At 43.4% G+C, this 71,564-nt stretch overlaps 3 protein-coding genes across 4 annotated transcripts in view; 2 read left to right on the top strand and 1 right to left on the bottom strand.

The window, feature by feature from the left end:
• The first annotated feature begins 1,384 nt into the window (after window positions 1-1,384).
• Window positions 1,385-21,556, top strand: ADHFE1 (alcohol dehydrogenase iron containing 1). Its single transcript, XM_061995530.1, has 14 exons — window positions 1,385-1,459; window positions 1,668-1,705; window positions 3,861-3,904; window positions 4,074-4,127; window positions 5,283-5,437; window positions 5,583-5,779; window positions 6,185-6,262; window positions 9,920-10,025; window positions 11,125-11,277; window positions 13,190-13,288; window positions 14,211-14,289; window positions 14,437-14,533; window positions 17,688-17,845; window positions 21,380-21,556. The coding sequence occupies exons 1-14, from the start codon at window positions 1,404-1,406 to the stop codon at window positions 21,461-21,463; spliced, it is 1,398 nt and encodes a 465-aa protein (XP_061851514.1). The 5' UTR covers window positions 1,385-1,403; the 3' UTR covers window positions 21,464-21,556.
• Window positions 21,557-37,344: 15,788 nt separating this feature from the next.
• VXN (vexin) lies at window positions 37,345-52,899 on the top strand. The gene is made up of 6 exons (XM_061996059.1): window positions 37,345-37,411; window positions 40,415-40,470; window positions 46,452-46,614; window positions 50,062-50,123; window positions 51,617-51,702; window positions 52,665-52,899. Exons 1-6 carry the CDS (start codon window positions 37,345-37,347, stop codon window positions 52,849-52,851), a joined length of 621 nt encoding a protein of 206 aa, XP_061852043.1. The 3' UTR covers window positions 52,852-52,899.
• A 16,682-nt stretch (window positions 52,900-69,581) lies between these two features.
• MYBL1 (MYB proto-oncogene like 1) overlaps window positions 69,582-71,564 on the bottom strand; it is a 21,768-nt gene continuing 19,785 nt past the window's right edge. For both annotated transcript variants that reach the window (XM_061995266.1, XM_061995265.1), the window contains 2 exons: window positions 71,354-71,533; window positions 69,582-69,981 (listed from right to left, as the gene is read on the bottom strand). In XM_061995266.1, the coding sequence (XP_061851250.1) occupies window positions 69,853-69,981; window positions 71,354-71,533 (309 nt within the window). In that variant the 3' untranslated portion in view covers window positions 69,582-69,852. The remainder of the gene's footprint in view (window positions 69,982-71,353; window positions 71,534-71,564) is intronic.

A 71,564-nucleotide genomic window follows, 5' to 3' on the forward strand; every position in this document is an offset into this window, starting at 1 on the left:
AAGTGGCCTGACGGTGGAGCTCTTGCTCTGTAAGTCAACTTCTGCTTAGCTCTGTGGGATTTAGGTTTGGTTACAAAAGGAACATGAAAGCTTACTGTAAAATTTATTGCAGAGCCCAAGAAATTTGAGAGATTTTCCTAGAGAGTTCTGTTGATTAAGAGAAGAAGTCAAAGCTAATTGCCAGCCGTTCAACAGAAAAATGTTTATATTGAGCAGCAAGTTAAAACCTACATGTCTCTGTATTAGCAGCCATCATTTCATAGAAATTGTGGTTTTCTTTCCTCAAAAGTTGGAGAGCAGAGATTGGAAATTGTTAGACCTCAGCTTATTATTCTTTTAAACTTTGCGGTGCCTCCTGTACACTTTAAACAAAAACACCACACATTTGCTGTCCCATTGTGTGGCTTAGCAGGAGGGATGCTGTTCTCTGCTGCCATTCTTGGTAAAAGGGATGATAAAGGAAGTTCCAGCAATCTCAAGTACATTAAGTTCTCAAACTTGCATGTAGTAAAGTTGTAAGTGGTTACCAATAACATTATTTCACTGCAGGTAAATTTTTGAAAACCTGAATGACTATAGCAGTTCTCTCATTCTGTAGCAGTTTAGTAGGATGACAGCTTCAAGTGTGATCGAAAAGCAAAACCTCTGTCTAAGGTGGCTGCAGAGGACAGATACGGTATGTATGTCTTGGAGCTGAATGGTTTTGGGTGGTCTAGGCCTCGATGGACTGACTACAGTGCTTGTATATGATGTGTTTTTTGCCTTTTCAATGTTTGTTGCCACCATGCTGAGCGGTCTGTACCACTGGGGGCTGTTTCCAGCTTGCTGGTGGCGGGAATGGTCTTGTGGGTGCAGCCCACTCCTACCAAGCCCTTGGTGCAAGTAGCCATGCAAAGTAGAGGCAAAAAGCACTCGGACAAGTGGGGAAATTTTAAGGTATGTTCTAGTCTTATGATCTTCTTGCTATTTCCATGGGGCATGCCTCGTACCTGCTCAACTAGAGAACACAGCTGTTCTTTTCAACAAGTACACAGGCACGTGTAATTATTTTATGCTGCTGATAACGTTATTGCTGAGCTTTCTGCACTGAAATCCTGGTCAAGTCTTGCCTTTCCAGCAGCTCTGAGGCGACCCGGGCAGAGGTGCCGGCGCTCCAGGGGTGCTATCGCTTTCTGGCGCTGCCAAGCAGCCGAAGGTTTCACGGCCTCGGGGTGGGGGGAGCCGGCCAGGCCTTCAAGACCAGGGGGAGGACAGGTCGGACTCCAACCCTGCCAAGTCCTTGGGCTTCGGCAGCTCTGGGACTGGAGCAAGTGGGAGCCGGCGCCTGCCCCAGGAGGAGGCGCTGTGGCTGGCTCGGCCCTCGGCTCGGCCCCCGGCCTGGCCGGTCCCGCGAAGCCACGGCGATGGCGGCCGGGCGGGAGCGGGTCGCCCGGCTCCTGCGGCAGCTGCAGCAGGCCGGGTGAGTGCGGGCCGGCAGAGGGATGGCGGCGGGGGCGAAGGCGGGTGGCCGCCGCTTTAGAAACATGAAAACCAGCGATTGCTCCCTCCCTGGGGTCTCCTTCTACCCCCTTCCGGGCGCTGACCCCCCGCTGCACACGGGCAGCCCGGGTCTCTGCTTTAGTTTTCCCTTTTAACCACGCCTCTTTATTTTTTAACCGTTTAACTAGATGTCGGTGCCCGAGCCATTGCCACACTTACTCCCAAGGTAAGACTTAATTTGTGCCTCCAAAATAACTCTGAAGGAGACCATGGCCCAGTAGAGCCGTATGTATTGGTGTAATCTGGGCAGAGAGTGTAGGTCACAGGTAGGAAAGAGAACCATCTGAAGGATAAAGTAAGCAGTCTGTTTTGCAACTCTATGATAGCAGTTGCTGGAGAAATTCACTGTTTCCACAAGCCACAAGTAACACATCCTCTCGCTCCTCCCTCTTGTCATGAGGCAAGTCCATCAGAAATTGGCTGTCTGCTACTACTGCTGTCATCACCTGAGCCATGTCCACTTTAGATCTGCTTTCGAGGGGGAACATATGCATCTGTTAAATTAGAAAAAAAGCAGGAAGCAATATGAATAGAAAGGAACTATTCACAAAAATCTGCTACGGCCTGGCAAATACTGTCGCTGCAGGCTTTTCATACATTCAGTCCTGAGAACGCAGCTCGCTTAGGCCAGGGTTGTGAAGGAAGAGCAGGTGAACTGCACCGAGTCACTCTGGGAGGAACTTCTGTTTGTGTTGACGGTATGCAGGCTATGGGAATAGCTATCAGTCTCCAGATGTTCTTAGTCATTTAATACATCCCACATGTTCCATGTTTAAAACTCTGAAGGTACCTAGTATGTATAATCTATGTATTTTCTATTAAACAAAATAGTCTTTTTGGCCATAATCTCAGCACCATGTAAGTCCAAGTGGCTTGTTTTCACTTGCTTCACTTAAAACACTTTTAAAGAATTGACATTACCATTTTACATGTGGAAAAGCTGATATTTGTTCAGATATTTGTTTAATCCAAGACAAACAAGACAGTAGCACAGTGGAGAAATGGAGTCTCATTCTTCTGCTTGTCTGCTTGATGACCTACTCAGTCATTTCAAACTAAGCACTTGTTAAATAGAAGTCTTAGTTAAGAACCCTCTCTGTAAGTTTTAGGCAGTAATTGAGTCTGTAATGTAGCAAGATGATATCAGTTCAGCACCTCTCCAAAGAGTAGGAATTGATTTAACAGTGACTGTAGCATAAAAAAAATGTTCACTGTTTCATCACAATGTTAAGAAATAGTTACATTTTTTAACTTACTTTTGAAGTAAAATTCTTCCTGAAATTTAAGTTTGGCTTAAGAATTAACAGCTGGGCACCCAATAATACTGTCAGAAAGCAAGAGAGTAAATGGCTTGGACATGTTTTTAAGCCTGTCAAGTTAATGACTGAGAATACAGCAGACTCAAACTCCAGGAGAGGTCAAATATGTACAGCCTGGCAAGAGATGGCAGTGAAAGAGCTGATAGCAGCTGGCCTGAGCCTGAATAGAAAGTGCATAAAGGATTTTAATACATCTCTCTGTTACTGTTGTGGGTCAGTGCTTCAGTGCACCCCAGAGTGTCTGTAAGACTCATTATCATGGCTCCACTCATTGAATCTGAATCCAAATTGCATATTTTCAATTAATATAGCAGACAGAAGGCATGACTTTGGCAGGAAAAGGAGAATGCCTCATCTGATCTTTTCTTGGAGAAGAATAGACTGTTTCAGTTGCTGCAGTTTTGTTTCATTTTGTGGCAAATCAGGATATGCAGGAAATGGGGAGTTTTGTGGAAATTCATGCAAGAATGAAATGGCACAGTACGAATGTGACTGAAATACTATCCTTGTCAATATCTTCTCTATTCTACTAAGTAAAATTGATAGTGACACACCAATCCTTATTAAAACTCTGTTTATTATTAGCAATGCATGCAATTTCTTATTTTTCAAGCAAGCAATTCAGTTTCACCTGCAAGTTTAGGACTAGGCAGAACTAAAAAAAGAAATATAAACACCTGTCAGTATTACTCTCATACGTACAAAAGATGTTCTCAATCCAGGTACATATGGAGGATGTCTCATGGATTTGTATTAAAATATGAATATATATGAATATATAATGAATATATGAATGTATAGTAATCAAATTAACAACTTGGATCATTTAATCTCACAAACAACAAGAGATTAAATGGGTAACTGTTACTCAGACAAGCCAAGATGATCTGAGCAAATATATTAGTGATTTTAAAAGCAAAGGAATCTGTCAACTTTAGTCTTGAGATACAGATTGAAGTAATTTTTTTGTTCCCTAATTTTACTGTTTCGTTTCTGTTTCAGTCACTGAACGACCTACGCTGGGAAATACAGACTATGCATTTGAGGTAGATTTACCAACAAAATGTATTTTATTTAAAAGTAGAATCTTTATACTTAAAAATATGAGGTTTAACAAATATTTACATGAGTATATATTTCTCTTTCATTTTGGATGTTTGGGACTAGATGCTATTTCTCCACTTTTTGCATTAAAAATATGGGGTTTTTTTGTAGATGGCCATTTCGAACATCCGATATGGAGAAGGAGTTACTAAAGAGATTGGCATGGTAAGCTCTCCTAAGCCCATCACTGATGAAAAGTTATTTTCTAAAGGGCTGCTGGTGATATCAATCCATTTGAAAAGGGAAAGCTTTGCAGCATGTGTAGTCATACATGCCATTGTAAAAAGGTTGAAACATCCTGCTGGTTAAAAACAGAAGTATGTTACATCGGTGTTGCTGTGGTATGAGTGGAGGTGTGAAGGGCAGCTTTGTAGATAATTAGATTGTTGATGATTTGCCAGAATTATGCAGCAATATTTTTCTGTGACAGGGAATTTAACTCAAAAAGTTTTGAATCCCAGTGACTCACGAGGATTTTCTCAAGATCAGTTTTGTCTCTTCCAGTGCTCATTAAAATGAATCAGAGAGTTTCCATTAAATTAAGTGGATATTTATTCAGCTCTGAGTTTGCACTGCACAAGTGCAGAACTTTTTGTTTCAGCAATGTGAGGTGATTCACCTGAGTACATTATTCCAGTTTGTATTTATTGTTGGGCTTTTTTAATTCATTACTTTTTTCCTCTCTCATTGGCATTTATGGCATTAACAGTTCTCTTTTTTATTTGCAAATCTGTATGGTGTATTAGCAGTCCATAAATGAAGTTAGACAGAACTTCTGTCTTTAAACAGCATTAGGATTATTTGGAATGCATGTATGGTATAGCTATTGTGACAATTAATTTAGCAAAGCTTAGGACGTAGTATTATTTTTCCTCTTTTTGCCACCTTATCTTGATTTTTCAACAATAAATTAATATTCAGTATTAAATTTTCAAGATTTTAATGCTGTGCTTGAGTAGGCACTTAGGGGAAACCTAACCTGTGCCTTTTTATGTCATAGGAGTTGTGTAGGAGAAAAATATTTTGAAAAAAAAAAATCACATTTTACTGTAGTCTTAATGTGGTTTTCAATTGTTCAGCACCTTTAGCGTTCATGTTCTTCTATCTTAAGACTCAAGTTTGGCAGCTTTATATTTTCTGCTGTTTTCTGGTGGTTAATCCTCTTTAGCTGATACTGTTTCAAAAAAATTACAGCAATCAACTATTTTTAGGTTATTTTTTAAATTATCATTAAATGGTTCCATGGATTTGGATCAATATTTAAATAGTCCAGTTGATTTTAAACCACTTGTTTGTTTTTCTGATTCATCATTGTTGTAGGACTTGCAGAATCTTGGTGCTAGAAGAGTTTGTTTGATGACAGATAAAAACCTCTCCCAACTCCCTCCTGTGAATGCTGTATTGAATTCCTTGGCAAAATATGGTATAAACTTTCAGATGTATGACAATGTCCGGGTGGAGCCAACAGACCAAAGGTACTACTTCTGACAGTACGTCCTGGGCTTTTACAGTACGTCCTGCAGCTGTTGTAACACCTCTTTGTGACCTCTACTCTGGTCTTAGTTTTTCTCTGTACTGCTTTTCTCACGACTAATTGGAAAGCTTTTCTTGTTTTCCAAGTTTCCTGGACGCCATTGAATTTGCTAAAAAGGGCGAGTTTGATGCCTATGTTGCTGTTGGAGGTGGGTCTGCAATAGACACCTGTAAAGCTGCCAACCTGTATGCATCCAGCCCTACGTCAGACTTCTTGGATTATGTCAATGCTCCTATTGGGAAAGGGAAGCCTGTCACTGTGCCCCTCAAGCCACTCATTGCAGGTAAAGCAGGAAGTGGAGGGGTGTGAAGAGGGAGAGCTAGGGGAAGGAGAGTTATTCTGCATTCCATACGATATTTCTACTGAAATCAGTTTACCATGATTGTTTCAATTTTGTTTGGGCTTACTTCTCCTCCCATTCAGCAGCAACTGTGCCATTTACTTCAGTGTAAGTAAACCCACAGTTTTTGTCACATTTGTCTTGTTTAGCTGAGTTTGACTCTTTTTACTGAGAAAAGAGATCTAAGTGGCTGTTTCTCTTTGGCCTGTTGGCTGTGGATCAGGGATACCTCAGAGATTTTCCTGGATCCTGTATTGTTGGTGACGTTAGTATTGTGGTTTTATGTATTTATTTTACAATATCATGTGTAACTTATAATTTGTTGTTATCCCCATTCTTCCTTTTAAGTTCCTACAACAGCTGGAACTGGAAGTGAAACCACTGGTGTTGCCATTTTTGACTTCAAAGAACTAAAAGTAAAAACTGGTGAGGTTTGGGTTGGGTATTTTTGGCTACAATTCAAGACAGTTGCTTTTCCAATGTCTTCATTATTTCCCTGCCTGGAAAAAAAGGGATACTGCATGGCATTTCAGGTGTCATTTTGTTTGATTCAACTGCCACAGGCAAATTTGAAGAGCTTAAATGTTTCCTCTTTGAATTAAATTTATAGCACATTAACATAATGAAATACCTATGTAATACAAGTGGATTATAGTTTGAAGGCAAAACAGGAAACTAAAATCCTCCAAGTCCTAAAATGCCAGAAAATGTTAATTGCAAAGGAAATTTCTACTTAGACTCAGGGTCAACCAACTGTTCCTTATTTCCTCTGTGTTTTTCTTTCTGCTTTTAAGACTTCTTTTTCTTTGTTGCGTAATTGCAACCAAATGTTTCTGTTTCTGACTTTTGAAACCTCAGGCCTGAGATGCTGTGCAAATGAGGGGCACTGTCTTCTTTTGGCTTTTTCATACCTGGCAAATAAAGAATAAGGCTAAAATGTCATCTTAATCTTCATAGCCATTTTGAGCTTTTACTTCTAAACATGTGGATTTTATATGCCACACAATCTACAATACTTGGGACCCAAATCGGTGTGCTAAGCAGTTCCGACCATAGCTCACAGTTTTCTAGTCGATACATAGTCCATCTGTCTGTATAGCTCTCAATGCTGCATCTGTGTCCCCTTAAAGAAAAAAATGAGGGCATGTTTATTACAGATGCTGAAGACAGCAATTAGCAATTGCAAGAGACTGTAGACACAAACCAGTCTTGCCCTCTGGTTGTTCACAGAAGATATAAATCCAAGAATGCTGTTGCAAATTACATTCAGCACAGTCACAGAATAAAAGAATGGCAGAGGTTGGAAAGGACCTCTAAAGATCTAGTCCAACCCCCCTGCCAAAGCACGTCCACCTAGATCAGGTCACACAGGAACGCGTCCAGATGGGTTTTGAAAACCTCCAGAGAAGGAGATTCCACAAGCTCCCTGGGCAGCCTGTGCCAGGGCTTCATCACCCTCACAGTAAAATAGCTTTTTCTTATGTTTACATGGAACTTTTTGTGCTTCGGCTTCATCCCATTATCCCTTGTTCTGTCATGGGACACTACAAAATGCTGCCCCGTCCTCTTCACATATGCTTTGTAAATACTTCTAAATATTAATGAGGTCCCCCCTCAGTCTCCTCCAAGCTGAACAGCCCCAGATCCCACAGCCTTTCCTCATAAAGAAGATGCTCCAGTCCCCTGATCATCTTGGCGGCCCTGCACTGGACTTTCTCCAGAAGTTCTCTGTCCCTCTTGAGCCGGGTAGCCCAGAACTGGACACAGGACTCCAGATGAGGCCTCACCAGGGCAGAGTAGAAGGGGAAGCAGAACCTCCCTTGACCTGCTGGCCACACTCTTCTTGTTGCATCCATGGATGCCATTGGCCTTCCTGGACATGAGGGCACATTGTTGGCTCATGGTTACTTTATTATCTATCAACCAGGACTCCCAGGTCTCTCTCTGCAGAGCTGCTCTCCAGCAGGTCAATCCCCAGCCTGTACTGGTGCGTGGGGTTGTTCCTTCCCAGATTCAAGCCGATCAAGATCCTGCTGAATGGATCCCCCAGCCTTCTGGGGAATCAGCCAGTCCTCCCAGTTTGGTGTCATCAGCCAACTTGCTGAGGGTACACTCTGTCCCCTCATTCAGGTCATTGATGAAGATGTTGAACAAGACTGGCCCCAGAACTGTGGAACTCCACTGGCCACAGGCCTTCAACTCAAGTCTGTGCCATTGATCACCACCCTCTTGGCTCTGTCATTCAGACAGTTCTTGGTCCATCTCACTGTCCCCTTATCCAACCCACTCTGCCTGAGCTTTCTGATGAGGATGTTATGGGAAGACAGTGTCAAAAGCCTTGCTGAAGTCATGGTAGATGACATCTGCTGCTCTCCCCTTGGTGAATCCATGTTGACTTGCCCTGATAACCATCTTTTCCTTCATGTGTTTAGAGATGGCATCCAGGATGAGCTGTTCTATCACCTTTCCAGGGATGGAGGTGAAGCTGATCCACCTGTAGTTTCCCAGGTCCTCCTCTTAACTTTTTTTGAAGACTGGAGTGAGATTGGCCTGCCTTCAGTTCTCAGGCACCTCACCTGTCCTCCACATTCTTTTGAAAATGATGAAGAGTGGCTTAGCAATAACATCAGCCAGCTCCCTCAGCACTCACAGATGCATCCTGTCAGGTCCCATAGATTTTTGAGTGTGCAGCTTGCCCATCAGGTCTCAAACCCCATCCTCATCCACCAAGGGAAAGTCTTCCATTCTCCAGACTATCCTACTATCCTCCAGGGACTGGGCTTCTCGAGGGCCGACCTTGGCAGTGAAGACTGAGGCAAAGAAGGCATTCAGTAGTTCTGCCTTCTCTGCATCCTCTGTCACCAAGGCACCTTCCTTGCTCATCAGCAGGTTCACGTTTTCCCTAATCTTTCTTTTGCTGCTGATATATTTGAAAAAGCCCACCTTGTTTTCCTTCTCTTGCCAGGTTTAATTTTCCAAAAGGGCTTTGTCCTTCTTGGTTTTGTCCCTGCATACACTGGCAATGTTCCTTTACTCTTTCCAAGCAACCAGGCTCTTTTTCCAACTTACAGAGATTTCTTTCTTCTCCTTGAGTAGTCCAGTAGTTCTTTTTTCATCCATGTAGGCCTCTTGCCTCCTTTTTCTGATTTTCAACTTGTGGGGACACACCAATCTTGGGCTTGGAGGAAGTGGTGCTTGAAGATCAACCAGCTTTCTTGGGCACTCCTACCATCTAGAATCCTGTCCCATGAGACTCTTCCAAGCAGGTCTTTGAAGAGGCCAAAGCCAGCTTACCTGAAGTCCAGGGTTGCAACCCAGCTTGGTGTCCTGCTTCTTCCACACAGGATCTGTCTCATGGTCACTGCAGCCAAGGTTGCCTCCAACCTCACATCCCCAGCCAGACATTTTTTGTTTGTTAGCACCAGGTCCAGCAGCACAGCTCTCCTTGTTGGCTCCTTGACCACTTGTGACATAAAGTTTTCATCAACATTCTGTAGGAACCTCCTGGACAATGCGTGCCTGGCTGAGGAGATATAGATATATGTATATAGCAAATATATAGGGTGATTAAAGTCCCCCATGTGGACCAGGGATTGAGATGGTGAGGCAGCTCTCAGCTGTTTGTAGAAGGCCTCATGCACATCCTCTTCCTGATCAGGTGGTTTATAGTGAACTACCACAATTGTATCACCCATATTACTCTGCTCCTTAATTCTCACCCTTAAGCACTCAACTTGCCCCAACTTGTCTAGGCAGAGCTCAATGCACTCTAGTTGCTCACTTATATAGACAGCAACTCTACTACCTCCCCACCAGTCATTTTGGATGTATCGGCTACTCAGGGAGGATTACAGAGAGAGAACACTGTCTGGAATAATTTACTTCAGGTGACAGACTCAAATCATGTAACTCTCTAACAGAGACCATCATAGTAAGACTTAGACCCTTCCTTCTTGTTCTTTGTTTTTATCTTCATAGTATCAAATAATTTCCCCTCATTATTGTTGTGTTTTGAATCTTAGGCTTGTCTTGTCCTATTTTGTTGCAAAAAAATCTTTAACTCATTCTCCTCACATATTGCAGGTATTGCTTCAAGAGCCATTAAGCCAACATTAGGCATTGTTGATCCTTTGCATACCCTGTCTATGCCTGAGCGAATAGTGGCCAACAGTGGCTTTGATGTGCTTTGGTGAGTTTTCTATGTGGGCTGCTACTTGAATTTATTACAATTTTGTATTTTTACTCTGATGATTGTAGAGAAGTAATACCTTTTAGGAGCAGAAAAGGATAATCTTTTTTCTCCGTTTCCAGTTCATGTTAAGGTGCTCTCTGTTGTACCTTCCTCTTTACTTAATTTCACTACCTTCCTCAGAATGCGCGGAAACAAATCACTCATTTGCAGAAACTGTAGTGGTTTTGCAGCACATGGGAGAAACCATTTTTTTTCCAGGATGGCTGTTGTCAGGGAAGAGAGTCCAGGTGGCCCTTTTTAAGAGATCAAGAAGACAGTTAATCACAATTGTGACAGTGTTTAGCATGTCTCTCAGATATGGCAGGGAATGGAGAGTAAGGATTTGCCACATGTCAACAAAAATTTGTGAGGGCTTGTGGGTTGCTGAAAGGTCTTAGTCCAGTTATGACCATCTTCAGAGTCTCTCTCATAATATGCTTTTCACTTGGCATAATTTTTTTTTTTCATCTTAAACCTACAGATTTTAACTGCCCAAAATGCATGGAAGTTTCTATTCAGAGGGTCAGAGCTTGCTTTGCGTCTGGGTGCTGTGTGTATTAAAGCAATAGATGTGTTACGAAGCTGTGTGATCTCTCAGGCTTGGTGAAGTATCCTGAACTACAGCGTCTGTAATGGCATTGATGCATTTGTTCATAGGTGCAGATGGTTTGCCTGTAGCTTTGTACATCTAAATGTGACAGTTTAGGCAGTGCCCTTCTTTATGTAGTGAGATTCATATCTGGGAGATGAGACTGTTGACAGTTCCACTGAGCTTGAATATCATGCTCCTATATTTTAAAAAGAAAGATAACTTACAGTGCTTGCAGTGCATACAGCCTCTTACAGTTCCTGTTGTGCAGGAAGGAAATACAGCCATTGCAGATACACAGAGTTCTTCAGTGAAAAGTGTTGCACCCTAAGATGCCAGTTCATCCAGCCTAACTTACAGCATGGTGGGAGGTGATGGGTTATGGCTGCATTTGGATTTTGCCTTCTGTGCCTTCAAAGGGCAGCAAAACGGAGCTCTCCCACTTAAATAATTTGAAATATTTTTCAGCCATGCTCTAGAATCCTACACTGCTCTTCCTTACAACATGCGCAGCCCGTGCCCTTCAAATCCCATCAACCGACCAGCTTACCAAGGCAGCAACCCCATCAGTGACGTCTGGGCTCTTCACGCTCTGCGCATCGTGGCTAAATATTTGAAAAGGTAATACGTTTAACAGCCACCCTCTTTGCAGTATGTTCAGTCTTCAGTTCCCAAACACGGATGCTTAGAATGTTCTGGATGAGGGTATTGTGTGCAGTCTCAGTAAGTTCACAGATAACACCAAGCTGGACAGAAGCGTAGACCTGCATTGAGGACAGGAATGCTCTTCAGAGGGACCTGGACAGGCTGGAGCAATGGACTGAGGCCCACCGCATGAGGTTCAACAAGGTCAAGCACTGAGTCCTGCCCTTGGGCCACAGCAACCTCATGCAATGCTACAGGCTTGGGGCAGAGTGGCTGGAAGGCTGTCTGGTGGAAAAGAACCTGGGGTTGTTAATCAGCAGCCAGCAAAATATGAGCCAGCAGTGTGCTCAGGTGGCCAAGAAGGCCAATGGCAGCCTGGATTGTATCAGAAATTGTGTGGCCAGCAGGACCAAGGAAATTATTTTCCCCATGTACTCATTGCTGGTGAGGCCACACTTCAAATACCGTGTTCAGTTTTGGGCCCCTCACTACAAGAAGGACACTGAGGTGCTGGAGGGTGTCCAGAGATGGGCAACGAAGCTAGTGAAGGAATGGTCTGGAGAACAAGTCTGAGGAGGAGCAGCTGAGAGAACTGGGGTTGTTTAGCGCGGAGAAAAGGAGTCTGAGAGAAGACATGATCACTCTCTGCAACTACCCTAAAGGAGGCTGTAGTGAGGTGAGAGTCGATCTCTTCTTACAAGTATTGAGTGATGATACATGAGGAGCTGGGCTCACATTGTGCATGGGGAAGTTTAGTTGGGAAATTAGGAAGAACTTTTTCACTGAGAGACTTGTTTAGCACTGGAACACGCTGCCCAGGGAGGTGATGGAGTCACCATCCCTGAGATAATCAAAAGATTAGGCAAACTACTATATTAAACCTTCATTTCCTACCCTGGATTTCTCTTAAATAAAACAAAAATATTTTCAAATAAAATTTAGAGTAAAATTAGAGTTACTAGGCTGTCTTGAGGACAACTTTGCCTTTGTGACTCTGTTTCATAAGTTCTCAGAATTATTTCAAGCTGCTCAGTTCATAGGAAAGCAGCTTCTGCATATTTTTCAAAGGATCTTTATAAAGGGAAATGTAACAAGCTGAAGGATATACTGCTAGTGTCAGTTCTGTGACCTTCACTGTAAATTCATTGTACATCCATCAAGAAGGTTACATGCAGTTAAAAATGTGGAAAGAGATCCTTTTACTGAAAAATAGTCCATGCTTAGAAGACCTTCAATTTAGATTGTTTTGATTTGACAGGAGTTGGGTTTGATCCCTGTCGATGACATTTCAGTTTGTATGCAGCTTTGTACAGTGCCAGGTGCACTTCTAATACAGATCAATGTGGGGTTTTTTTTTATAAAAGACTTTTTAGAGTACCTGCTTAGTCAAAGTAGTTGTTTATTGTTCCTGTGGAATCTACTCTTGAGACATTTTCTCCATGTTGTCAAAAGTATTTGAATGGTCTGACATGTAGGAAGGGAAGGAAGGAACCCTGTCCTCTCCTCACACAGACAGTGGGGTCCAGACTATATGTACATAGGGAGCCATACACAGGATTGCCTAAGTAGTTTAAGCTAATTTACTAGTTGCCTAATTGTTTAAACCACCACTGAGATGAATATGGCTAAATTCACTCTATTTACTGAGGTTTTGGAAAAGTGAAAGGAAATTTGCCTCTCACTGAATCACTTTGATGTACTTACTGATCCAAAAGCAAGATTGTTTTCTGACTGAAGTGTGACCCAGTCCCATTTCCAGCATTTTTATTTCAGCTTATCTTAGAGATTTTTGTGTGTTTGTCTATAAAGAAGCCCTCTCTCTTTTCTCTACCCTGAACTACCAATCCATCTGTGAATTCACTGATACCTTTGTGTCCATGGTGCACAGAGCCATCAGGAATCCTGATGACCTGGAAGCAAGAGCCCACATGCACCTAGCAAGTGCTTTTGCTGGTATTGGCTTTGGTAATGCTGGTGTTCATCTCTGGTGAGTACAGAAAAATATCAAGCCCATCTGAGGTCAACTTCTAGCTGCTGTTTGTTTCAGACTGTCAAAGACATCACTGCCTTTGTTGCTGAGTATATAGTAAGCATTCTAGCTTGGCCTAGGAGAAATTGATGGGCTCTTGGTATTATGTGTATGAGGGTTATGTATCCTGCCTTGTAATGCTGAAATCTAATCATATGAAAATTACAAAACATGGCCTTCTTTATCTTCCTTGAGAGTAAAAGCCATAGTTAGGGGGAAAAAAAAACCAAAAATCCCCAAACATCTATGACATTTAAAATGGTGGATTTTATGCTAGCTGTTCTGCAGTGAGACCATAATGAGGCAATCTTGTGCCGTTCCTGAACTGGTGCAATTGTCTGTAAATTTGCCCGTGGGGTAGGCATTCAGCAGGCTGAAATAAGCTGTAATTAGTGTTGCAAGGCAATGTAGTTTCAGATGAGTGAAAATCTCAGAGAAGCAAAGCTTAAGCCTGAATCGTGTAGAGAAGTTATTAGTACTCGTTCTCTTCAGAGACTTTCCTTTCATTCATTTTGTTTGAGCAAATCCACTCTTTAATTCTGCTTTAAAATTGATGGGGTGTTTTTTCAGGCAGTGTGATCAGGTAGGGATGCAGATGATGCTATTTTTGGCATATCTGTATTAGTAACTGAGCACTTTTCAGTCCAGACAGCAGAGTAACGTAACTTCACACTCACAAAGTAAGGCTAGGTCCCTAAGGTGCAGAAGAGTGAGGGCTGTCTGTACACAATATCTGTAGCATAGTTGTACCTAAATATCTTTTGAGCGTCTCTGCCTAAGAGACTTGCATGCAGAAGCCTGACCCCACAAAAGGCTGAACACAAATTTTCCAGGCACGAGGAGAGCTGCCCTAACCACTTTTCTCTCTACTCTATTCCAGCCATGGAATGTCTTACCCTATTTCTGGTTTGGTGAAAACTTACAAACCAAAGGATTATAATGTGGATCACTCTTTAGTGGTAAAACTTGGTTTATCTTTGTTTTTGTATTCTACATTTCAATCCTGTTGTCTCACATTAATAAGTATTACAGCACATTGAAGTTGAAAGTACATGTCCTGTTGATGTGACTTTTTTTTCCTTTTTCCTCGTGTGTTTTCTCCCCAGCCACATGGCCTTTCTGTGGTGCTGACATCCCCAGCAGTGTTTGCTTTCACAGCACAGATACTTCCGGAGCGGCACCTGGAAGCTGCAGAGATACTAGGTAGGGATCTGTGTGAGTACAACTTACCCATACAAATGGAATTCTTTCCAAAGTGTCTTCTCAGGAGGAAAAAGAAGGAAAAAAAATATGTTCAAGCATTTCTAGTTGGTTGTGGCAGTGGTTTTAAGTTTAAAAAACAAGATCCTGGTGTCTCCCTGAGTTACACATAATGCAAACTTAGATAGAATAATGCTACATTTTTATATTGGATGTTCGATACATTAGTTAGAGAAGCAAGCTGGAGAAGTCTGCATCTTGGCCAGAAAACTGGGCAGCTGAAATTAACTGCAGATCTGTTATGAATCAGGAGAGAGTAGCTGTGATTGGCGTCTCTCTTGGTGCATGATGGAGACTAGTTACTTCAGAGGAGATACTGCAAAACAAACTAGCACTCAGGTGTGTCCATTAGCTCAGAGGAAGAATTTTACCTAACTAATTCCCTGCAGTGGCAGCAAATTAGGGCAAAGTGTTCCAAATCACTCCTGCTCTTTTCCATGGTACACAACCATGGGTTTTACTGTTTCTAATGTAGGCCTAAGCTTGTTTGTAAGTGTTGGGATTTCACAGTGGCCAGTGTCAAGGGAAAAAAAGGAGTAGCTGTCTTGTGGACATATCTATGATGGCTGAGAGGTGGGTTAATGAACAAAGTGACCTTTCCTCCTTAGTAGAAAAAAGTTCATGTTGCAAGCTAACAGCTCATTTAAAGGTTGCCTTTTCATACAGTGCTTTGTTTTCTGTGTAACCTGCCACCAGAAGGTTTCCTAGAGAGGGGATATATCTTCCTTGCACCCTCAGCATGGCTGTGTAGTAAATTAGCTTTTGGTGGAGCTGGTAGCAGTCTAGCTGTGACAGCTTGGCTCTGTTGTGGGATAATTTATTTACATGTAGAGTCGAGTTTTCTGTCTGTACTAGATTGTGTGCTGTAGCTGAACTGCTGCTAATACCTACTCTCGCTAACGAGCAGCTGCCGTCACATGCACAGCAATGTAGAGAGCAGAGAGATGGTGGTTAGGGCAGCTTTCCTGGTATAGGGAAAATTTGTGCTCAGTCCTTTATGTGATCAGCCTTTTGAATGCAAGTCACAGCAATCCAGTCATATGTACAACTTCCTTATATAAGTAATCTGAAAGCCTTGTGGATTTTGAGAAAGAGTGGGACTTTTCTATAGACAATGAAAGAATCACAGTATTTCACAAAGGATGTAAACCAACATGATTAGAAAAATTGTTTTTGGGAAAAATGCCATTTATTTTACAAATATTGGCTATGGGGTTGTTCAGCCCTCCTCCGAAGTATGCAGTCCTGCCTGTGGTCAAAACCTGAACACAAACCTAGCTGGAACTGTATACTCAGCTACAAAATGTCTGTGTTCCTACAGCCGTAACACACGACTCAAAGCAGACTAAGAAAGTGTTTATGGATAACTGGCCAGCATAGTGTATCAGAGAATTTGCACTTTGGCTCCTTGATTTTAAAACAAATGGTTGAAAAGCAGTTCCTTTAGGTTTTGTGGTCTGAACTGCTGCCAGAAGTTCTGTTCCTAAAAGCCTGGTTAATTTTTTGAATATAAATTTAAACTACGTTATTGCTTGCCTTGCTGTAAAGGGACTCTGCTGAAAACATGTCACATGGAATCGAATTTGTTAATTCCCACTTGGTCTGTTTACTTCTGATTCAAGTCCAGAGTCCAACTGACTGCAATAGCTGATTTAAATCTGTCATGTTGCCAAATGCAATGACTAAGAAGGTATTTTATAACATGAAGCAGATTACTAAATAGTTATGTTGTGTGTATGTACAGCTGTGAACTTGGGTACGTCCAGAAAAAGCTTCATACCTCCCTGGGTGGGTTCTTAAACAGCTGAAATCGGTGTGCGTGTGTGGGGCCAGAAGTTTTCTAACTACAATGAAAGACTGATGTATCCTTTAGGTTGAGCACAGAGAAAGTACTAGAACTATGGTAATATTTTAAAACTGCACTTCACATTTACTGACCTTTACTTCCTTCCTCCCTTTCCCTTTTACTTTACTCTCTGAAGATACTGGATTTTTTGCCCCAGTATAAACTCAAACTGCATGGCATAAACCCAACAGCACAAAACATCGTACAAGACTCTTGTCATACCTTATTTATCAATTTCTCCCAGACATTGCCTACTACAGTACTGCTAGTCTTACTACCCAAATATCTCTTCAAATGAGCCTGTTGCTCTCCTGATCACTTAAAACCCTTTGAATGTTACACTGAACTGCATGAGGATCACTGAAAATATTTTTCCTGTAGCTATGTTGTGCTCTTACTCATCTCTCAGTATTGCACTTGAACCTCACATAGTTCTGGTGTAACATCATTGAGGTTACACAGAGAACAAATTTAACTCAGCTTTGTTTGAAAAGAAATCATATGGAGGAACCTGTGTCTTCTATCTGGACATGTGTTTATTATCACTTTGAAGCAAGTCCTAACCATTCATTGAAGTGGGGGAGGCAAGCTGTTCTTGGGAATCTTTTATATTGATGCTTTCATTACTGTTCAGTACACGTTTCAAAGATACCAGTTCCTCCTCTTGACTTCTACATTGACCTACACAAGCCATCACGTACTCAAATGGCAATAAGTTTAGGGTATTCTTAACCCCTTGAACACTACCCTGCCACCTCCTTGTCTTTCTCAGCCGACATGCTCTGGTACTCGGTTTGAATGTGTCACTGATGGGACAGCGCCGTCCGTGGTTTGCGTGTCCTCTAGGTGTCAGCAAACTCAAGGCCCTAAAATAAATCTAACGTTTGGCACACTGTCCGTAAAAATAAATGCCACTGACGTTCATGGGTTAGCTTCTTTCCACCCCTCAGTTAGTCCGGCTGAAAAGCGTTTCTGCCTGTAAGCACCAAGGGAAAGGAAGTTAACCTCATGTGGCGGTTAGTCTTTCTGGCAGCAGTTACCTGCTTCTCCTGATCTTGTTTTATTTCACCCATCGCAAACTGTTCCAAATGTAAAATGAAGACTGGTTCCTCTTTTTACTTCACGTTGCTTTTAGGGCAGTGACTGTTATGTATGGATGTGTATTCAGCTGATATTATGATTAAATTAAGTCCAAGACAGGCTTCCTCCGCTCTCTCCACCCTACAGTCAAGGCATTATGTCTTATTTTAGGAGCTGACATCCGTGCTGCCAGAATCAAAGATGCAGGGTTTATTTTGGCAGACACGCTCCGGAAATTCCTGTTTGATCTGAATGTTGATGATGGCTTAGCTGCAATTGGGTATTCTAAAGCAGACATCCCTGCGTTAGTCAAAGGCACTCTGCCTCAGGTAAGACAGAAAGCAAAGCAGTTTTTCTTGTCAAATGAAACAGAACAGATTTTTTTTGAAAGAAAAACAGAAGTGTTTCTTCTCAAGTAAATGTTATTTCTAGCCCTACATGAAAACAATTACAATGAATAAAATTGTGGGTAGTCAACTGTATTTTGTTTCGCAGCTGCACGGTTTAGGTTTCTCTTTTCAGTGAGATGGAGTGCATGCTGCAGTCTGTTCTTCGCATGGGTTCAGAAAGAGTGGCTAGATGTTTCATGGCTTTTTTAAATGTCACATTTCTGAAAAAGAGGATGTTTTTCATAGACCTCTGATCTTTGTAGAAGATACTGCTGTTTCCTAACGATCTCTGTTAATTATGCATGCAGGATGGGTTATAGATAAAGCCTTAAGACCAAGTGCTATCTGATAAGAATGATAGAGCTCATTTTGCATGAAACTTTTCCATATTGAGAAGCTGCACTTTTCTCCCCAGATGGCTTTTTTGTTCCATTGACCCCCATCAGAATTTGAAATAAGGTCCCCTGGGATGATATAGATTAAACTTGTAATACCCTTTATTGTTTCATTGCTTACAAAGACACCAGGAAAGGCAACACACCACTCCAGAAGCAAACTCCAGTGTATTGCTTGTAAAAAGGCCATTTGATTCATATGCTACAGACTGTTCTATCTACTTAGGATTTATTTCCACCAGGTAGCAAGGCTGAAAGGTTATTTGCTTTTTACACCATGGCTAGTTCTTGTCATTCATAAATCTCAGAGCAACTTGTAACAGAGGGTAAATGTAAATATAAAAATGCCTATTTTATACCTGAGAAAGTGACATAAAGGTGAAACTATTTAGTATTACACACAACAGAGCAGTGGCAAAGCCAGGAGAAAAACAAAGGTCTCTGAGTGCCTACCAAATAGGTTATGCAAGTAAATTGTTATGAAGCATTCTGGAGGTTTCTTTTGATCAGTCTGTTTCTTTAAAACAGTGTGGTTGAGGTCATCACAAATACAACATCTCACTGAAAGCATGTTTTGGGTAGCTGGGGGAGGTTCTTCAGCAAAAGATGTTAAGGAGGTTTTTGTTTGTTAGCTTAGCTCAAATTGGCTTTTAATTCATTTACTGTCATCTCACGGCATTGATGATTAAGTGTACTGTGTGAAATGAGATGACTCAATTGTTTCTCAGACCTCATTTCTGAGTATGAGATGTAACATGATGAAAATATATTAGTGTTCCTTAATAGTCCATTACGACTCACAGAGGTAGTTAATTTGGTTTAATCTTTGGTGTGTTTTTTTCTTTTCACCCTGCAGTAGGTTTTCTTTGGAATGCAGCACTGGCCCGTTCACGTCCGCAGGACAGAGCAAGGCAGGGCAGGGCAGTGATGACAGCATGAAGTAGTTTGTGCACACTGTGAAGTGCAGACTGCAGGAAAACAAAACTCATCTGCTCTAACTGCATGGACATGGAGTGAGAACTCCTTGGGGACAAACATTTAGACTTGAAGTTAAAACAGAATTGTGCTTTCCTTTCTAAGTAAGTCTGCTGAAACTGATCCTGTTAACAGACTGCAGTGAGTCTAGCAAAGAAGGTGCTCTCCCAAGGCCTAAGGTGGCTGTTCATGTGATGGTGTTTGAGACAGGGAGTGCTGGAAATGAGAGATGGCAGAAGGGCTGTTCTCTTGCCCACCCACCCCCTGTAGACATATCAGAGGCAGCTACAATGGGGCTGAACCACTGATGAGCTCAGAGCTGCACATTTTTGGCACTAGACCAGAATGCTCTGAGTCAGACAGAGGGAACTGGGGCCTTACTGTCTGTGCACCAGCAAATACCAGCAGGCTTGTGCAGAGGGAGTGCTGGTGCCTGTGTGCCAAGTGAGACATAGAAAAGGAGCTTCCCTTAGCTGGAAAGTGCTGCAGTCTGTTGGGGTGATTATCTCCTGTCAACCTCTGTGACTTTACACATAACTGTCCATCTCAGTACACAGGAGGGCTGCAATTTGACCCAGAGTGTCTTCATGTAAGCGTGATGAATTTACTGTGTACTTGAGCATTGATTGTTATATTTTGCATATTGTGAGTCTGAAAAAAAACAAGATTATTTTTGGCCTAGTGCTGTTTAAATTGTCCATCCCATTTCAAAACTGCAGAGAAGTATCTGGGTCTGTGTGCATGGCTGCACTGGTCAGAGCTGGGGGAAAAGGTGTCATTTGCTTGCTGCTACTGCACCAGCAAAGCTTCTCGTGTAGGTGAGGTTATACACACAGAGCTGCACTTTTCAGACTCATCACAAGCCATGCTCACCATGGTTATGAACTGCGAATCTCTCTGGGCTCACTTCCTCACCATGCTAGACTGATATTTCACATGTGAGGCTCATAGTGTGGTGACGTCTCCTGCCCTGTAACCACATCCAGCCTGTCCACAAATCGCAGCCCCATGGGTGCGGAGGGAAGTGGAGCCGCTGCAGCATTGCACTGATCTGAGCCTCCCCCAGGGCGGGGGGGCTGGAAGAAGCCCTTCCCTAACATCCCACTTCGTGAGTGAGGCAAGGCCCCTAGCAAATGCCATCCACTGTCTTATGTGAGAAAGGAGGGAGGGAAATGTAGAGTTTTTACTGGGACAGCCTCTTCCGTGAGGGAGATGTTGGAACAGATTGTAGCAGAAGAAACTGGTTATGAGGTGTTGAGGGACATGGTTTAGTGGTGGCCTCAGCAATGTTAGGTTAATGGTTGGACTTGATGATCTTAAAGGTCTTTTCTAGCCAAAATGATTCTATGATCCCATTGATGTTATGCCCTTTCAGCTGAGTGTTTCTGCAGTAATTGAATACCTACTGTAATACAGCTCCTCATCCTCAGTAGCACAGGGGTTTTCTGAATTGCCATCCCTGCCTTTGTGGTTATTTTGTCAAGTGGAGCAATGAAGCATATACCTGAGTTTCATTTCAGTCAGTGGGCCTTCAGATTCTGTTGAATCACCACGCAAATGAAGATCAACCACAACTATTTTGTATTCCGATTCCAAGGTGTCAGGCTATTTATTAAGCACTTTCACCACCGTCCCTTGCTATGTCTGTCTTTTTAGAGTCTGAGTTGCAAGCACTGTGTCCTCTCCCCAGCTACAGTGCTTTCTGGGCTTTGAGGAATGTTGGATTTTTAAAATCTTGGTCTTTAAAAATTGAACCTCTAGTTCCAGTGCCATCAAATTAATTTTAAAATGGACTATATTTCCAGGATAATAGCCTGCAGCATGATGCTGACATCTGTGACTGATAGGCCCCGTGTTTGAAGTCCTCGACTTTGCAAATCAACTGCATTCTAATCTTGCTTCTGTGTATTTAATTATAGGCAATTTTATCTAAGGTGTTATTGAAAGTGCTGTACTGTTGATGATGTTTCAGCCTTAATTACTTGATCACTTATTTGCTAAACCTTGTTCTTTGCTGTGAAGGATGTTAACAGAAATGTTCAGCTACTGTGTGATTAAATGTATTGGTAATCTTCTGTAATCCAGTTTCTCTTTAACCTTTCAGGAGAGAGTGACTAAACTATCACCACGTCCCCAGACAGAAGAAGATTTATCTGCTCTCTTCGAGGCTTCCATGAGGCTTTATTAGCTTAAACAGGTTGTTCTGAAAAGTGTGCTCTGTCCTAACATAAAGGTAATTTTGTATAGATGTGAGGCTAAATTTGTTTAGAGAATGGGAGAACTTGAGTACCTTTGAGTTCTGTTCCATTGTCCACTGCCAAAAGGTTGAGTAATTAATCTGTAACTAAATATTACTTTGAAATGAAAGCCTGACTGCATTTTTTCTTGCTCAGTAGTCAGTGGTATTAACTTGCATAAAAACTGTAGCAGATTTGTCATTTTACTGAACGTTTTCATGTGCTTTAGAAGTTGGAAAAAGGGATATTCCAAACCACTTTGTAAATTATGCTTTTAATTTAAATTGTCCATGGTTTTGTTTTAAAAAATTACCCTAAGAAAAACATTAGATCAGTTTTAATTAGAGAAGGAGTGTTCCCCTGCAGAAAATGTCAGCTTACTCTATTCTGTTCTACCTTGTCACATTTTTACCATCTGGCTCTGCTAAGGTGGCTATTGAGTCACAGAATGGTAGGGGTTGGAAGCTCTAGAGATCATCTAGTCCAATCCCCTGCTAAAGCAGGTCCACCTCCATCAAATTGCACAGGAACACATCCAGGCGGGTTTTGAAAACCACCAGAGAAGGAGACCCCCACACCCTCCCTGGGCGGCAGCTTCTGAACTGGGGTGCTTTTTTGTTGCTTACTTAAGAAAAAACCTACACACTTCATACATGTTTGGAAAAGGCTTTCTGAAAGTTTGCTTTGGGTTAAAATTCTGACATATATCATCAGATATTTACTTCTAAGATCTATACAAAACATTCATAGGATGAGCAAAACCAGTAAAGCATATGGTCACATGGTCAACAGGAACCATGTAACATGAAGACATCATCCATCATGGTCATTTTGTCTCTGTGGAGGTCACAGCTCACTCTTGCTGCTGTGTTCTGAGGAAGGAAGCTATCAACTGTGTCTTGCTTCTGTGTGAACCAATTACTTCCGCAGAGCTCCCGCAGGTGCCTCCACTCTGAGTGCAGCCACCAGCTTCAGGAAGTGGCAGTGGGCTGTGGTTCAATATTAAAAAGTGGTGGTATAGCATATGGCTGCACAGGGCCCCGCTGGGAGCCCTGGTTAGACATGGGAATGAGTGTGCACCTTCAGAGCAGCAAACCAGCTGGTTGACTGTCAACTGAGAAAGGGAAGTGGGAAAGGGAGAAATGAAACTAGAATTTTAATACTATTTTTCTTTTTAAGTGCACATGGTTGTGTTTGCACTTCATTTAAATCAGATTCTGCCTCATGTTGAACTCGTTCAGTATCTGATTCATGCAGCTACTGCAGCACAAGACAAAACGTCTGAAGAACTCCATAACCTCTGGTGTGCTTCTTTCTTTCTGCTTGGGAGGGAGCACTTTTCAGTCACCCTGTTGAAGCAGAAGGCTCCATATTGACACTTTTGCAGTCTTGTGTTTGTCTGATAAAGCTAGTGCTGTCCTGTACAGATGCATACTGGATATTGACATTGGATGTGTTTTAATGCTGTTAAAATAGGTGGATGGATACTGGTGGAAAACTGGAGATTTTTATTTTAACCACAGAATGGGTTTAGTGGTTGTACTGCGCTGCCAGTATGCCTTGGCCTGTGCTGAGGTACACATTTGATCTCACAGACAGAATCTCAAGGGCTGGAAGGGACCTCAAAAGATCATCTATTCCAACCACCCTGCCAGAGCAGGACCACTTAGAGTAGGTCACACAGGATCTCATCCAGGTGGGTTTTGAATGTCTCCAGAGAAGGAGACCCGACAACCCATCTGGGCAGCCTATTCCAGTGCTTCATCACCTTCACAGTGAAGAAATTCTTCCTTGTATTTCTTTGGAACCCCTTATGTTCCAGCTTGTACCCATTGCCCCTTGTCGTATCACTGGACATCACTGAGAATAATCTGGCTCCATCCTCCTGACACCCATCCCTTATGTATTTGTAAACATCAGTGAGGTCACCCCTCAGTCTCCTCTTCTCTAAGCTACAGAGCCCCAGGTCCCTCAGCCTCAGATGAGGGAGATGCTCCACTCCATCATCTTTCTGGCCCTGTGCTGAACTTTCTCCAGCAGCTCCCTGTCCTTCTTGAACTGAAGGGCCCAGAACTGGACACAATATTCCAGATACAATTGATTTCCGTGTCCTTCTGAATCTTGTGCTCTGCTGAAATTGCCCACAAGAACCTCTGTCACAAAGCCTGATGTTGTAATAACAAGGAGTGAGGGATTCACTTAACTGTATTATGCAAAGCTGCTGTGTTTGGGAAAAAGCCCTTTTTGTCAGACCCTTTTGTGTATAATCTTTTGGCCTGTTTCATTTGTTTGGTGCAGTCTTTCTCCAGGCTGTGGTAGCAGTACAGAGTCCTGAAGAACCTTTTTTCCAGTAGCCTAATTCCTGGCAGCTATGCTGTATTTGGGGAGAATATACCATCTGAAGATCTGAGCAGTACATGGGTTTCATCACTGCAGCAGAGTACTTCAATGTGTTAGTTAGGAAGGTACAGGATATTTCAGCACACTTCATTTGCCGCTTACACCAGTATGGCAGTTATTAGCAGGCTTCATTTTCAACTGACAGAACCTCACATATAACTTCCTATACCAGATAACCCAAGAGCTCCTGCTACTTTTTAAATTGAGCCTCACCTCTCCCTCTGATACAGTAGGTTTTATCCATATTTGATAGATGATACAAAGGGTTTGATGTAGCACGTAACCCAGCGTAAGCAGATGGTACTGTAAGAACGACCATTTCTGTTTTCTGCACCCCTTTGGCAGCATCCGGGTCTTTGACTGACAAACTGGTTGTGAAATCTCACTCATGGACACAAACTACACAGGTGTTCTCCCACCACTGATTATTAGTTCCTAGTGAGAATTCTATTAGGAAGTGGTTTAAGTCACCCCAGAAGTGCTGCCTTTCACACGGTGATGTTGTGACAGTCATGCCCTGGCTCCCTGGCAATGGTAGGTTTGTTCACAACTGAAGAGCTGCTGGAACTTTTTATGTATTATCTTACTAAATTAGTCTGTACTGAAACAACCTATTTGGTCAACTGTATCTGTATCTTTTAATGTGCCTATTTGGTGTACATGAGCCTGACATTTTTATGGGGAGCTGAGGTGCAGCTGTAGTTATGAGTGCCCAGTGGTGGTTGGGCACCTGTGTGAAATTGGGGCCGCTCATCCGTGTGGCTCCTGTTACTGCCCTGCTACTCCAGCCCTCTGCCGTGGATCTCTTATTGCCTTTAGGTGCTACTGAAATGCAAACAGCAAATAATACTGTACTTGTTATAAAGGCAGTCTTGTTTGAAAGTGTGTGAGAGCAGTGTTTCACTCCATCCTGTTAACTCCAATCCTGTGAAGTAACTACGAGCTAAAACCTTTCAGAGAGAATTGGCTTTCATGGCCTTGGGAGCTTGATGCTGGCAGACAAAACCATTGTATGGTGGGTGGCAACCAAGAGCAATGGTAGAGGTGTTCCAAAAATAAAAGCATCTGAACTGCTGCACAGTGTTTCTGTGAATATTTAAGATGGTTCCTGCACACTCCTCTCTGCATAATCAGCACAAAGTGATAAGTATTATTGCATATTTTGTGACAACACTGTCAGTCTTTGTATGTCATACTTGTTAGCAGTAGGGCTTGACTGATTCTCTCCTCTTCCGTGTGTGGAGGCAGAGACTTACTTTCTGCTTTAAACAACTGTAACTATATAATGGGATTTGTCAGTCTTTACATAAAGAACAAATGCCCAGTTCAGACCATGGTTTTGGAAAAGGTTTTAAGTAAGCATAAATGGCAGCTGTTCAGTCATGACAGAAGCATGTCATGACTGCTGTTTGAAAAGGCTTTAGGAACTCCTATTAGAGTAGGAGTTACCATGTTCATGATTCTTGCTGTGGACATTGACTCTCTACTTCTCTCCCCTAGTTCTGCCTTCTCTTGAGTTCTGTGCAGGCAAACACAAACTGAACCCTGGCCCATCTTATTACTGTCTCAGTCCATCCACAGAGACAAGATTAGCTTTGGGGAGCCAGTATGAATAAGTGTACCTGGAGTCCAAAATGGAAAGCCCACCCCCTTCTCAAGGTACTGGGAGCTCATAGGATTGCTACTTGGCATCAGTAGAAATTAGGACAGCTAGTACAACAGTTTGCCTGGCCTCTCTTTTCCCTTACCTCTTCCCATTCCAGTGCTGATTTTCCCAGCAGCTAAAGCAAAAAGAGAATGAAGCTAAAAATATGTAACCAACATGCCTAAATCTGCAAAAACTCTAACCATCATCCTGTTTGAATAAACTTGGAAAAAACACAGGTAGGTTAGCTAGTCCACACATTCCTCACCACACCCACTGTCTTCACTTCAAGGCAATGTGCCAAGGCTGTCGTTTTCTCTCTTGTGGTTGGGTTTCCAATGCCCTTGAGACCTGAAGAATGAGTGAGAAAGAGTGATGGTTAAGAGACAGAGCCAAGATATGTCCAGGCGCTTTCGATAACCCCCAAGTAAATCAGCTTAAGCATCACAGTGCTCCAGAACATGTGCAGTATGCTTTGGGTTCAACAGCTCTGACCTGGTAAATCCATCACTGCATTTAGTGTTTCTGTGCAGAAGGGACAAGGGCAATCTGATGCAATGCAGCAGGAAGCCTAAAGATGTAGACTCCATTTTTCCTCAGACCATCCCTGTGTGTTTCCCAAATAAAAAGGAACTTTTAAATTGAGACACCAGCTAATGAACACGAAAAACAATGCACCTGTTTTCTTGATGGCTCCAGGAGCTATAGTGTATGCAGCAGCATACAGACAGAGGATTTGCTGCAGTGTCAGCCCTGAGCAGGGAAACCTTCCTGCCTCAAAAGCAGGTTCCATCTTTGGCTCGTCACTGGGCCACATGCAGAAGAGGTTCCACTTTGAGCAATGATGTGGCAGGACTCTCAGGGACTGAATTTGCAGAGGTCTCAGCTCTCTTTGTGCATGCAAATTTTTTTTCTGCAGGCAGTTAACTTTGTACTTACCTGCAGTGTATAGAGGAGACATCACACAGGCTCAGTTTCTTACAGAATGGTGCTGCTTTTTTTTTCCTATGTAGTTGTCCATGAGAATAAGCAGAATCACAGAATAATAAAATGGTAGGGGTTGGAAGGGACCTTTAGAGATCATCTAGTCCAAACCTCCTGCAGAAGCAGGTTCACCTAGATCGGGTCACACAGGAATGTGTTCAGATGGGTTTTGAAAACCTCCAGAGAAGAAGACTCCACACCTTCCCTGGACAGACTGTGCCAGGGCTCCGTCATCCTCACAGTAAAATAGTTTTTTCTTATGTTTAAATGGAACTTTTTGTGTTCCAGCTTTGTCCCATTACCCCTTGTCCTGTTGCTAGATAACATCAAAAAAAGGGATGTCCCAACCTCCTGACATCCATCATTTATATACTTGTAAATATTGAGATCCCCCCTCAGTTTCCTCCAGGCTAAACAGCCCCAGTTCCCACAGCCTTTCCTCATATGGAAGATGTTCCAGTCCCCTGATCATCTTGGTGGCCCTGCACTGGACTCTCTCCAGCACTTCCCTGTCCCTCTTGAGCTGGAGAGCCCAGAAGCTTTTACAGTTGCTCTGAACTTCTCAATGAAACAGATTAAAAAAAACAAACCAAACAAAAAAAAACCCCTAGGCTATCATTGGGAAGACTGCATCAATGCAACCTTTCTAAATACAGTTTAATATTTTTCCAGCTCTGGGCTTCTTTTAAATAACCCGCTAAAATGCCATTCATCATCTTTTTTTCCTCATTGTGTGGAAACAGCTGCCACGAGTGGGCTGGTAGAAAGCGTTGTACAGCCAAATAATAACAATAAGAGGAAGAATCATTTGACACAGCTCAATGGAATGTTAATCGGGGTCCTAAGTTAACTACTTGCCTAGCAATAGGAGAGGGGATGAAAAAAGTACTTTCAGTCTTTGGTTTCTTTTGAAAAACTACGTCCTTGTTTTTCAGAGAATTCTACATGCAACAGATGGCAGCAGATCTTTTCCTTATTTCTCTGAACATGGGAATTAAGGAGGAGAAGTTGTCCAGCCCTCGGGAAGCCCAGTCCAGCAAGGATAGTAGAATGGTCTGGACAACAGAGGACTTGCCCTTGGTGGATGAGGTAGAAGTTAAAAACTTTTTGGCCAAGCTTAACGCTCATAAGTCAATGGGACCTGATGGGATGCATCTGAGAGTGCTGAGAGAGCTGGCTGATGTGATTGCTAAGGCTCTTTCCATAATTTTTGAACATTCGTGGAGGACAGGTGAAGTGCCCGAGGACTGGAGAAAGGCCAATGTCACGCCAGTCACCCAGGAAACTACAGGGCAGTCAGCCTCACCTCCATCCCTGGAAAGGTGATGGAACAACTCATCCTGAATGTTGTTAATATACATATGAAGGAAAATACAGTTATCAGGGAGAGTCAACATGGATTCAACAAGGGGAAATCCTGTTTGACGAACCTGATATCCTTCCATGAGTGCATAACCAGCTGGCTAGATAAGCGGAGAGCGGCGGATGTCATCTGCCTTGACTTCAGCAAGGCTTTTGACACTGCCTCCCATAACATCCTCATCAGAAAGCTCAGGCAGTGTGGATTAGATGAGTGGACACTGAGGTGGATCAAGAGCTGGCTGAATGACATTGCTCAGAGGGTGGTGATTAATGGCACAGGATTGAGTTGGAGGCCTGTGGCTAGTGGAGTTCCACAGGGAACAGTCTTGTTCAACATCTTCATCCAGAACCTGGATGAGGGGACAGAGTTCACTCAGCAAGTTCACTGATGACACCAAACTGGGAGGACTGCCTGATTCCCCAGAAGGCTGTGCTGCCATTCAGTGGAATGTTGATCGGCTTGAGAGTTGGGCAGAGAGGAAACTTATGAGTTCAACAAGGGCAAGTGCAAAGTCCTGAATCTGGGAAGGAACAACCCATTGCACCAGTACAGGCTAGGGATTGACCTGCTGGAGAACAGCTCTGCAGAGAGAGACCTGGAAGCTCTGTTTGATAGATAATAAAATAACCATGAGCCAACAATGTGCCCTCATGGCCAAGAAGGCCAATGGCATCCTGGGATGCATCAAGAAGAGTGTGGCCAGCAGGTCAAGGGAGGTTCTGCTCCCCTTCTACTCTGCCCTGATGAGGCCTCATCTGGAGTCCCGTGTCCAGTTCTGGGCTACCCAGCTCAAGAGGGACAAGGAAGTGCTGGAAAGAGTCCAGCACAGGGCCACCAAGATGATCAGGGGACTGCAGCATCTTCCTTATGAGGAAAGTCTGTGGGATCTGGGACTGTTTAGTCTGGAGAAGAGGAGACTCGGGGGATCTTATTAATATTTACAAATATCTAAAGAGTGGGTGTCAGGAAGTTGGGACATCCCTTTTTTTGGTGGTACCTACCAACAGGACAAGGAGGAATGGGATAAAGCTGGAACAGAAAAAGTTCCATTTAAACATAAGAACGTCATTTTACTGTGAGGGTGAGGGAGCCCTGGTCCAGGCTGCCCAGGGAGGGTGTGGAGTCTTCTTCTCTGGACATTTTCAAAACCCATCTGAACACATCCCTGTATGACCTGATCTAGGTGAACCTGCTTCTGCAGGGGAGGTTGGACTAGATGATCTCTAAAGGTCCCTTCCAACCCCTACCATTTTATGATTCTATGAAGTTAATGCACATCCATGAGGTGCCATGGTCAAGTGAAAGCAGAGGAAATGTGAGCTGTATCCTTTGGAGAGCCATGGTAATTCATGTCTGGAGAGCCACGGAGCTTGGCTCGTTGCCATGTGTGCTGCCAGTACCTACGCTACCAAAGTCAACTGAGCAGCAATGGAATGATGGCATTGCCCATGCTGCAGCCTGAGCTTCCATTAGATGTTTAGTATAATCAAACACAACTGTAGCATGAAATACACACGCACACACATATATATATAGAGATATGTATATAGATATATGGTAGCACCAACACTGGTTTATTGATATGAAAGTTTTCCTTTGTTTTCACTGACTAGCAGTGACTTTGACCTACTTCATCAATACACTTGTCCTTTTCCTGGCCTCTGCTGTTCTAATGTTTGACCATACAGCTTTAAATTAGCAACTTGACATTGAAATGCTGATTTACACCTGCAGTCAAATGGATAACACATGTTAAAGACTGTGATTGTCAGCAGCTCCAATACTTTATCGCTTCATTCTGTGGCATTGTCCCTTGTCTTTATGGGATTTAAGGACACCATTGTGTGGCATTGTTGGTATGGCTATGGACACAGCTGTGGGGGCCTCACACTGCTTGGACTTTGTTATCTATCTGAAAGCTGACATCACTTGCAAAAAATCACTGTAGAAGTTTGAAGTGTTGTGTATTTTAAGACAGCATTGAAAATAAAGAAGCTTTTTAGCTGGCATAAAAAACAGTTAACATTGAATAACTTGCTCTTCTGACCTTTTCACCTTAAGGAAGATTAATTGTCATTTAGATCAGGATTTCCACCCCGGATCAAGGATCTGAATGCTTCAGCGATTCAGACAGACAAAGAAAGTAATTTCACCTCTAGGTCACCAGCACAGACCTATGGTGTCTCTCTAGTGACCATTAGGTGATTGCTCAGTAGTTTATGTGCAAGAGTTAATGGTCATAATCCATTTTCTAATGGACGGGTCCCTGCCTCATGAAAGCTGTCTCTACGTACTTACCTGAGGAGCAAAAAAATGGGAATTAACATGAACAGAGCCTGAATTGCGTTTGCCTTGTGCTACTACAACCTATAACATTGGTTTCAATGCATTAGTCCCTCTCCAGGGTCCCCTTTCCAAGCCAGAAAGGGTTGAAGCTGTATCACCTACGTGATGTGAGTGGTGATATGTCGGTGTTCCCTCTTGGAGGTCTGCAGCCTCTGCTCCCACTTCTGAAACACAGAAGTCCCATTCACACACACTCACAGTGTGTGTCACTTGAATTTCTGGCAGTTAGGACATCCTAGAGTAGCACATCCCACTACTTTTATGTAGCCATCTCCCAGTTTTAGTTCTTGATGCAGTCGAGCTGGTGTACTTCATGCCTACCATATTTGCATTTTAAATGGAAGCCCTTCTATTAGGACTGCTCAGTTGGTAAAACTGAGCACTGAATTGGGAGGCAGATTTTGATGGTAAACTGTTTGTGACTTTTCATGTCAGAAATGATAATGTCACCAACCGTAAAGCACAATTCAGGGGCCTACCCAAGAGAGCCAACCTGCTGAACAAGGGCAGTGCGAGGTCGGCTGATGGGTGTGAGGGTCTGAGCGTGTCCTTCACTGGAGACGTCTGCATATGTGCAGCAAACAAGGCATTGGGAAAAAATCCTGACATGTGTGCAGACATATGCGTACAGTTTCTTCCAGCTGAGGCTTTGAGACTGAATATAGAACATGGTTACGTGCTAAAGAGTGTGAAAAGTTGCAGAGCTGGAATTTAGGAGGCTGCCTCCCTTCGGCTGACTAAGTCAAGAGGGTATAGGAATGTCAGAGTGCAAGGGAACATCTAAGCTAAGAATATGCATTTTGCAAAGCTTTGTAAAAGCCTGAAGAAACACAGAATATAAAAACATGTAGTTATTAAGGGGAATGTGCTCTGTCTATTGCAAAGTCCTGAAAAACTCTTTCCTGTTTCCTTTTGGCTTTCTCTCTCCCAGGCATACCTCTGTACAGTATTTTCCCTGTACAGAGCAACTGAACAGATTACAACTGGAACTCCATTAATTAAGTATTTAAGTGTAAAGGCTGACAGGACAAAGGAAAGGACAAGTAGAGATCATCAGTTCTGCGAAAATCAAAGATCTCAGAGGCTACGTGAGTTGAAAAGGACTGACCTCTATGTAGCTTATGAGCTTGAAAATCCTCTCCTATGTATTTGCAGCATTAATTCCTCTTGTTATCTGAGGTGATCTACTTTAATCAGATTCCTACAAACAAGTCAGGTACTTACAGCAGAAGATCTTTGACACTCCTGTTGGCAGCATCAGTAGAGAGGCCAGACAAAACCAACATGGAGATGAGATAATGGGTTTCATTTCTCCAAAAACCTTTTCAGGTTAATTGGCATCAGAGGGAACCCCCCAGTTTCACCCTCCAGACTGTTACCTCTATGCTCTATGGTCATGTAATGTACTTGTTGCACAAAAGCTATTTCAAAAGTCTCACATTTCAAAGACTCAGCAATTTTGTCCTTGTGCCCCCACTGTGTTGAAACCTCCTCTGTCACAGTGCCATCTCCTGTGCTATCTTGCTGCTTCACACAGGTACCATAACTTAGATCTGTGTTTGATCCTGCTTCTGTGGCTTTAGTGCAGCTTCTCCTACTTTCCTGTAACTATTTCCTAAGTTTCTAGAACTGGAGTCTCTGAATGCCAATAACGGTGGTCCTTGTTTTAAATTTAATCTCATTTTCACACAGAACTTAAGCCAGAGGAGGCAATGCCGTCTGATACTCGCCAAAGACCTTCATCCTGCAGAGCACACGGCAAAAGGAGCTTGATGGCTGCTTGAGGACACACTAAAGACAAGTAAGGTGACAGTTAATGTTGCCTCATTCTTTCGACTTATCCATGGGAGAAATCCTAAGTAGTTTGTGCCTGGTTACCCAAGCAGTGGATTTTCCTCCATATGGTGTGAGACATACTATGCCGTTGCAGCAGGAGGGCTACCACTGCACAAAACCAAGAACCATGGAACAAGCTCTAATTAATGTGATTGTTTGTCCAAAATTGGTGATGTTCATATCAGTAGCCAATAGTCAAAACAATCTTAAAACATTTTAAAGGAAAAAAATGGTGAGTGGAAAAGCCCCAGCCAAAAATTCTTGTGCTTCATCAGAGGAGCAAAGATCTCACTGATCGATTAGCTTGAAAAGTTAATAAATCACAGCCAAATGTAATTAAAGTCCAGCATCTTAATAAGCTGTCATTGTCACAGCCCAGTTTGGACATATCGCTCTTTTGTTGACATTTTTAATGCTTTTTGTGGATTACCAGGATATGAAAGCTTGTTAAGCCTCCACGTGCTCAGCCTGGCCCTAGCTTTAATGCTGGCTCAGTGCAATCCCTGCTGCTGGCACAAGCTCCACAGGACTTGAACCTTGCGGTGCTGGGCATTGTCCTTCTTGATAATCATTCTATGGACTTACTCAAGTGTGTTTTACAAGCTTAGAGCAAATTTGTGAATGTCCAATTATCTATATGTAACTTTTTTTAAGAGGAGCCAACCAGGCTTGTTTGTTTTGTTTAGGTTTTTCTTTTTTTCCCCCCAGGATCCTGCAGTATCTTTCTGTAACTAATGGGGGGATGCTTTCAGCCTGGCTTCCAGGTCTCGCTAGTATTTCCCTTCCTGATTAGCAGAGAAATTTGTCCACTAGTCCTTTCAAACTGCACAACTCTTGCATTCCTCTCTCCTGGCCCCCTATAATGAATTTAATGGTGATAATGTGTTTTTTAAGTGTCTCGATCTTATTCCCATTTGGGTAAAATCTGTTCCTGCAGCTTCAAGCATGATGCAACTTAAAATGTTGCTTTTGAAAATTCTTCATTTATTCACAGACCATTCAGCCGTGCACTGCTACTTTCATTTTTAAATAGTTTTGCAGACTGCTGTATGAGGTGAAGCTGGTGTCAGCATGTCCATCTCTCTCTTCCTTTCACTTAGAAAAAAAGACAACAGATTGTGTATGAGAATCTCATTTCATATTTTGCTTTTTTTCCAGTCATTTTTTTTCATTTTCAGTCATTGCCTGTTCCAATTCAGTTGCCTGAGAATGAGACGAAGCCATTTTCCTCCATAAAAAATGCAGCTCTCATTGCATCACACAGAGGTCTCTCAATTCAGTGTCTGCAGCATGCACGTGCAGTTTTATCCCATCTTATTTTTAAATGGTTAACAGTACATACCTCTGCTTCACAATCCTATTCCAAAAATACCTGGGGTTTATCCTTATCACATTGCCTGCTAACGGTAAGAAACAGGCTCAAGTAGCTCAGTATGGATTAGATTCACCTCTTACGCAACAGGGTACAAGATCCAGGGAGAAGCCAGAGACCTGCCCTGGGAAGAGCTCAGACCTCTGTGGGCCAGGGAATCCCTTGGCAATATCCCTTGGCACACGCTGAGAGTACCAGGATACTTCCCACCAACTTCACTGGAAGAATGCTGCTCTGGAAAGGCACACATTTGTTTACAAAAGCCAAGATAAATCATAGAATCATAGAATGGTAGGGGTTGGAAGGGACCTTTAGAGATCATCTAGTCCAACCCCCCTGCAGAAGCAGGTTCACCTAGGTCTAATAAGGTCTAAATGTTTTTTATATAACTCAAGATTTTAATTACACTTTTTGTGACAGTAATTTTTAGTTCTAAATTTTGTTCCTTTTAAGCTTACCAACTCTGGCATACTTGGTAAACAGGACAAGCATCTACAATGGTTTCTTCCAGATATGACTGAACAGGTCCAGCCCATGGGAAGAGCACCCTTGCCACCCCCACAGAGGGATATGTCATCAATTTGGGGGATTTTCTGCCATGTTGCCAAGGTTCACTGAGACTTTGTTGTTTTTACCAGTTGTTTTTCCCTCAGCTTCTGCATACATCTCTTTCCCTTCTCCACCTTTCCTTCCTTCCTCCCCACATTCCCAAAAATCAAGTACCTTCCCTGCCCCAGATCCATAGATCAGGTTAAATAGATATTTTGTCAGATGCCATATGTCAGTTCTTGTGTCCTGAGTTGTCATCCTCCTCCTCAGTTGTCCCCATTCACCTTTGGTTGCCAAGTTCTTGCACCAGCAAATGTTTGATCCAACACTGGGAGTTTAGGTATTTGGTAAACAGCTATATCACAACACAGCAAGGAATTCAGCTTCCACATCTTGCCTTGGGAGTCTTGAGTCAAAGATGTACTTCTTTGGGTCTTCTCAATGGCTGCAGTGGCACCACATGAATTAAACTACTAGCTTATTAATTGTGTTTAGCAGTGAGAAAAAATTGGAGCCTAGTTTCTAGATATTTTGTATAATTTGGGGAACAAAAATTTATTCATATAAACAATAACTGGTTTCCTGCTGTCACCACAGACTGGATTCTTGCTAGGTCAGTAGGGAGCCAGAGGGAGGTGCCACATGAAATGATCTGATGTGGCTCTGCAAGCAATTCCTAGGCTGGACTTTGTGGAGAGTGTCTTCAGGTCTAAAATTACTGCCTGCTGTTCTTCAGCAGGCTGCATGCAGTTGAGCTTTGTAGTCTCCTTCCTTGGCAGATTTTATCACACCTATTTTGTAGCTAGATAAACCAAGATAAAGTTACTCAAAATAACTCACAGACAGCTAGAACAAAGTAGCCCAATATATGCAGTCCTTCCCTTGAAGCCATGTTAAGATTTCCTGCAAAACCTTGGGCATCTGTAGGCTCAACTTCCCTGTAAGATCTGGGCAAAATGAGGCAGTAAGATCCCTTTTATGAACAGGGGGAAATTCATTCCCAGATGAGGATCTTAGATGATCTCTGCTATACTGGCCTACCTGAGCCCTGTTTTTCTGTGTGGAAGTGATGAGAGAGCCTTTTGTCACTCTCTGCACAGAGTGACTCATCCCCAGAGTATCACATGCATTGTAAAGATAGGTGTTCAAAGCCTACCTGCCCAAAACCTACCCTACAGCACAGCGAATGCTCGCTGGTAACCAGCTCTTGAGTCTCACTTCAAGTTTCCCCATACCTACCGCCACCCCTGAGCATGATGAAACGCCAAATATTTGTTCCAATTTTAAAACCTAGCTATGGTTTAAAAATATCTTTAGGGCATACCTATGATCAAGAAAACAATGACTCAGGTCCAAAAGAGCCTCTTCTCAGAGGACTCTGAATACCCAAAGGTGAAATAAAGGGCGAGTTAGATTTGTTATAACCCCTTTTTTTTTTGGTCAAGTATTCAGTGTTGCTCTTCATTATGTTTTTTTTTCTCCTTTGGAAGGCTTTAGAGCCTCCCTGCATAACCGCCTCCGCGCCATTCGCCACTGAATGGACGGTGCGCTGATCTTTTTCTCGGCGGGTAATGGATTTGGTTTGATTGCCTGACACGGGAACAATGAGGGGATAAACACTCGCCTTCGCGCCCGTGCAGCTCCCCATCTGTTGAGCGTGTGCGCCTTCGGAGGGAGCCAGCCAGGGACAGATGAACACGCCAGCCCAGCCTGATGTTAATGACATCAGTCATACAAGCAGAACATGTGGCGCAATAAATCAAAAACTAATTGAACTTTTGCTTGATTATATTGCCGTCCCACCACCCGTTGCAAACGCGGCACGGTTCCCCAGGACAATGCCCCCAGCCCTGCTGTGGCTTTGCTGGCCCTGGACAGCAGGAGGCTGCCCTGCAAGGGGACAAGTGTTACCAGCTTCTCTTCGCATGTTTCTTTCTTGAAATTGGGACACCTTCCACTCAACCAAAATGCTTCCAGGCTTGGGATGTGTATTTGACCAATATTTATTATTTCCAAGAAGAAACATTCCATGAATATGACAGTGACAGCCCACGATTGCTGGAACTGTCATAGAATCATAGAATCATTCATTTTTGTTGGAAAAGACCTTTAAGGTCATCAAGTCCAGCCACTGACCTCACACTGCCAAGCTGATCACTGAACCACGTCCCTCAGCACCTCATCTGTGGGTCTTTTGAATACCTCCAGGGATGGTGACTTCACCACCTGCCTGGGCAGCCCATTCCAATGCTTAACAACCCTTTCAGTGAAAAATGTTCTTCCTGATGTCCAATCTAAACCTCCCCTGGCACAACTTGAGGCCATTTCCTCTTGTCCAGTTTCCATCTGGGACTGTTGGTGGCAGATATCTATAGAAGACAGCACTAGTTTTTGTGTTAATCACACACACGCACTAGTAATGAAGGCTATTCATTAGACTGATATCATTTAATACCATTATTCAACCTGGAAGGGTTTCTGCTGCATCAGTTGCCGGAGCCCATAAGCCAAAATTTTTCAGCTTAGTTGTCCATGGCAGCAGTAAGTCACCAGTTGAAGGAGCTGATTTCCATAGACACGGAAAGGAACAATTTCTTCTGGGAGCATTAAGGAATGAAAAGCTTTGGCAGGAAGACACTTTTTATTATTAAAATATGGAATTAGGCCCCAGAACCATTAAGTCATGTAAGAGCCCATCTGTGATTAAGCTACCTGCCCTCCTCCTGCAACCACTGAAGCGTAGGGGGCACATGGACCTATGTACATCTACCTGATGTGCCCTTCTTTAGTCATCTGCATTTGAAATTTTATGCAGGATTCAGGTACTAGTTTATGAACTTAAAAAGTAAAGCACGAAATGTTTTTCCTAATTCACCTAGAATCAGCTCCTCATTATAAGCAGGGAGCAATTTTTTTACAACAAATGTCTTAAAGTACACAAAATGTTGACTTATTTTTAAAAGTCCTTGGAGTACTTGTGTAAACATGTATTTTCTGATACATTGGCCACACAGAACAGACTTTAATTATTAGCCATTTATTGCAGAGGCTTCTCCAAACTGGTAAAAGGAGGCATAAAATAAAATGCTCTTATCTGAGAACAGGCTGAAGTAGCAGCTAAATTAAATCTTTGCATTAATAGTATTCATAGAAAGGCAGATGGGAGCAGAAAATGTTGCAATGAAGAATATGGAATGAGATGAGATCACAGCATCAGTCTGTCCTTTGTAGATCTGGACAATGATCACAGAGCCAGATTGGATTAGTGAAACCTATTTACCAGAAGTTCAGAGCGGTTGCATGAAGCTGAAAGGCAGTCAGGAGGGAGAGGTGGAAAATGCACCAGATTTACAGCTGCAGCGACGAAAATTTGGAAGTTTTCACCACTGTGATTTCATCCAAATGTGAGTACATCAAAACTGTAACAACAGCTACAGTGTTGTCTTTTAGATGGATGGGGTGTTTAGCATCAGGGGAATCTGGGGTGAGCAGCTCATCCGTTCTGCCGTGCTGCGCCGTGCTCTGCTCGCAGTCCAGTGCTCGCTCCTTGTTTCTGGAGCTAATCCATGCAGGTGCTTCAGCATTATGGCTGTGTAAAATCTTTGCGCTGGCAAAACTGGGAGCTCTGGAGTCAGTGTTGATATACCTATGAGGTAATTGCTAAAGTGACAGCTTGCAACTGTGTGGCTATTCTGTGCAATAGAAAAGAAAATGAAGTTCTGTAAGCAGTTAGCAGCTCAGATGAACCCGAGTGAACTGCATGAATGTTGAATTTAAGTCTGCTGGCTCAATAAGTGGAACATTTCCAAAGCCATGCCCTGGAAATGAATGCATGATTAACATTAATTGCTTGTAATGAAGAGTAAGAACCGGACAAAGCCCAGTCTGCGTTTGATTGAACAAATTAGTTTAAATTCAATGGCTGCATATTTCAGCAACTAGAAAGCAGGTAAAAGCAGGGAAAACAAATTGTGGGGCCAGATCAGATCTTTACTTGCATGCTGCGAGCATGAGCCCTCAGCTGCTTAATTTCAGAATGTAAGCGGAAATGACAGAGTGAAGCACCACTGTAATTGTTTTTGTTGCCCAAAAGCCAGGCCGTACATACAAACATCCTTCTGCAGGCAAATCCAGAAACTTCATCTACAAGGATTTGTTCTTCCCTTCCTGCTCTCACTCCCTGCAGAAAACCATGCTTGCAGGGAGAGCCCTGCAACCCCACTGTTTGCATTGCTGCCATTGTATTCCTGCGCAAGTGGGTCACTTCTGGCTACCTCCGTGATTCGCTCTGCTTTCAATGGCTATTCAAGTAATTGCATGTTTGCTGGTGCTGTGACTTCCCTTTCATGCCTTGTTTTTCTTCAGCCCCTAAGAGCCATTTGCAACTTGCTCTGGCGGACAACAGGCAGTGAGTTGGGCTGGGGAGCATACACACTTTGAAAACATGCACATTTATTATTGTTAGGCACATTTAGGGGTTGCTCCTTGCTCACCAGTCTGGGTACCAATAACAGCACAATAGTACTTGCTTCTGTTAGAAGTCTATACAAACTGTGCTCCTCACGCTGTCCAGTAAAATCCACAAAATACCAGAGAGACAAGAAGATAATTCCATGCAGCATCACTCAGTGTTTCTGCACTTGAGTGTTTCTCTCATGAGTGATTAGTTTAGTCCTCACAGGATGAAATCCCGCAAGTAAAAGTGATTGCAGCCACTTCAAAAACATGTTACAGCGTATTCCTCAGAAAACAAAACAACAACCCACCTTCATTATATTTGTCTGGTTTTCATCGCTTTCTTGCTGTGGTTTGAAAGACAGAATGAGTCCTGCAGGAGAAAGCAGTAGGGATCCCAGAGGCTATCACACCACGCAAAACAGACCATAATGAAACTGACAGCTTGGCACATTCTCGAGCACTACACAGGCAAGTCGCTTCCTTGTGATGGGAAGAATGAGACCCCGTGCCACAACAGATCACTGGCAGGACCCCAGACCAGACTCCTCACCTCCTGTGTTACCGCCCTCTTACACTGTGGGCAGAGCACAGGCCAAAACTTCATTTCTGCCCAAGGGAGTCCTAATGCTCAACACTTACATCGTCCCTGGGGTGTTGAGGGGTGGCTTTTAGACAAATACAAGCTGTCTAGGAAGAGTGAGTTTGGTCCCACTGCCAGCTCTGCTTGTATTGGAGCCCTGGAAAGCTGAGACACTTGTTATTCCTGACATCAGAGAGAAGTTTGGGTGCTGTAATGAGCAGCCTTGGATGACCTCCAGCTGCTTCCACAGCCTCAAAACTCTTTGCAAACGATACATAGCAGTGATAAGCACTGCAACTCCTGGAGTTGAACATATGCCGAAAATGTAAAGGAAAGCTCACCTGGAGAGTAATAACAAACTTCCCTGTCTCTTCAAAGCCTTTGGAATATACATGGAGACCAGATAGGAAATCCCTGTTCACTTACCTTGCCCTCAGGGTCAGCCTTTATTCTCTCACTTTGGCAAGTTTTTGCAGGCCTGTTTCTTACACTGGCTGCTAAATCCTGTAGCTCTTGTAGCTTGAACACAGGGGAGGGTAATAATTTTAAGGACTAAAGGGTAAGGTAAGATGAGAGGGAGAGCTGGGAGTACCATCAAGTCTTTCAGGCCAGTTTCAAGTCAAACTGAAACAAGTGTTTAAACAATATTCATGTTGTCAAAAAAAACCCTCACGCAAAACTGATTGCTTCAGTCCAGCCAAATGCTTGACTTAAAGTTCTGGCACCTTGTGTGGCTAGTGGCTAGTGATTCTGGTTTGACTATGATTCTGGTGTTTCATGGGCCCAAGAATAAAATTGAGAAACAGACTTGAAGCAAAATGCCTCAAGTTAAAGAACCAAATGGGCCCTTTTGAAGATTAAAAAAGAAAAGACCAGGCTTAGTGCAAACATTGTGCAGTAAAAGTCAAATGACATCATGGAGGAGTTTGAGCTCACTGGAAAAGTCCTTGTCTAGATAAAACGATAGGCCTCTCCAAAGTTAATGCATTCGGTAGTCATGCTTGAGGTGACTGGATGGAAGAAGAAGCTTGTTTCATTCTGAAACACTGGCAGTGGGAAAGTGAGATCAGAACTCAGGAAGAAGGATGGTTCCTCCTGGAAGTTAATGGGAGGGGTGGAGAACCTTGAGGAAGTCTGTTGCCCTGTGCCCAGAGATGTCTATATCTTACAGCTAGAGCATGATTTTCTTTTTTTAAAAAGGCTATATTTTGGGTTGTTTCAGATGGAAACCTACTTAAACCCTTTCTTCTTCCCCCCACTGCCCCCCAGTGATTCCAATGTATTCTCAGGGAGAACTTTTGGAGACGTGTAACCCCATTATGTCCACCTCCGCTGCACCCTAACTGTGCTCCTGTTCTTCTTTTTACAGCATGTAGTCCTGCGCGGAGACGAGCCAGAAGTACACAGCATGTCCTAACAAAGAGTGTAAGAAAAATCTCCATTTCTTTCTCTCCTTTTATTTTATTTTTTTTACATTCTTGTTGGCTACACTTAATCCTTCAAAATGCCATGGACGAGCAGATCTTTCAGGGCAAAGAAGTGCGTTGGTGTCCAGCGCAGGGAGTAGGGTAGGAAACAGAAAAGGGAGTTTCTGTAAAGCTCCAATTTCTGTACAGAAGTGGTTTGAAACTTCAAAACACATGGTATGCACAGAGTCAGTCAAAATGAACATAACAGCTTATCAACACACATCATCTGAGGGAATCACAGGCTTGGTTCTTATCCATAAAGCCCTAATAACTGTGATACGGGGACAGGCAATTAGGAAAAGCAAACAAATCATCACAGTTTATACGTGCATTGGTCAAAGAGCCAGCATCTCATCCCCCATGGAATTTCAACTCAAACTAACCTCAACTCTCTCCAAGAGAGCCAGAGGCGGATGATAGTCCCTTGATCCTAGGAGTGCTTGCCTGTCCCATACTCACTCCCAGTGTACTGGCACAGAGGGCACAGTCACATTATCACAGCATCACAGTATGGTAGGGACCTTTAGAGATCATCTAGTCCAACACCCTGCTGAAGCAGGTCCACCTAGATTAGGTCACACAGAAACGTGTCCAGGTGGGTTTTGAAAACCTCCAGAGGAGACTCCACAGCCTCCCTGAGCAGCCTGTGCCAGGGCTCCCTCACCCTCACAGTGAAATAGTTTTTCCTTAAGTGGAACTTTTTGTGTTTCAGCTTTTGTCCATTAGCCCTTGTTCTATCACTAGACACTACAGAAAAAAAAGTGCTGCCCCATCCTCTTTTCACCTTTTAAATACTTGTAAGTACAGCTGGAGCTTTACTCACTCCCTGCAGATGAGTTACTTCCCTCAAAGAACTGATTTGCCAATCTCATCCAGAGCACTGTAGGACCTTCCTGCTTAGCACGCTTACCCATGCACTGGAAAAAAAGCCTGCCACACTCACTCCCATCCCTGCTCTTGGTTATTTAAGCAGATCAGAAGATCCCAAAACTCCACAGGATGCCTGAAGTGGTCCCCAGGAAGGATCAATAATGCGCCTGTTATCTTTGGGTACAAACCATGTATATGTATTTTCTCACACTGTGAAAAGCTTGGTTTTGTTCCGTAACTCAGGCTAAAACGACTCTTCATTCCAAATGAGGATGCAAGTCAGAGTGCTGAACTGTTACTCCAAATATGTCTCCTTTTGTATTTGTTATGTCTTTGGTAAATTTTGTTTTCCATGTAATACAAAAATAGCAGAAAAATCCAAACCAAAAGCAAACTATTCTGTCTTAATAAAACAGAATGCTCAGATAATTTATCTTTTTTTTTTTTTGTAGACAAAATAGATACTTTTCCAACAAAATGCCCAGATTTATAACCAGAATTTTCCCACAAAACTATTCAGCTGGAAAAATTTCAGCTAGCTTTTACTGAACTCTCAGGCAGCTGTGTGCCTGTTATTATCATGTTCCAATTCTCAGCAGGTCAACAGTCATTTCTGCTAAACAGGAGCCTCTAATATTCTGCTAAATCATAGAATGGCAGGGGTTGGAAAAGACCTTTAGAGATCATCTAGTCCAACCACCCCTGCAGAAGCAGGTCCACCTAGATCAGGTTGCATAGGAACGTGTCCAGGCGGGTCTCCAAGGAAGGACAAATGCCTACATGCCATGGAAATGCGATGGGAACTGGGTTGATTGGAAGACTTCTCAGTTTGGCTGATCAATTTTTTAAAAAGTTAATCATTGAATTGTTTCTATGAGTTACCTTTCTTTTCTGCAAATGGGAGCCTCTAATGTCTAATTCTGTGACTGTGTAATTTGGACTGGATCAGCTGTGTTAGCAGCACTAAACTCATAAAGGTCTAAGAAAATAAGATAGTGGAGTCCCTGTTTTGTTGTTCTATTTTTGAGGGTTTTTTTTTTTCCTTTGGGGCTTTCCTGATACCAATTAAAGATGTCATTTGATTGACCCTAGTCATGATACAGGCTCCATCATTTTAGTAGTAGGAGCACCGCGCCTGACGAATGGTCTGCAGCTCCAGCTACAGACACAAGGCTCTAAAACCAAACACAAGGCTCTAAAACCAAAGCAATGGCCACAGTTAACTCTCAGGCTTGTGCCTTCCACTTTGTCCACGTGGTGCAGCTGCACATGGCTCATGCGCAAGCATGCAGGCAAATCACACGTACTGGAACATAGGTGCTTGTTGAGGAAGTTGTCATTGCCAACTTCTAGACCCACACAAAAGTAGCAGAATGATTGTTTGTTTTTCACTTTTACCTCTGCACCTGCAGTCAGTGCTGTAGAAATGCCTCAGCTATCATGAAATCTGCTGCTCTGGCGAATGCAGTGGATGCACAACTTTAATCCTCAGCAAGAGCAAAAATAGCAAGTAACGTGGACATCTGCCAGACCTTTTTTTTCATGGCAGAAATACTCAAGCGGTGTAGCATTAAGTGATTTAACACGCAAGGGCTAACCGTAGGGGGTAGCTTCCATCACATCCAAGAACTCATCCCAAAAGCACTACCCTGACTGGACGGGGAAAAGGGAAAACACCTTCTTTTTCCAATTATTATAATATGCTTATATGCAGTTCCTACTGCCCTAATAAGAGTTATTTCCAGTGATAGTAGATCCTTCCCTTTTCTTCCCTTGCTCTCCCAGCTCCAAAATCCTTTGGTTAGAACTCTAAAGCTAGTCTCTACACCAGTACCTGGCTACTTTGCAGGAAAAGGGCAAATCCCTCTGTGCATGCTAGTGCTGCGACATTAAAAATTAAATCAGCATTAGACCATCAGAAAGAGCTGAACTCTACAAATCTGGTGTTTCCTCAGAAAGCACTTCATTGTTCAGCCTCCAAGCTCCAAAGTTTTATCCAAAGCCAGATGATTGTCACCTCTTCTGGTTGGTTGTTGGTTTGGCTGTGGGATTTTGGGTTGAGGAGCGCTGGCTGGGTTGTTGGAACATCCCCTGCACTGCTCTGCAGCCATCCTGCATCCTCCATGATCGCTTAACATAGCTAATTCAAAACATGGGTATGCCAGGTGGTGAAGTCCACAAAAAAGAGACTTTGCTGAGCTCTGCATTCAGAGTCATCGTCCTGCAAACAAGTTGAGCCAGTCAAGGGACTTACAGGTTCTAAAAACAGTTGGTTTTTTTGGGAGAAGTTCACTAATTCTGTTCGTCTGACTCTGCCCATCACACACCTTCAAATTCCTGGTATGTCTAGAAAAGAAAAGTGACTTCCAGCTGATCCCTCTGCCTTACCCTAGGTACCCTAGAGAAATGTCAGCTCCAGTTTAGATCAAAACCGTGCTTCAGCAAGGTTTAGTTTCCTGACCTAGATAAGTCTTTACATATTACAGTAAGGGTTGAGGTAGCCAAAGTCACAGCAAAAACTTGAATTAGGAGCTAAGAAAATCCAAAAGTGTACTACAGCTAAATGCTGCAAACAAAGATGTTTGCTGAAGATGTGCCATAGAGACTGTGTTTTTATCTCCAGCTGCAATGGAAAATGGCATTGCAACTTATTTATACAGATTCTTCTGCTTGAAGGCGTTTTGGCATTACTGATATGACACGTAACAAGGAATCTTAACAATATAGACAATGTGCCTAAACAATTCCTGCTATTAATGGGGTTAAAAATCATGCTTCCTTTCCACAAACTATAATTCATCCTTTGCAACACATGGGCAGATTGTTCAGTTTCAGGTCCACGGTGGTTTACACTAATCAAACAAGCCACTTTCAGGATTACAGACAACTGGAGCCAGCAAAAATGTTCTTTCTATGACCAGGCAGAAGAAATGACCCTAGGTGCAGAGGGTCTCAGTAGCACAGGATTCATGACATTTTCTGTCACATACCAAAGATGACTGAGTGTGATCAAGAGTGCTGAGCATATCTCCAGAGCTGGTGGGAAAAGCTGAAGTTTGTGGCATCCCTTGAAAGCTGGAAGAGCTCAGTTCATGCGAGGCAGACCCCAAGGGCTGTCATGAGAGACCCCTGCAAACCACAGACTCACTGTATTTGTAATGAAGTCAGGTGTTTCCACCAATGTCTCTGTGGTGATGCATGGCAATGCCTCTGGTAATCAGCTTGTAAGGTTCAGGTGGTCAGGGTGTGCACAGAAACAGGAGCCTGCAGCCTGCCAGGAGCTGCTGCGGAGGGATGGGGAAGTCCTGGAACTGGCCCAGGGGCAGAGAGCCAACAACTGCTTAAGCAGCAACAGGAGGCCTCTCACCAGAAGCATCACTCTTGTTTCTGAATTATTGGAGCAATGCTGAGGCTCAGCCCTCTGCAGCAGCACCAGATTCATGATCAGTAGAGCTGGGCCTCAGCTGCAGCCTCCTTTGGCGTGTGCTTATCTTTAAGGACACCAGTAGTCCCTTTGACTCCAACTTAGCACTGGGCATGTCCTTAAGTAGCTTAGAGGGCAGGGACTGTGTTAATCTGCCAAAATCCACATAACTGAGAGGAAACTCCTGTTAGGTCTTGGATTTGGACTTGGACACCTCACCAGCCCTTTCCCAGCAGTATTTTGCCCTGCTGTTGGGTAGTCTCTGCTCCTTGTCCAGCTGATCAGTAAGATCTAGGTCATGTAGCCTTCTCCAAACTCCTGAGGGTACATGGAGTTCAAAAGAGTAAACAGTGGTCAGGTTAGGATTTTTCTTTTTCCTGTTTTGGAAAGCATTGTTTTGCATATGTCTTTATATCCGTACAAGAATTCACACAGGCAGAGTACTGCAAACTGGATTAGAACTTACTTAGTGAAACTGGTCAGTTTTGCATGAGGGGACATGGTTGAATGCAGTCTTGATTTTATCTTGACTATATGTTAGAAGGCAGAGCTATAGACTGCATAAAGGTTTTTCCTATGCCAACAGCGGGCTGGTCAACTGCTGGTCTCAGTCACCTAGGTGGAAACTATCAGTTACCAGTTAGATGCAAGTAACTGCTTTTCTCCTGGTCTTTCAACATAAGATCTACATAAGTAAGTCTAATAGGAAACAGTCAGAATAGTTGCCGCGTGTCTTGTTTCCATGCTGGTTTCTATCTTCACCCTGTTTAACTGGTTCTCTGCATGACAGTAGCAAGCCTTTGGGAAAGAATAAAAGAAAACAGAGTTTGGAACACTTTCCCTGCTGTCAGGACTTTCATCTTCTTAAGAAAATTGTTCCCACAGCGTCATGGCTAACAGTCCTTATGGATTCACTTGCTTCCACCCTATCCCTGATTTTTTTAGGCTCAATTAGCTCTGGCCTCCACAGTTGGCTGAGGCAGCACAGTGAGTGCCATGGCTTAGTTGTGGTCAATGTAGTAAACAACTTGTTTTTGTTCATGCATGTTTTCAGGGACTGTGTTTGAGAAGACAAGAGGCCTAGCGTTCAAAGTTGCAGCTCTCAATGAGTTTTCCTTGTGTGAGCTAATGTGTGTGAAAATTAATCTCTAGGAGCACAATTATTCACCACCTTGTATCCTCTGGAGTCATGTACCAGGTATAAAATGTAAATAAGTCGAGAAGAGAGGAGAGGCCACAAAGAGATAGCATTTGTAATTCACGTTGCGCAAGTTTGATTGCTTAAGATACAACCCAATAAGAAGTTAAACTTGAGTTGTTTCAAAGACATGTCCTGCTCTGTAGATCTTGAGAACAACCACATTCCATTCTCCTATGGAGAATACAGAAAGGTGCAACTAATTAGCTGTGTCCCAGAGAGATCCCACATGATTTTCCTATATTTGAATACATCTCATACTAGGAGACTGGAGCCAAACAAAGCAAAACCCCACACATCTCACAATCCTCACCTGACAAAATCCCCTTTTAATGACAGCAGCGCAGCAGGAAAAGCGACTTCCATGCTGCTCCCCCATGACCTTGACAGGCCCCTGAATCTCCAAGGCTGGATGTAATGGGATGCTTTTGCCTCCTCCCTGCAGGTGGTAGCCATATCTGACTATCGGCCCCACAGGGCAGAGAAGCTGCAGCCTCATCAGGGTGATCTCCTCGGAGTGCTGTACGGGGAAGAGGAGGCACAGGGCTGGGGCCGCCTGCAGAGCGGGCAGCGGGGAGCCTGCCCTGCCAAGGGCACTGCCCAGCACGGTAAGTCCACACAAGTGGCTTCACTCCTACGTGGCTTCACAACATTGTTAGGCATTGCAGCCTTCCAGTTTGCAGTGAAGCAGGTACTTGAATATGTACCTGGAAGGATACTTCCATGCTTACAACATCAAGTGGAATTAATGAGATAATAATGACCATGACATTACAGGGCTCTTGTTTTGTTCAGAGTCACAAATGCTCTCTTTTGAGGGGCTGACAATATTTTAGAGATGATTGCAAATTACCACATTTGCCTGAGTCATCTTGTTACATAAGATCCCTGTTCTGTTGCTTAGAACTTGCTAGAACATAATTATTTGAGATGAAATTTTAGATTCTAGATGTCAGCCATAGATCTGATTTCATTTTTTCAACCGAAACTCGTTCAGCATATTTGTGAGAACCCGTGAAGGAAAAATAGAGTTTGCCAATGCACAACCAAGGAAATGAGTAAACACAAATAGTCTGGTCATTCAGCTCCTTCAACGCTGCTGTGTTATGTTTGGAAGGTCAAAGCTGGAGCAGGTCCATGCAAGTTTGGCAAAGGGTAGCCTTTTAATCAAAACCACGTCTTTTTACTCTCCCTTGAAAAAAACGCCCAGATGAAGTCAAGTCATAAGCTCCAAAAAATGTCCCGTATGGCACATACTTGGGAGAGACATTGGACATTTAGCTGTTAAAAGGTGCTAAGGCTGTAAAGCAGATACTACCATGAAGGTACACATTCTTCACATCACCAGTCTGCAACTGCTCAAAAGCCATCCCATTTGAACACAGATCAAATGAGAATGGTGCCTGGGAAACTGGGAAAAGTGAGCTTGGGACTGTAGGGAAACATCTCAAACTAGGACTGGAGCGAAGAAATGGCTGAACAAAGCGCTGAGGATTTGGGGCTGGAGGGGGAAGAGGAGGAGGAGGAGTGGCTGAGACTGGCTGTGGGGTAGTTGGTGGCAGAGAGCCAGGGTAAAGGAGGGGCTGCAGCTCTCCTCTATTAGCAGCACAAGAGGTAAATGATGACAGATAGGTGCAAACAGGAGAAAAAAGATGTAGGAATTCAAAAAGAAGAGCAGAAAAGAGGAAAACGGTTCTCACAGGGTAAAAAGAAAAGTAACTGGGCAAAGAAACTGGGATGCTGAATGGGAAAATGGGAGAAACTTAGAAGAAAATATAAACCAAAAAGGGCTGCATGAGGAGTGGAAGGAAGGAACAAGGAGAAAAGGGCAGGACAAACTCCAGGAGCATGCAGACAAGAGAGCTACTGCAGGTCTACCTAAGCTTGTGTAGCATGGCAAGGTTGTTGGCCACATCCCTGTCCCCCTCAGCAGGTCATCTCCTAGAACAGCTCCCTAAACTCACCACTGCCCCAAGGAGCACTCATGAACCTGAAGCTTACTTTGCTTAGATATTTTACTAAAAGTTTTCCAGGACATTTTCTATATGTAAGAAGAAGAGGGACAGGCTGAAGGGAAGAATCAGACAGTATAAATGCAAACAAAACAAAGACCAAAAAAATAGGGACATTAGCTGAAGCAGAGGGGCTTGGAGCCACCTGCTGAGTACTGTTAATACCTAATATACAAGATGAGAGGAGGTAATTTAATCAAATCTTGAAGTGAGGGATACAGTTAGGTATCTAATGGAATTATTGGTGTGGGGTTGGGTTGGAAGAGGGAGAGATCAGCAGGTTAGCATATTTACCATTAATGATTTTCATGAGGGAACAGAGAGCACTGTCAGCAAGTTAACTGATGATACGAAACTAGGGGGAATGGCTGACACATCAGAAGGCTGTGCTACCATTCAACAAGACCTGGACAGGCTGGAGGGCTGGGCAGAGAGAAATCTAATGAAATTCAACAAGGGCAAGTGTAGAGTCATGCATATGGGAAAGAATAACCCCTTGTACCAGTACAGGTTGGGGAATGAACTCTTAGAGAGTAGTGTAGGGGAAAGGGACCTGGGGGTCCTGGTGGACAGCAGGATGGCTGTGAGTCAGCATCGTGGCCAAGAAGGCCAATGGCATCCTGGGGTGTATTAGAAGGGGTGTGGGCAGTAGGCCAAGAGAGGTTCTCCTCTCCCTCTCTCTGCCCTCGTGAGACCACATCTGGAATATTGTGGGCCCTTCAGTTCAAGAAGGACAGGGAGATGCTGGAGAGAGTTCAGTGTAGGGCCACAAAGATGATGGAGTGGAGCATCTCCCTTATGATGACAGGCTGAGGGAACTGGGGCTCTTTAGCTTGAAGAAAAGGAGACTGAGAGGTGACCTCATTAATGTTTACAAATACATGAAGGGTGGGTTTCGAGAGGATGGAGCCAGGCTGTTCTCAGTGATGTCCAATGATAGGATAAGGGGCAACGAGTCCAAGCTGGAACATCAGAGGTTCCAAAGAAACATAAGGAAAAGCTTCTTCACTCTGAGAGTGAAGGAGCACTGGAACAGGCTGCCCAGATGGCTTGTTGAGTCTCCTTCTCTGGAGATATTCAAAACCCACCTGGACAAGTTCCTGTGTGACCTATTCTAGGTGGTCCTGCTCCGGCAGGGGAGTTGGACTAGATGAGCTTTCAAGGTCCATCCCAGCCCTTGAGATTCTGTGATTCTGTGCAATATTATCCCCAGAAGGAGAAGACAGTTCTGGCTTCAAATTCATGCTTGAGACAGCACTGTAAGCAACACCTTTCTGATGTTTGCTTCACTATTTGCACTCCATTGGTCACAGTAGCTGTGGATCATATCGTATCCTCTGTCCTGGCATTTCTGTAGCTCCTTGCTCTTCACCTTCCTGAATATAGTTTTATAAAACAGCACAAAACAGAAACTGGCCAGAAACAGAAAGAAAACTTAAAAGAGAGATCCACATTCATACAGCCAAATGGGAGGATTTGGCTCTATGAGGAAAAATCTGGAATCCTTTACTGATTTATTTCCTAAGTACAACTAGTAGGAATATCAGTAAGAATTTATCTGTGGATACATTCTCAGCCCAGCACTAGCTTGGAACTATGAAAGGTAACTTCCAGGTTTAGGGACAGCAGAGAGAGGTGCCACTCAGCCACAGGCAGAGAGAAAGGTTTAAATCCCTCCCTGTGATGGAGTGGATGTAGCACATATTTCTGCCCAGGTAAAAACAACCCCAGGGCAATCCAGAAAGAATAAGGATCTCCTAAGCAAGATGAACCTGGCAGTGGGAGCTTCAAAGTCCAGGAGTAAGCAGTTGAGTTACTTTCCATAATGACTTAAGCAATTCCAAAATTGTTTATTTGACATCACAGTAGACCATCATAATAAGGAGACTTCTGCACTTTTGGCTATAATGAAATCTAAGTGGGACTATAACTTGAATCTGGGCTCTGATCATATCCAGGTTTAACTGACTGGAAGGATGCTTTTAATACAAGCTGTGCCAATGGGATAACCGCTGATAATGCCATATTTCTTGTGCTTTGCAGTGGGAATTACTGAACAAGAGTCATCCAGATCCTGTAGTCACCTGTTGGATGGAAAATCTTTGGTAAGTAAATACTGCAAGACCAACTACCACTGTCAGATGCATCTTTAAACCTACTATGTGTCAGCATGTTCCACATTAACAGCATGTCAATCTGTTGCACTATGTGCAGATTTCACAATCTTGCTTTGAGATATGATTTGTGCCAGAGGACCCTTAGCTGGGAGCAGAGACTGGCAGAGGATAGTTACCCCTCAAGGAACCGGGAAGGGTTGTGGCATGGAAACAGGCAGGCTCCCATTCTGGGTGCTCAGGCAGCTGCAAGAGCAGGAAGGAATTAGCCACTTATTTCTCAGGGACTTTCACAAATTGGGAAAAAAATTAATTTCCAAAGTGGCAAAAGCATCAGAGAGTTCATATTCTCCAGAATACCAACTTGACATGATCATCAGATCAATCAGAAACGTCAGTAAAGAGATGATGGGAATACCATCATACGAAAACCAAAGATTTGTTCTGTCATGGACAGACAAAATGTTTTGGTTAAAAATTACTCAGTTTTATTAAACATTTTCTCTTCCTTCTTTTTCTTACCAAAAAAAGAGAAAAGGTATTCAAAGTCCCTACATTTTATAAAAACTAGACTTGAAAATAGAAACTAGTTCTCTGAAAAGTTTCTGACCAACAGCAGACCATGCTGTAGAAACTTGAAGGCTGCAATATACTTCGTAGCTGGAAGATCGGCTACACTTGAGAAAAATGACTGTACCATATTGAAGGATGGTCAAAATTAATGGTATTTGGGGTAATGAAACCAATTGCCCAAAACAGTAATTAACCTAATAATTAAGCCCTAGACACCTTATAATAGTGAGAACTGCATGAAGAAATTTTGAGAGCAGTCACAATTTTTGCCTTTTTTTTCTGTTTCTGGGCAAGCCACACTTGAGCTCATCAGCTTGGAGCATATGCCAAGCTCAGTGGCCTGCTCATGGGAAAATGTGACTCAGCTCTGGCAGGCAATGTATGATGAAACAATATGAGGAGGAAGCCAAGGACGAGGATCTTGTGGGGCCGTGGCAGACCTGATGCATGACCCAGGGCCACCCACACCACAGAGCAGCATCCAGCAAAAGAGGGAAACGTTTCTGCGTGCTGAAGAAACGGCACTGGCTGGAGAGCTGCTCCCATCTGGTGGAAGAGGTGGCCTGTGACGAGCTGGAAGAGACAGGCTGCTCTGTCTGCACAAAGCCTCCCCTCCTTGGGAAGCTAGATGTAAAAGTGGGGAGCAAACAGTTCTGCAAGCCTCCCTCCTTCAGTGAGAGGTGTAAATCTCGCTCGTAGGAGCCCTGTGCTGATCTCAGTGAGACCATTCGCATGAGTGACAGGTAATTGTGTGGGTAAGAGCTGGGTAGTCAAGTCCTTGGGCTTGCTGTCTCTTGTTAACAGGTTTACAATGTGTATTCATTTTCCTAATACAGTCTCTTTCCTCAGATGAACCGGGTGTCCCTACTCATCAGTGACACTTCCTAATGACATACTTTTTCCTCCCACAGTTCCCACCATCACCAGTTGCCCACGTCAGGGGTAAAGCGGTGGCTGTCACAAACTCACCCACAGGTGATGGCACTCCTACAAATGAGTAAGTCCCTCCCTAGTCCTCAGCCAAGCCTAGGGGGCTGCATGCCAGGGGCTGCTGGATGGGGAAACAGATAGGATCTCTCTGTTACAGGACACCCTCACACCAGAAACACAAAGAAGTGCTCAGCTGCAGATCTCTAGACGGTGGCTGTAAAACCCTGGTGATTTTCAGTAAAGCCACGATTCCCCAAGGCAGAGACAGATCTGCTGAAGGACACACTGCTTGTATTATCAGCTGTGACCATTTATAAAGCTGCCCTGGTGACAGCTACACTTCTGGTTTATCACTAGAAAAGAACAGTAGCATCTAAATACAAAATTTAAGTATTTTCCCCCTAAGAGGTCAGTAGTATTGGCCCCAAGGCAGCTTAGAAAGTAAAATTAAGAAATAGCTCAACAATTGTACAAATGCATTCATGAATAGGCGGTTAACCCAGGCAGGAATTTGGGTGATATTTGACATGGTGACATTGGCACCTGAGGGACTGTAGCAAGCTCATTGTCACAATGTCCTCATACTCCATACACAGGTAGAAATCCCCCTCAGCCAGGTGGAGTTGGAGCTCACCCAGCCTGGACGCTGCCACATGGTCCCCTGGGCTTCAGTGGAAGTGCCCAGCTCTGTCCCTGGGCCATTTACCAGCTGCTTCTCTGGTAGCAAATCCTACAGAGGATGTACTTAGTAGTGCTTCCACTTGCAGCCCATCCACCTATGTGAGTGTTCACTCTGGTAGCAAGGGAACCAAGCAAGAGGCACTGAGCAGAGTCAGGGCAGCCACAGCATCCAAGCCCACTGCCCCACACAGGCCCTGCTTATCCCAGACTTGCCAGCTCCAGGGATGAGTCAGGCCTGGACATACCTTTGCAACCAGGCAGCCCATGATTTTCAGAGGCTGGTCACCATGAGCAGGAAAGAAAGGCCTCAGAGATGAGGGCTTCACGCATCTGTGCTTTATTTGCTATCCACAGGCAGCACTGGAGGAAAACAGCAGAGTATGACCTGAGCCTGCCCCCAGGAGCAGAGGCTTCCCTGCCCCTGACGGGAGGCAACCTGTGCGGGACACCCAGCCTCCTCAGGAAGATGTGGATGAAGCACAAGAAGAAGTCAGAGTACCTGGGGGCAACAAACAGTGCCTTTGAGGCGGACTGATAACGCTCAGCACCACTTGGAATGACAGAAAGTCCTTTAGCCAGGACAAGGTGCTCTTGGATTGATGAGGGAACAGACATAGCACAGCTCATCCAGGAAAATAATATCCTTTTCATTACATGATACTATTGCCTCAGAATGGTGGGAGAAGGGCTAACTAAGGTAAAAATGGTGAACATGATGCATCTTGCCAGCCTTTCTTTGTTGTGATACACTAAAATCCCAAGTATCCCACTAGAATTATGTCTTCACTTGACAACACTGAAACTATCGCTGACCCATTCAACATGTTACATGTCCTGTCTGAATCAGCTCAGACTCACAACAAGAGGAGCCTACCAAGAGGTTGGTGTGTTCCTGCAAGACAACAGATCGATTACAGAGTGCCATTAAATCGCGGGGGTCTGCTCATTGTGTACCGCTGCTTGTTCTCTTCCCTCTCTCACATCATGAGATGAAAACCACATCTTACTATAGGCGTGGTTGAACAACATACACTCAACATTTTTTTTGCCAGTGTTGATGTTTCAAAAAGAAAGGATGAGTCAGAACTGAGCAAGTTTGCAAAACACACGTTTACCAGACTTTTCTATGTGACAAGTGATTGGTGTTTCAAAGCATCCTGCCACATCAGACTATGAGAAACTGGATAACCTCAAGAGATACTTTCTTCCATAGAACCAAAACTGATAGCAACTTTCTCTCCACTAATGTGGTACAGGATAGTTCACTAAGTGCACAAAATACTAGGAGGAAAGAGGTGAGTAGGCTCCAGAGCCCTGAACTCACCGAAGGTCTAAACCATATGTCGACAATGTTAATGGCAGTTACAGCTCCTTCCTCTCCTGCCACAACCACATGAGCCACTTCTGCACTTGGAGTACCTGCTGACTCCATCCACTGCTTACGTTAAGATCATCTTCAATCTGGACTTAGTAAAAAGCATATTCTGAATTCTTCTTACAGCACACGATTGAGGGAGCCTTGGGCAGTTATCTCCAGTCAGGGGTCACCAGCTCAGAGGTACCAGGGTACCGCTTGGCTGGGAGGAAAAGCTGCTAAGGCAGCCAGGTCCTTTGGAAGTGAGTGGGCTGGAACAGAACAAGGGATAGGTTCACAGATTGACAGCCTGAACAACCAAAGTCTGTGGGATGGGAAAGCAACCAGAGCAACCTGATAACTTTACAGAGCGAATGTCCCCAATAACTTCAAGAAGGGCAGCAGGGGAGACCTGTGTGGAACTGGACATAATGGAGAAGGCAGTAGGATGGGGAAGGCAGTTCTTTTTTAGAAAGGTACTGTGGCTTTTCACATGGCCAGAGCCAACTCAGTCCAGAGTCTGCCAAGATGGGGAGAAGCACTAGCCCTTCATAAAATATATGTCAGCCCTCACATTCAGCTGTCCATCACTGCTTTGGTCACAGGCTTCGCCTTGAGAGGTGCTCAACAGCTGAGAGGGCAGCCTTGCAATTAGAAATCACACAGACCCTTCTCTCCTCCTTCCCAGAGGCAAAAGTCCTTCTCCAGCCCAGCAGTCTGATAGAGGTATGATTTGCTCTTCTTTCTTCCTGCTGGTAAAGAACAACACCGTTCCGTGTTAACCACACTTCAAAAGGTCCCAGCTGCTTGCAAGGCAAGAAGAGCCAACGTTGGCCCAGTATCGACCCTGCATCCCCAGCCAGGGTATGCCAGAGCAACACCAGTGCCTGCAGAAGGCTGCAAGTCTGAGCAGCACCAGAGTAGCTTTCTCACAGGGGTCTACCCCACCTTTAAATATGATCCTGACACATTGTCCCTGTGTAAAAGTCCAGACACCAAGACCCTGTCAACGTCAGGTCTCTCACGACGGCACCAAGCTGGAGTCATGGCCTAGATTTTTTTGAAACATCTTTTACACACCTTGTCAACTTCACTACACTCCCCACCCCACAGAAATCCTCACAGAAGACAACCCTAGTCAGTTCAGTGGGACCACTCTCTTTCATAGAAATGCATATATTCAAGGAGTAGGAAGAATAGTAATCAGCAGTTCCCTTTTTTGGTCTCATTCCCCAAGCAAAGCAAAAATAAAGAAGATGGACAGACACTGGGAAAAGACCATTTGCTGAATTTGTGGTAATTAAGACAACAAGCATTCGTGGTGCTTGCTCTTGTAGCTAATGTGACCCCATAGAGCACTTAACACACAGTCCAGGGCAGCAAGAGTTTTGTCTGTTGAGAAAGCTGTATCGTAGTATTGAATTTAAATAGTAGCTTTACACAGTATGAGAATGGAGGCAAACATGAGATTATTAATGCTTCTACATAACAATTGCTGTAGTTGGAAATGTGTATTTATGGTTTTCTTATTTATTTAATTTATAATTGGGTTCTACAAGAGGAGAGATTTATAAAAGTGTATTTAATTTCTCTGTATTCGAGGAACTGCTGTGGACATTTCTTGTATTATAGTAGATACTTATTTTATTGATTCAAGTGTGTCCTATTCATAAGAACATAATAATAAAGGAAACAAGTAGCATGTGGTAACACATGAGTCTCAGCGACTTAAAAGCCTTTGGGAAGAATTTAGGGGAAAGTAGACAGGGTTTATGGTACTGGAAAACACGAATACTTGATGGCAAAGAACCCAAATTTTGCTACCCACAGGGAGAGCCTGGAAGTGCATGTTTGTAAGTGTCTCCGATATTTTACGGGTGCTAGAATCATGGTTTGTTATCAGATACTGCTAGAAAAGCCCTGGCACTGCCAGCAGTTGGGCACTAGACACACATTTACACACCTGGCCCTGTGGCCCTGGGAGCTAGGCAGTGTCATCTCCCTCCTATCAAACAACAGCACTAAGACAGAGACTCCTCAAGGGTAGCTAAGGCTGTGGTAGAGAATAAAATCACACACTTCCCATCTTCAGTCCTACCATTTGACAACACAGTCACTCCACTTACCTCAAACACACAACCCCATCTTTGGAGGCCCTGTGCTGAACCATAACCCAACCTGAAGTGGGCCACATGAGGCCTCTTCCCAGGCTAGGGAAGCTGACACAGGGCTGCCACCAGAAAGACTTTAGGATATAAGGAAAGAAAACACACGGTGTTGGCATCCTTCATCGTCCCAGACTTGGGAAAGCCCATCCTTTAGAGGATGGCTTGTCCCTCTGCCTGCCACACTGCCCAGACCCTGCACAGCTCTGGTGAAAAGGTGCCACATTTCTGGCGCTTCCATTACAGACAGTGTCTACGTTTAAAATGAGTAATCGGAGAGTGTCCACTCCACAGGATTTAGCACAGACTTTTTTCCAGGATGTGGGGTAACGACCTGGCCTCTGCTGGGAATTCCTCTGCAAGTACCCAACCTCCAGTCATACGTTAAAAACATCGGCATGAACGTGGAAGCGGATGTGTATATGCAATACATTTTCCAGATGAAGCTGTACAGAAGGCAATGTTGGGTCAATGCCAGCACACCATCAGAAAATACGTGAAACAGTGATTTAAAAATACAAACGAATTGTACCACTTTCTCCATCAAAGAGAAAAGTTGTTAACACAGTTGATAACTGCGCCACTGAAAGCATCGCCTCTGGCCCTGGCTGACACATGTTGTGGTACTTTATATCATCTGTGAGCAGATGCATTTTTCAGACAGGCTTTGTGCTATTTTACAGTTTTGGGTTCCCAGGAACTAGAGACTACCTGGGGTGCTAATGTGAGCGATACAGGCTACGTGATGACAGTCCATCACATTTACAGTAATTTATAGTTCATCTCAAAAAAAAGGGTTCTAATTTCTTCTCACCATTTCAAAAACATCTTTATGATACAACCATTCACTAAAATATCCATCATTACTTTGCATACCGCTTTATTTAAATAAACTGTAGTGAATTTAAAGCCAGCCTGCTATATCAAATATTTCCTACTGATGCATGAAAAAAAAAATCTCAGATATGCTTTGCCTACCTTTCTTCCTCTTTTGTGCTCACTTTACATATCCTGTACAAACAGGTTTGCCAGAAGAGCTGATGACAGACATGTTGCTGTTTTGGGGAATACCACAACCTTTTTTGTCCGAAAATATTTTTAACTCAAACATTGACATCTGCAGAATAATTTCACATCTGAAAGTTACCCATCCAGAGAAGTTGCAATATCAGGACTTGCACACACAAACAAAACTAAAACGTCAGACTTCTCAGATGAAATCCCTGCTTGGAAAGTCCAGTGCAAACTCCACAAACAATGCAGGTGTCAAATAGCCATAAATATTTGATGACGGATTTTTCTACACAGGTTTTGACAGATTTTTCACAGGTGAGCAATTTGACTCTATGTGGTATTGAAGACCTTTTTTTTTTAAGTGGCAAAACTATTATTTAAATGAATGGGTACACAGATCACTAAGTTAAGCATTGAGAAGGAAAAAAGAGCTGACAATTTAGTAAAGGTAGATGAAGACCCAGAGAAAACAAGCAGGAAGCATGTGTGGATGATGTCCCTCTTCTCAGCCATCAGGTTGGATTCTTTATAAAAATAGGAATCATTTTTTTATAAGCCCTACAGAGCAGTCAAGGGCCTTACAGATGACCCAGCAGACACTGGCTGGCAGCCCCCAGTCCCAGGTGTTTCACCCCACTCTGCAGATTCACCTGCCCTAACAGTTTACTTTGCTTTATTTTAGACCAGCATTTTCCTACTGTGCCGTCACGGTTTGCATAACAGTGCAACAGTAAGAGGCAGCATGCCATCTCTTTGCTTGATGCTCTCTTTTTTGAGTGGGGACATGGGGGGTCACTGGACCATAAAGCAGAAGAGACATGCAAAAGAGCTTCACAGTATGCATGGTCCTTCCCCCACTGAGCACTGACGAGGCACTTTTGGAGGAGGCAAGCACTCAGCACAGCCGTGCCAGGAGCTGACGGTGCAAAACCAGGCGTTCTGCCAAGGCATCCTCTGGTCCTGCCCTGTGCCAGCAAAAGCAAAGACGAGGCTCAGGAAGCAACAGTATCCTCCTCAAAGCAGTTGTCTGAGGAACAAGGACCACTAAACACACTGCAAAACATCAGAAGTTACAGGCTTCTTTGGCCTGAGGGGCGCAGTGACAAGCCTAGCAAGACTGTATCTCACTGCTCAATTGCCCAGAAAATCCTGCAAGTGGTTTTTATCTAACAAAGAAGTTAACCTTTACCATGTAAACTACGACCATATAATTTCTTTATAACTCTACTCCAAAGCCCTCACAACACTGAGTATCTGACATTTATCCTTGTAAGCTAGGATGCAAGCAGATTTTTCAATCAGATTTGAAGCAAGTTGGATAAAGATTTATCCACAGTGAACCCTTATAAATGGGGTTTCTGCATCAAAGGAAATCACCAGCAGCCAGGAGCCAGGCTCCCGTGCCTCAGTGCACCAGCCACACACAGAGAAGGCAAAGGTCTGTGCAAAAAGTTGCCACAGGGTAGGCAAGGATGCAGATACAGGATGCTACCACCCAGCATGGGGTTTTGCGAGGGAGTCTCTTACTTTGTGACACCCAACTGACACACTCTAAGGTAGTCCATCACTTGCAGCCAGGCACATTGGGTCTCCCACAGAGGTGTCCAGTGACTATGTGGTGCTTCCAGTGATGCCCTTTTGTCCTTAACCTTTGCCACCTAAAGAAACGAGACAACCTCCACCAGTGTGACAGAGGTGTTGTCCAACATAGGGCAAAACAACCACGATCTGGTTGCCGTCACTGTGGCACCTGTTTTGCCCTGTGTCTGTCAGTGCTCCCTGAAGGTGAGGAGTGGGAACCAGCCATGCAGGCCCTGCCAGGGACTCTGAGGAGCAGGAGGGCTCAGCCAGGGCTGCCTTCCTCCCCAGCCTGCGGCCCCAGATGCCTCCTCGCGCTGGGGACGACATGTCTGTGCAGTGCTTGTGTGTCCATCGGTGCGAGCATGCAGAACAGGGCCTGGCCCAATTTGTGTAGCAGCCACAACAGATGGACACATCAAAGGCCTCTGCAAACCATTGCCACAGCTTCAGGGCTAAAAATACCTTCTTGCTGTATGTGATCGCTGCCAGCCTAGAGACATGTGTCATGACAGCTCAGCCAGGGAGTCAGCAGTTTCAGCCGCTGCAGAGGGTCGATAGAACCCTTCCTCACCTGAGCCAGCCACTAAAGCAGGCATCAGCAGTTCTGTGCAGATAGTAGGCTGAGGAGGAAGGCTGCACATTCAGGCTGATAATGACCTTCTGCAAAAGCAAGAGAAACAGCTTACTCACATAACTCTCGCTTTTCAGTGTGACTCACTGGTTCACACCGGCCTCACCACTACACAATAGCCCCCAGCAGGCATCCACGGTAATGTGTGAATTAGCCAGTGCAACCACCACATGCCAGCATCATACTGACACACAGCATGGCTCTGAGACCAGGTCAGCTTCATACAGATTCGCTCAGCTCTACAGTATAACCCCCATTTCAGCGGTGAAAAGAGATCTCAACCTATAGCTGCTGACATACACAGAAGCCTTCAGGTCACCTCGCTGGTCTCTCCAGGTCCATACTCCAGGCTTTCCGAGGTGCTCCAGAAACCCTGCGAGGATGCAGGAGGGGGCTGGATGCTCTGCCCAGAAAGTGGGAAATCCTGGGTGTCCTTTAACAGAGAAGAGTGGCAGGCAACCACTCAGGCATGCTGAGTGAAGTGCTGCTTTGCCTGGACACAGGCTCCATCTTCACATCTCTTCCAAAGTCACTGGCTAACCTTGCTGGCACCATCGCCTTCTGCCTCATTTTTATTAGGAGAGTGTTGGTAGTAGCAAGCTTGCAAGCTGCTGTTCTGCTAGACATTTAAGGGCTCAGCAAAATGCTAAACATTTAAGGGCTCAGCAAAAGTAGATTTCAACAAAATAAAAATATACTCCAGCTAATCCAAGTGCCTAAAAATAGGGTAGAAAAATCACTCTGCTATGATAAAGCTCCTTGCATTTTTAAAGTCACAGGTATGAATTGCACCACAGTCACCAACCTGAAGCCTTAAACAATGATTATTGATAGAAGATGTGGAAAAGTAAGATTCACAATTAAGATAGATTAGGTATAAAAGTTTACACACAGCTCCCAATGAACAATTGGCTGCTTAGTTTTCAGTAGTTCATCTGAAATGCAAAGTTGGCACATAATGTAGTCATTGAAATGCCGAAGGACCCTCTAGCCAGTCCAGACCTCTGCTACCATGCCCTGCCATCATGGGACCCACCTCCACAGGCTCCAGGGGAGGGAGCTCATCCTCCTTCCAGAGGAGAAGCCTTGCCTTCAAAAGCAGGTCAGCGATGCACACTTCAGCATAGTCTGCATTTAATTGCTCATGGTTTTGGAACTGGTACTTGAGGACCAATGTTTTTGGAAGAACCTTAAAGCAGCTTGAACACTTCCTTCCTCCAGGATGTGTCAAACACAAAAGATCCAAACCCTCTGCCCTCCAGTCTCCTTTTTGATGCAGCAGAATAAACTACTGAACGTATTTTTGGGGTGAAGTTGGAGATAAATGAAATTACTGAGACAGTTTTATGCAAGAGTCAGGTCAGTCAGTTACAGCATTCGCTTTTGTCCTTAGAAATCATCAGATCAACAGCTTTCTGGTTGTTCTCCCATATGACTCACAACAGAAGGAAAATTCCCATCCAGTTGTGCTCCTAGCTGGAAGGTTGTTAGCTTAAGCAGAGAGAAAATAACATGTGAGTGAACCCTGCAACAGCCTCCTGCAACACAGAACAAGTCATCTGCCTTACAGATGGATGAAGGCAGAACCTAAGAGAAACACTTCACAAGATGAAGGAAACCTTCTTGCCTCATACTTACTTGCCATGTAGAGGGCATGTGTTGTACAAAACCACCCACTGACATACATATTTTCCCCCATGGCTCAACACCTGCTCCCAAATGTGTGGAGGCCAGCGGGACCCTCCAGCTGGAGGTGCCTGGCTTCCCCTCTCCCAGACAGCAATCCTACCATGAAAATGTCATCACCTGCTGCAAAAGAAATTGATTTATTTCCTTTTATTTACCATGAAAAAACAGTATAAAGCCCATCAGGGCACATGCACACAGCGGCGATTATCAAATCGTACTGTATCCCAATAACCAGGGCAGACACGGAGACCCAGCAGATGCCACATGTCGGGAAACAAGAGGATTTCCCTCACCTGTTGGAAATAACATTATGTGGAGTTGCTTTATTGTTGTTTCATAAATATCCTGACAGGGTAGCTGGGCACAAGCAACCTCACTCTGCACACGGCTAAGAGGGTGCCCGTCACCATCGGCACCTGACTGCATGGTGAGCCACGGTCAGCACAGCAGCTCAGGGCACTGCAGCTGCCCACATACTGCACGCTGCAGGGGAGGGAAAGCACGGCAAGAAGAGTCCCCACATCTGCACCTACATGAGCAGCTGCCTCTGAGGCTCTGGCTACCTTACAGTTAGGTAACACAAACCTCAGCAGGTTCTCAGTGCAGGCTCTGGTTATACAAACTCACAATGGGAGACACTATTTCACATGACAAGGCACAATGAGGAAAATACTCCCCTTGCCTTCAAATGCTGTAACATCTTTCAGTGCCATAAGACAGCTAGTTGTATATTTAAACCACTTTAAAAAGTGAAAACTAAGTATTTTCCAGTTGCAGCCTTCCTGCACAGGCTCCAGGCCACACCTGGCACTGCCCTCACATGTCCCTGAGCACTGGCAGGACAGGTCAGACAGCGCAGTGCTGGGGCAGGGCCCCTGCTCCTCAGCTTCCCAGTTCAGAAACCCTCACCAGCCTTTCTGAACGAAAACCCTCCTTTCTCATCTGCATTAAACCCAAGCAGAGTTTTTAGCATCACCAACCAACTACTACTGAGTATGAGGGGTATTCTGGTTTCAGTTGGGGTAGAGTTAATTTTCTTCCTAGTAGCTGCTACAGGGCTGTATTTCGAGTTTACAGTTGATTAGACTGGGATGTTTGCATCATTGCTGAGCAGTGCTTACAAGCATCAAGGCCATTTCTGCTTCTTACCCTGCCCTGCCAGTGAGTGGGCTTTGGGGCTGGGGATAGGGAGAGGGGAGTGTGTGCACCAGAAGCTGGGAGGGAGCATGGCCAGGACAGTTGACCTGAACTAGCCAAAGGGCTATTCCATATCATAGGATGTCATGCTCAGAATGTAAACTGGGAGGAGTTGGCAGGGAGGGGTGGATGGCTGCTCGGGCATTGGTCAGCAGGTGGTGAGGAATCACTTGTCTTTTTCTTGGGTTTTGTTTCTCTTAATTACTACCATTATATTTTATTCTTCTTACTGTTATTGTATATTATTTGAATTATTATTATACTTGTTCTTATCTTAATTCACAATCCCACTTCCTCATCCTAAGGGAGCCGGGAGAAGGGGAGTGAGTGGCTGCATAGGGTTTCGTTGTTGGCTCAGCTTAAACCACAACAAGGGGGAAGGCACAAAAGAGGCATTTTCTACAGCAAGGCATTCTGAACAGGGAATGAGTCTGGCAACTAACCAGTGGAATGAAAGTCAGTGCCACAAAGCAAATCTTTTGAGGCGGCTGAAGGTCATTTTTTCCAAGATCTATGTTCCACCTGCTTTGCAGCTGTCATATTACACAAGCAAATCAATAGGTGATGGCTTTATTCACATTCAGTAAAGAGTGAGAAAGAGGGTTGGGTTTTTTTCTGGGGTTATACACAGAAGAAAAACTGAAGTCTGTAATCCTTATGCTGCAAAGTAATCACTTCTACCATAACACACTTGGCAAAGCAAAAAATTGCAATATACACTGCCTGAAAATATTCTGTCCATAGTCATCAGGCAAAAAAAAAACCCACATCACCCACATGATCTCAAAATGAGTTCCCAAATTACAAAAAACAAGAAAGTCTATGTGGAAAACCAAAGTTACCAGGGTACAATGGTTAGTGCTTTGGTCAAGCCACCACCTGAACTTTACAAGCCTGTGCGTATAGGTTCAGTTCCAAACCTCGTGACATCTCTCCTGACCAGGCAGATCCACAGTCCTGCTGACACCAGCACTCGGTAGTCACGCATTGATGCTGGCACTTGAGGATGTCCTTAGTCCTGCTCACTTGGCTCCAGAGATTTTAACTAAATACTATATTTTTCTCCCATCCTATCATAGTCAGACCTTGCACACTCATGGTGAATTTGGGGAAGTGGGAAGTTGAGCAGAAGCAGAGGCTGCAGGTGCTTCTCACCTGAAATTGCTCTGGCAACCACTAATTCCCTTCAGGGCAACATTTCTCTCCTTACCTTGCTGTTACCTGCTCATTTAAAGTTGGAAATGGGAAAACACACATGCTTAGTCCTACCTTCCCCAAGGGCAAGGAACTTGATGCCAACCCATGCATGGGTTACACACACAGATCCCGGTGAGTTCTGAGCAAACATAACATGTAAAACTACTGACAGCATCTCTTGTGAGCTAATTGAGGCTTTGGACCTAAAAACTCTTTTGAACATGGCTGGATCCAAACTCTGAAGCTATTTACATGCATGTTGCTGAAGGTTATTCTCTATAAGCAGGAGCTGGGAACACCTCGGGTACAGAGAAGTTCCCCCCATCATGGTATTTTTGCAACTGAGCTGCTGCTGAGGGAGTCAGATGCCATCCCCTGTCACTGAGCTCCTCGGGAGCTCTGCAGGGTAAAAAGCATCTGCTGTCAGCCAGTCCTGCCTGCAGCCACTCCCTGGAGGTCAGTAGGGATGCAGCCCCGCTGCCTGCTCGCACCTTTGCTATCTCCAGTTGTGCCCTGAAGTGCGACCTTGGGTGACCCGGGCCACGTTTGCCATTTTTCCCCAGTCATCCAGACAAAAGCACTGGAAGATGTAATACGTTTTACACATTTGCCCAATGCAATTAGTGACAGGCGCTCGGTCAAGGGGCTGCATTGTCATACTCAGCTGGAGCCAGCTAAGCTGATTTGTCCGGACTCACAAAACTCCCCTTTCACAGGCCAGTGACTACGGTCAAAGGACAAACCGACAAGGTCCTATGTTGGCCCCAGCTGCCAAAAGGTCCACCCCCTTCCCCTGGCCCCACAGGGAGGTGGGAAGTCTTGAAGTTCTTTCACTTTTGGTCTCCCTTTTGGACAACCAGATTGGCTCTGGAGATGTTTCCAGGCTCTCTCATTCTCCTGACCTGGGCTGGAGGTCTCTCGCCCCAGCCTGGTCTGCCAAGTTGTTAAATCATCCTTGCCAGCACCGCAGGCCAGTATTTGCAAACTACACGATGTATAAACACAAGAGTAACCATCGCTTAGTGCCGGCCAAGGAAAAACACTTGCACTCTGGTAAGCACCAGCAAGTACACAAAAGGAGCATAAACTCAGCAAACACAGGATGCTCCATACCCAGTCACCCAGTCACTGCAAGTGTGCTGAAGGGGAGGTTGTATTAGCAACAAAAACAAAAAGCAAAAAGCGGGGGAGGATGTGGAGAAAAGAAAAAGCTCTCCTCTTCCCGCCAAAAATTATGCGGCAGCAGGTCCACAGAGTGTCTGCCAGATGACCCGCTTGTCACACTCATAATTGCTTCCCATCTGGTGTCTGGAGCACACAAAGCCTGGCCGTTTGCCAGCGCAGGACGACGCACAAACTGGCCTACTTCTGGTGACACAGGCCCTGCAGACACCGCTGATCCGCTCCGCTTCCGTATGGCTGAGGGGAACGTGGCATTCATTTGTAAATTGCCAGCGGCTGGTTGAGTCGGCTACTGGGGCCTGCGAATGGCCCCGCACACACGCTCCCCACAGCCACACTGCTGGGGCAAGGCCTCTCAGAGTTGCTACAAGCACAGGCTTGCCAGCAAGAGAAGTAGGCAAACAAGGATCCTGTACCCCTGTACACCACTCAGCTTCAAGGTGAGCACATCAAACCAACTCACCCCTACACATACATGCAAACACATCCTCAGTTGCTCTGATTTACACAGCTGATTGCTTTGCCAAAACTTGTCTTTCCATCTAATAAATATGCGTACCTCATTGTGCTCGTATAGTGCTTACAAAAACTTTTGAGGCACTAGAAACACTGCCTATGAGTATGGTCTTTCAATGAGTAGCATTCTCTGGGGTTTCTTTGGTTTATGGGTTTGTTCTATTGATAAGGGGTGTTTTTTAAAATATTTTTCATGTAATAGCTACTCATGTAAGAAGTTGATACTCTCAGAAAACAAAGCTAATACTTCTCAAGCTACAGGACAGACCATTTTAAAGCTGAGTACATAACATGCACTACAGAGTGCTCTAAAGCTCTGTTGGTTGTACAACCATCAATCACTTTTACAAGGAGTAACTAAGATGAAGCAACTAGCCAACAGTCAGCAAGGAAGTAAATGCTGAGTAAGCTGAATTCTCCCTCCCCAATAGACAAAAGCCCCCTTTTGCTTCAGACTGACATGGCAGTTACAGCCATACATCACCGACAACCAACACATAGTCCATTCCCATCTTAGTGTGTGCTAAGGCCATTAATATCCATCATCTTTGTGGTCAGAGGATGTGACAACACAGGATATCAGAAGTCAGGTAAATAATCCAGAGGATTTACTAAAAATAAACCCAAAGAAGTAGCCCAAATTTCTGTAAAAGGTAGTAGGAGGTAGACAGAATTCCCTATGCAACAGCAACTGTATCTCTCGGGTGACAGTCCAACAGCAGGCACCATTAGAGGACTCCTTTCAGTTCTGTACCTCACAAGAAAAACACCCAGATGATGCAGAAGATTAAATAGAAAACCAAACCACCAACACTAGTTGACATTGAAAAATGCCACACTGCACATCTTACTCCAGGCGCAAACAGAAACTGCACTACTGAGGTGTCTTCACAATCATGAAAGTGGAACACAGCAGGTATGAGCATTCAGATTTCCACTTCATACAAAAATGTAAGACTATGTGCAAATGTCCAAAGCTTACCTGTTCTTCCAACACATCATGCTAGCAGAACTACAAGGATCCTACTGTGCCCTTCAGCTGCAGGGCAAGAATCCAACCCACTCAAGGGATACACTGGCGGTCTCCAGGGCAAGCCACACAGACCAGTATGCTGCAGCTTCAGGAGGGACCAGTCTTTTGGCTCAGCTGGCACAGAAACAGAAATCCACGGCTTCCTCATGAAAGTAGGCATTTAAGCATGTAAAGTTTCAGCTTATCCAAGGTCAAGGAAATTTACAAAAAGAAAAAAAAGAAGTTAAATGAGGTCTAGCATTCAGATGAATGTATTTTCTGCCTAGGTACTGAACCTTTATCTGAATGTTTGTCACAAAATCAAATGGAAGAATCAATTCCAGTTTCAAAACTTTGCATTGTGCTGGACCTCAGTCACAGGCATGGTACAACTGTGGTCAGTTGATATCCAGTGTTAAACCCCTTATTTCATGAAGCTCGATTCACTTATAATATTGCATCAGTTTTAGTTTAGTGCCACTCTAGTTAGTTGTTTTTGTGTAAAATCAGAATAATAGCGGTAGGAACTGGACCTACTCTCAGTAATCAATTCCTTAAAGACCATTTCTCCCAAGTAAAAGCCAGGCCTGATAGTAAAGCTTCCAGAGCCTTCGTATTATCAAAATTAAGTTCCTCACAAGTTTGGCTCACTGGCTGTCCACCTGCTCAACTTTGTTCCACTGAGCAAAGCTGATAGCCACAAGAAGCAGCAATGCTCTGAAGTCATCCCACTGCGCCTGTCCCAGGCAATGGAGAGCTGCAGCAGCCACGGCCCCGTCAAAGCCCCAGTGACTCACAGTCTACTTACACAGCTTAAAGGTGATACAAAGTACCAAGACGTATTTCTGTAGAACTGGCTTGTGTTAGTTCCTCTTGACCTTTTCCTTCAAGAGACGATCTTATTTTAATTGTTTGCCATTTACATATTTTGTCAAAAAAATGGAAAAGGCAACAGATATTACTTATTGGATGCCCATATTTCTCCAAAAATAAGAGAGTCAAAGTCTAACACTAATTCGGTTTTAATACATGTTTGTGAGTACTGGTTAGGGGGGAAAAATATTAAGTCATACTGCACAGCTTATACACACCCAAGACTCAGGCACAGAGACTAAAGTCGCACTTCTACCATACAAATGAAAGGAATGTAAAAAAGCTTTAGACCGGCAACACTCTGCACACGTCCATTTGTCTCCTATACATAAATACTTGTGCTCAAGCTTTGAAGGACAAATACAAACTCTTAACCCATTACAAGTAGGCTTACAAGTAGATTGAGTTGAAGCATGTACTGTCAAAGGACTCCCATCCTGCTGCTGAACCCACTGATTCCCATAACTGTTGTTTGTCTGCAACCCACTGATTCCTGTGACTGCTGTTGTCTCTGTCCTGTCCCAAAAATTTTAGGTTTCTTGTAGTTTCACATGCATACATACATATATGCTGATTTATGAGCACAGAGTGTTTAAGTTCTTAAAGAAAAGGCACTTAGAGTAACGTGGTATGTAGATGCTTTATTTATGGCATTAATATGGTCTGTGTTGTATGTGAAATTTTCTTACATAAAAGAACAGTTTCTTGTACAATGAAAATTAAGATAAACAAGGCATTTGTTGCACATTATGTCAAACCTTAAAACAAAGATAAGAAGTAATATGCATTTAGGTTTCATGCAAGTTTTGCTGCTGCATGTACAATCTACTAATGAACTGAAAGAAATGCAAACGCACACATTCAAAAAGTAATAAAAGATGCTTGACATATGAAAGATCAAAACCTTCCTGCAAACAAAGCAACAAAGTAGGAGTTAACGAAATGATCCAACCAATACCAACACAAATTAATACTACTTCCCATAAATCTATGCTTAATCTTGGTATAGGCAGTTTTGGTGATACGATTTCCACTGAAATATATTATCCAGATTCTAGATATTCATTTCATTTATTCATGCCTTACTCATTTTTCCTGTGAATTAAATGCTGTCTCCAGCATTAAATGTTGCCGTGAAATCCATTTTGGTAACGCACATCTAAATCTAGTACTGCCAAGAATTCCAACTGCCTCCTCGCAGTTCTCACAGGCGAGGAGTGATGGGTATTCTCTGATCCCTTGCTTATACAGGATTCCTTCCCCACCCCACCCCTCACCCCGTTTAAAATTTTGATGTGAATTAAAAACTGCTAAAAATGTTTGTGCCTACCACTATCATAACTAGGCAAATATTTAATATAAAAAAGCTCCTAAAAATAAGGATTGTATAAGCTTTGAGATGTTTAAAAAAAAGTTGAATGACCCATTACCTTCCTTGTGCCACTCACCACGCGTTAAAATTATTCTCCACCATCTTTGATACCAAAGTGATAGGAATACTTTCCACACCCTGCATAGTACTGGTTGATCTCATAAAGTTAACTAGAGAACCTGACCTCATTTTGTAATTTTACATACAGTGCATATGATGCTCGCTCTTTCCATCTCTCATAGCAGCAAGCCGATTCTGCCACTGTCTGTAGCAGCACACCCGGGAGTGGAGAGGAAGAGTGTTTGAATTATAAATAACTAAAACTACAGTGTACAATTCTATTCACCTGTCAGTATTTGTTGATAGCACACCATTATAACTTGCTTAAAATTAACTACATAAAAATCTCTACAACAAAAGCAAACCAAAACATTCCTTCAAAAACAAAAAGAGGACATAAAATAAGTGCAAATACCTAAAATAGGCAACTAAAGCAACTGTTGTGACCTGTATACTTTTAAATAAGGACAAAGATTTTTCATAAATAAGAGAATGTTCTCTTTGTTCTTCAAACGTTTACTAAGTATATAATGGTCAAACTTAAGTGCAGATACAATTGTTTTGAGATCCAAGGTGCCAAGTTTCTTTTTTTTTTTAAATAAAAAAATAAAAATATTTAAAATGCATTAGTTTTCAGCTCCTATGCAGGATGAAGTACCCCTGGGTACCCCACCATTTCTTTCTAAAGATATTTAAACAAGGTACAGGAACAGTTGCTGTATAATACAGGTATACCTTGCGATTATTTTGTAGACCAACATGATTGAAGGCTTATAGTGCAATCTTTATGGAGGTGTAACATACAGTATATATTCATAAGCTTCACCACTGTAATTCTTTTGCTATTCCATACCTTAAATTTGTCCTTTTTCCATTTTAGCTGTCTTAACAGGAAACAACGTTGGCTTCTAGACAACCTGCATACATATAAATATCTACATTTAAGCTTTAAAATGAAAATAAATTATAAAAACAGACTCCTTTCCAATTTACAAATTTTTCCCTGTTCCTACATACTGTACAATACATTCAACAATCATCTCATTTTGAGATTTATGAAGAAAATACTGATGCTTTACACTAAAACCTAATTCACCCCCCTCTGCCTACTTCTAGTACCATTTGCAAATAAATATACTTAACACTGTAGTTAAATTTCATTGTTTTGCAGCATACCAAAAAAATTAGTAGTGCAACTTTCTATCCTTCCTTTATACTCCTTTCCATTGTGTTTCTTTATAGACTAGAAAAATGCTACATAAGCAAAAGCACATTCAGTCATGTATGTTGCTCTTTTGGAAACCAGTAACAACTTATAAACCTACTCTATATTGAAAATGTACTAACAGAAAAAAAGCAATGCAAGTCAAAAGAATAAATATGAAAAACAGACCTACAAATTGTATGTTGTCAGTACTGCAATATCTTTTACCATTCTTTAACATATCTCAGGCTGCTACTTTTTTAATATTCAAGACATTCATTGCAGAACTGTTTGTACTATCCCTTCGTAGAGAATACGAAAGCTTCACGTCTGTCCTTTGTCAGTCAAAAGAAGCTTTAAGTTAGCTTTAAGGTTGCCCTTGGTAGACTGTCTCAAAGTAAAGACTTAATTCATAAGTATTGTGCTGGAATTGCCTTCAACATTGTGCCAGTTTCAATGGAAAGAGATGGCTGTCAGTTGCAGTGACCATCACAGTATCAGAGCCCTTGAAGTGCTGCCGGTAGCCGTGTATGTGCTCAGATATCTTCTTGCTTGTTCAGTCATGATAAGCTGGTCTTCTGTTTTTCCATAAACAACCGCTTCCCATTCACAATTTGACTGCATAAAATAAAATGAGATTAAAAGAATCTTTTAACTAAAACACTTGAGCAACTCTCTTACAGTCTTTCAGAGTAACAACTTAAAGTCTAGCAATGCCGTATTTTACTGAGGACTCAGTTCCACAACATGATACCTAAAACCTGTGACAAAGCTCCCACTCCACCATTATGGAAGAATAATTAGGACACTAGTGCCGCTTCTTTCGTGAAGCAAACCCTGCACGTTTACATGACTTACTGAAGCTCAAGCTGATTTGCAGCAGCTCTAAATTGGACCTGACACTAGCTGATTGTAGCGTAACAAAGAATGCAAGGTTCACTCCCTTTCACATTGAGCTAGAAACTGATCCAAAGGATCAGTTCCACATTATAGATGCCTAGAGAAAATGAGCCATGTGAGTTTCTATTAATGGAAGAGACGCATGGTTAGAGGCCACTAAACTGAGAGGGAATTTCTCAGAGGAAAAAGCAAAAAGAGAAAGATGGTTCAATGACATTATTTGTGAGTATAGTGTTAAGAGCATAGCTCTGGGACAGACAACAGTTATTCACCCTTGCTGCAATTCACAGCAGTTGATTTTTTTTTGGAATATTACAATTAAGTGAGTTTGTTCTTTCTTCTTGTAAGAAAGGAACAGAAAGTAATACTGTTGTCTCTGTACTTAGAAACACATTGTTAAAGCAAATAAGAAGGACGTGGAAGATGAAGCTCTAGATGTCCAGCCTTTTTTTGTTTAATTAACACAGAGCTGTAGATATTCTGAGAGGACACTAAAACTTTCGCTGTTTACTCACTATGGGGCAAACTAGAACAGGTATCAAGTCGAGTCAAAGAGAATTTTTTTCCCTAAACCTGGAGGTGAAGACATGCACAGAGAACAAACTATGTTCCACAGCTTTAACGGTATGGAAAATATACAGATGTACAACAACAGGCACGTTACAAGAACAATTACCAAACACAACTTGTGGATGAACAATGCTTAATGAATCCCACTGGGCTCACTATAAAGTAAGCACCAGCCAAATATGAGCAACTTAGGTGCTGTAGAGGCTTAATTTGCACTAAGTCAGGCTTCTTACTGCTTGACTTGGGCACCCAAATCTAGTTTGTAGTTCTACTCTTTCTTATTTCTTTTCCCCACATTTAAATCTTAGAGGTCACCGAGTGAAAACATCAGGGTTGTGTTTTAAGAACTTAGCTACAAATAAACACTTAACAGACAAATAACCAACTTATAAGAAATAAGGATCATAGAAACACTGTCCAAAACCACTGAATTGAACAATTCTAGACATTAGTACAAGATAGAAATAAAAATAGTTTTTTTAGCAAGTTAACAAATAAACAGAATTCTTTGCATCCAGACCTGAACAGTTTTCTCCATTTTGACATTTTTTGAAGAATTTGCATTCAGTTTCCTCTTAATTACTGCATTTGCTTTGTTTGCTGGATTTGCATCCTGTTTTTCTGGTGTCAGGTTACATCTGTTGTCATGTATTTCCAACAATGGCATCATCAATAAAGATGTTGTATATGCATTTTCTGACTATTGACAAAAAAAGAGGGTAGGGAAGGGG

Source organism: Colius striatus, chromosome 4 (genome assembly GCF_028858725.1).
Source record: "Colius striatus isolate bColStr4 chromosome 4, bColStr4.1.hap1, whole genome shotgun sequence".
NCBI lineage: Eukaryota > Metazoa > Chordata > Aves > Coliiformes > Coliidae > Colius > Colius striatus.

Coding starts and splice junctions, on each gene's coding strand:
- ADHFE1 (XM_061995530.1), top strand. CDS start 1,404: ATGGCGGCCGGGCGGGAGCGGGTCGCCCGGCTCCTGCGGCAGCTGCAG. Junction 11,278..13,189: donor GTGGCTAAATATTTGAAAAG/GTAATACGTTTA, acceptor CATGGTGCACAG/AGCCATCAGGAATCCTGATG. Junction 17,846..21,379: donor TCAAAGGCACTCTGCCTCAG/GTAAGACAGAAA, acceptor TTAACCTTTCAG/GAGAGAGTGACTAAACTATC.
- VXN (XM_061996059.1), top strand. CDS start 37,345: ATGCACCAGATTTACAGCTGCAGCGACGAAAATTTGGAAGTTTTCACC. Junction 40,471..46,451: donor AGCATGTCCTAACAAAGAGT/GTAAGAAAAATC, acceptor TCCTCCCTGCAG/GTGGTAGCCATATCTGACTA. Junction 51,703..52,664: donor GATGGCACTCCTACAAATGA/GTAAGTCCCTCC, acceptor TTTATTTGCTAT/CCACAGGCAGCACTGGAGGA.